Source organism: Saimiri boliviensis, chromosome 11 (assembly GCF_048565385.1).
Source record: "Saimiri boliviensis isolate mSaiBol1 chromosome 11, mSaiBol1.pri, whole genome shotgun sequence".
Lineage (NCBI taxonomy): Eukaryota > Metazoa > Chordata > Mammalia > Primates > Cebidae > Saimiri > Saimiri boliviensis.
In genome coordinates this window covers 39,351,525-39,412,472 of record NC_133459.1, presented here as the reverse complement: position 1 = coordinate 39,412,472, position 60,948 = coordinate 39,351,525, and the positions used below count along the sequence as shown (strand labels likewise).

At 49.3% G+C, this 60,948-nt stretch overlaps 1 protein-coding gene and 1 long non-coding RNA gene across 3 annotated transcripts; both read left to right on the top strand.

Moving 5' to 3' along the window:
* The first annotated feature begins 11,117 nt into the window (after positions 1-11,117).
* Positions 11,118-50,159, top strand: RIMS3 (regulating synaptic membrane exocytosis 3). Of its 2 annotated transcripts, XM_010347531.3 has the most exons (8): positions 11,119-11,436; positions 29,350-29,529; positions 34,910-35,157; positions 40,804-40,945; positions 43,336-43,448; positions 47,115-47,216; positions 47,538-47,677; positions 49,850-50,159. In XM_010347531.3, exons 3-8 carry the CDS (start codon positions 34,941-34,943, stop codon positions 50,060-50,062), a joined length of 927 nt encoding a protein of 308 aa, XP_010345833.1. In that variant the 5' UTR covers positions 11,119-11,436; positions 29,350-29,529; positions 34,910-34,940; the 3' UTR covers positions 50,063-50,159. The 2 variants fall into 2 exon arrangements, with proteins under 2 accessions (XP_039329476.1, XP_010345833.1); XM_039473542.2 differs by lacking the exon at positions 29,350-29,529 and having other exon boundaries at positions 11,118-11,436.
* A 146-nt stretch (positions 50,160-50,305) lies between these two features.
* Positions 50,306-55,877, top strand: LOC141580239 (uncharacterized). The gene is made up of 2 exons (XR_012512393.1): positions 50,306-52,496; positions 52,566-55,877. It is a non-coding gene; the product is annotated as an uncharacterized LOC141580239 (long non-coding RNA).
* The last annotated feature ends 5,071 nt before the right edge of the window (positions 55,878-60,948 follow it).

The window sequence follows — 60,948 nt, the reverse complement described above, 5'->3', positions numbered from 1 at the left end:
ATGTCCTTGCTGCAGAGTAGAGTTTAGGGAGGGAGGAGAGGCAGAGACTATTACCTCTGCTTTCTTTTCTTTTTTTTTATTTTGAGATGAAGTCTTGCTCTGTCACTCAAGATGGAGTGCAGTGGCACAATCTCAGCTCACTGCAACCTCCACCTACTAGGTTCAAGCGATTTTCCTGCTTCAGCCTCCCAAGTAGCTAGGATTACTAGTAGCATGCGCCCCCACACTCAGCTAATTTTTGTATTTTTAGTAGAGACAGGGTTTCACCATGTTGGCCAGGACAGTCTTAAACTCCTGACCTCAAGTGATCTACCTGCCTTGGCCTCCCAAAGTGCTGGGATTACAGGCATGAGCCACTGCATCTGGCCCTGCTTCCTTGTTTTAGAGATACTGAGAGAGAGATAGACTGATGATTCTCAATCTTTTCTGTCTTCCACCAAGAGTTCTGTAAGAAAAACAAGAAAACAGTGTTTTTCAACAATTTATTCTTACCACTACCCAAGGAACTGTAATGAAACCCTTACATCCAACCTAGCTTGCTTCTGTGACCTCCTGGTGCTTTCTGAGCCACTTGGGACAGCTGAGTCTCTGTAGGGGGTACACGGTTAAGATTATGAATGATCCCTCCAGGCCCCAAAGGGGCATGCATGTCAAGCACATGACTTTTCTTCAAGGTCCCTTGCCATGGCTAGCAATGTTTTGCAAAATAGGGTTAGGCAGGTCCTGAGAAAATGACTGTAAACATTTAAGTGTGATCCTTGATTGTAAAACCTTATAGATCCTACTCAGCCATCAGCCTGCTCTGTGACCCTGGGCAAGTCACTTAATCAAGTTCAATCTCAATATTTCCACCTGTTTTAGACTGGTATAGTGGCTCACACCTATAATCTCAGCACTCTGGGAGGCTGAGGCAGTCAGATCACGTGAAGTTAGGAGTCTGAGACCAGCTTGGCCAACACGGTAAAACCTTATCTCTACTAAAAAGAATTTAAAAAAAATTAACTGGGCATGGTGGCGCACACCTGTGATCCCAGCTACTCAGGTGGCTGAGGCAGGAGAATAATTTGAACCCGGGAGGTGGAGGTTGCAGTTAGCTGAGGTTGCAGTGAGCTGAGATTGCGCCGCTGCACTCCAGCCTGGGCGACAGAGTGAGAAGACTCCATCTCAAAAAATAATTTTTTTACATTATTTTAAAATAATTTGTTTTAAGAGGGTAGAGGGAGTGGGAGAAGTGATAGGTATTGTCCTCTGCCTCTCCTTCTTTCCATCCTGCCTGAGGTTTTGTATCAAATAAGATGATAAGCGTGAAAATGCTCTGAAAAGTGCAAAACACCATACAAAAGCAAGAGAGTATTATTATCCACATAGTTGTTAGCTTCGGAAGATAAGGAGGCAGGGCCCAGGCTCAGAGCCAAACAGCTGGAAGGCAGGAAATCTTAATACCAAAGAAGGAAACTTATTTTGTTCAAATTCTTCCTGGAGTGGCACTTTTGTTTTTGAGCAGACTTGGCACTGAAATCCTCTGAAATGCTGAAGTGGGTCCAGAAAAGTATTAAGGGGGCAGGTAGGGCATTCAGCAGCCAAAAGACACTGGAGAAACATCAGCCCTGGTTCCTCAGTTCCTTTGTGATCCAACAAAAGATGCAATCGAAGGAGGAGTCGAATTGCATCAGCGGTTCTCAAGTTCATAGCCAGGTGTGTGCTGAATCCTCTAACAGACTCTTTAACCAGCCACCATGCTATTTTGGGAGCCAGGATGTCAGTGGCACTCTGTAACTAACACTAAACTCAGGTGCCAACAACCTAAAAACCATTCCCTCTACACAGTGTTCAGAAAGAACACTGATCTGGAGAGGACCTTAGAGATAATCTAGTCAGACCAAGGCTCAGATAGGGCAGGGACTTGACAGAATAGCACAGTAGAGTCAGGCTCATTGTGCTGCAGAAGCCTACCTAATTTAGCTCAAGTCCAAAGGAGTCTCTTGTATTGAAAGGCAGGAGGAAGGACACAGGACTAGGACTCACTATCTCCTCGATCCTCCTCATCACTGGACAGGATTGCTCCTTTCCCCTCTACCTGCAGTCAGGCTTCTGTCTTCTCTTAGTCTCTGCTCCTTTTTTAGAGATAGAGTTTCACTCTTGTTGCCCAGGCTGGAGTGCAATGGCGTGATCTCGGCTCACTGTAACCTCTGCCTCCTGGGTTCAAGCAATTCTCCTGCTTCAGACTCCTGAGTAGCTGGGATTACAGGCACCTGCTACCACACCCAGTTAATTTTGTATTTTTAGTAGAGACAGGGTTTCTTCAAGTTGATCAGGCTGGTCTCAAACTCTCGAACTCAGTTGCTCTGCCTGCCTTGGCCTTCTAAAGTGCTGGGATTACAGGTGTGAGACACCGTATCTGGCCAGGTCTCTGCTCCTTCTTATTAGGGCCTGCACATGGCTTTCTTGGCTAAGACCTACTTGTCTCTGACTTGTGTGTGTATGTGTGTGTGTGTGTGTGTGTGTGTGTGTGTGTGTGTGTGTGTGTGACAGGGTCTTGCTCTGTCACCCAGGCTGCAGTACAGTGCCAAAATCATAGCTCACTGCAGCCTCCACATCCCGGGCTCAAACAATCTTCCTGCCTTGGGCTCCCAAGTAGCCGGGACTACAGGCTTGCGTCACTATGCCTGGATAATGTTTTGTACATACAGGGCTTTGCCATGTTGCCCAGGCTGGTCTTGAATTCCTGGACTCAAGCAATCCACTTGCCTTAGCCTCCCGAAGGGTTGGGATTACAGGCATAAGCCACAACACCCAGCTATCTCTGACTTCTTTACTTCAACTTCCTTTGTCACCTGATAATTTCTTTCCCTTTTCTTTTTTCCCTTTTTTCCCCTGAGACAGGGTCTTACTCTATCACCCAGGCTGGAGTGCAGTGATGTGATCTCAGATCACTGCAATTTCTGCTTCCCAAGCTCAAGTGATCCTCTCACCTTGGCCTCCAAAGCAGCTGAGAATACAGGCATGTACCACCATGCTTGGCTACTTAAATTTTTTTTTTTTTAACTGAAGTTGGGATGAAGAGATAAAAAAAGAAAAAAAAAATTTTATAGATATGAAGTCTCACTATGTTGCCCAGGCTGGTCTTGAGCTCCTGGGCTTAACTGATCCTCCCACCTTGACCTCCGAAAGTTCTGGGATTTCTGGTGTAAGCCACTGTGCCTAGACAACAATGTCTTTCTGTTTCTTGGCTCAAGAAAGCCTCAGATTGGCCCATCTTAGATTGTTGTGCTAGGCTGTCTTAGCTCATTTTGTACTGCTATAACAGAATATCTGAGACTAAGTAATTTGTAAAGTATAGATATATATTTCTTACAATTCTAAAGCCTGGTAAGTCTAAGGTTGATGGGTCAACAGCTGGCAAGGGCCTTCTTGCTGTGTGTTTCATGGCAGCAGGTGAAGGGCAAGAGAGCTAAATAGCATGAGGAGGGACAGAGAGGGGGTAGAGAGAAAAAGAGAGAGAAGAAAAAATGGGGTTGAATGCATCCTTTTATCAGGAACCCACTCCCTCAATAACGTCATTAATTTATTCATGACTGCAGAGCCGCCATAAGCTAATCACGTCCTGGGACCCTCCTCTCAACACTGTTGCATTGGGGATTAAGTTTCCAGCACATGAGCCTTGGGGAACACATTCACACCGTAGTATACAATGTTGGTCAGAAGTCAGCAACGAATATATGAACTGGTAATCGTTGACTATGGTGCTGGCCCTAGCTGCTCAACTCTAGAAGCTGCAGGGGTCAAGTGGTTTAAAGAATGGCCCCAGCAGGGTTTGTGGTCTGGGCAGCTTTCCCTTAAAGTGAATGTGAGTGAGGCAGAAACTGTACCATCACTAGGACCATGTGACTGGAGCTCAGGATTCCAGATTTCCTGCCCAGAACATTTCCCATGAAATTATCATTTCTTTATTTATTTACCAGACATGTCGTAATGCTGGTTAAATGTCACTTATCGCCTTCCTCTTCTTCTTCCTTCTTGCTCCCAGAAACTTATGATATAATGAAGATAAAGGCAGGAAAATAATTAGAATACATGAGCACTTCAGAAGTATAAACAATAACCACTTACTGTAAGTGGTAGCTATTGTTATTGTTTATGCATCTTCTAAAGTGCTTATGTGTTCTAATTATTTTCCAGTCTTTATTATATCGTGTTTCTGATTGGTGTATGTATCAATCACTACTGTTCACTTCACATACATTTTCTCATTTAATTGTTACAACTCCCCTGTGATGCCAGCACCACCTTGCAGGCATGTGGAAGGAAACAGGCTCAGAGAGTGGTTCACAGATGATAAACAGCACAGCAGGGCTCTGATGCTAAAGCCTGCTCTGTTAACCACCGTGCAGTCTTCACCATTCTGTTACAGCACAGGGCACCATCCTGGCCTAGGGAGAAGGCCAGGGACGACTGGAGAAAGCAGTAGACTTCCAGGCAGAGGCGACATTTTTGCTCAGCAGGAGCAAACTTTCCTCAGTCAAGTGTTGGCAAGGCTCACCGTAAACAGAGGAAGCCACATGTGGGAATAGCAAGATGGCAGCAGAGTACGGGGAAAAGCTAGAGTTGGGGTGTGAGTGGGAAGAGGGCCAGGAGCACATTGCGTGACCCATAAGTGACTGTCTCCCTACTTCTGTTTCCTCTGTGCCTTTTCTCTGACCCTATTCCCAGCCCTGGCAGAGAAGCAGAAGATGAGGCCAGAGGGAACATTGAGAAGAAGGATCTCAGAGAAGAAGGAAAATTCAACAGAACCTAGGAAATGCAACTGCGATTGCCTGGGCCTTTGTTCCTGGAATGGACCCTGAGGGTGCAATGGTAAAGTCTAAAGTGAAAAATCCAAGAGGAGGGAGCTTTCTTTTACCCGACTTTCAGGTTTGTTTGTGGTTTTTGAGATGGAGTTTTGCTCTGTCACTAGGTGCAGTGGCATGATCTTGGCTTACTGCAACCTCCACCTCCCAGGTTCAAGCAATTCTCTTGCCTCAGCCTCCCGAGTAGCTGGGATTACAGGTATGCGCCACCATGCCCAGCCAATTTTTGTATTTTTAGTAGAGATGGGGTTTCACCATGTTGGCCAGGATGGTCTCGATCTCTTGACCTGTGATCCGCCTGCCTCGGACTCCCAAAGTGCTAGGATTGCAGGCGTGAGCCACTGTACCCAGCCTGAGGTTTTATCTTAGTTCTTAGTTGTTACATCCTTTAAGAAACATTCCTTGGTCTACCAAACCTGAGACCCTGAGATGGTTTTTTTGTTTTGTTCTGTTTTGTTTTGTTGAGATGAAGTCTTGCTCTGTCACCAGGCTGGAGTGCAGTGGTGTGATCTTGGCTCACTGCAACCTCTGCCTCCCAGTTTCAAGTGGTTCTCCTGCCTCATCCCCCTGAGTAGCTGGGATTACAGGCAACTGCCACCACACCTGGCTATTTTTTGTATCTTTAATAGAGACAGAATTTCACAATGTTGGTCAGGTTGGTCATGAACTCCTGACCTCAAGCAATCCATCTGCCTTGTCCTTCCAAAGTGCTGGGATTACAGACATAATCACTGCCTGTAAATCCACCGTGCCTGGGCTTTTCTTTTGTTTCAGAGATGGGGCCTTACCCCATCACCTAGGCTGGAGTGCAGTGACACAATCAGATCACTGCAGCCTTGAACTCCTGGAATCAAGCAATCCTCTGCCTCAGCCTCCTGAGTAGCTGAAATTACCTATGTGCACCACCACACTGGTTTTGGGGATAGGTCTTGTTTACCCTACCACCCCCAATATAGCATGTGGCTCAGAGTAGCTGCTCAGTAAAAGACAGATGAATGAATAGCGAATAGCCTCCAAGGAGCTTCTGCCAAATCTTTCAGAACACATAGATTTTTCTCTCTGTGTCTGGAGTCCTACTGACCTCAACACTTGGAATCCTGTGCATGTTTGAACCAGAAGAAACCTTAAAAATCATCTAGCTATCTCCTATCCCTACCATTTCACAGATGGGATGATTGAGGTGATCACTTATTTGCCAACTGTATTAGTCCGTTCTTGCATCCTAGAAGGAAATACCTGAGACTGGGTAATTTATAAAGAAAAGGGAGGCCAGGATTGGTGGCTCACACCTGTAATCCCATTACTTTGGGAGGATGAGGTGGGCAGACCACTGGAGATCAAGAGTTCAAGACCAGCCTGGGCAAAAAAAAAAAAAAAAAAAAAAAAAAGGAGGGGGGCTGTTAATTGGCTCACAGTTCCACAGGCTGTACAGGAAGTATGATACTGGCATCTGCTTGCCTTCTGGGGAGGCCTCAGGAAACAGAAACTCAGAGAAGCAACTTCAGGGCCTTTGCATAAGCTCTGACACATCCTTGGCTTGTTGACCTGGCTGACTGCTATTCAAACTTCAGATGGGATGCCTTGGGGAGCATTCGAAGATCTCCCTTGCTAGGTCAGGCCCTCCCATAGCATCTAGCCCAGTTTTCATTACACAATTATTTAGGGGGCCATTTGGTTCATGTCTGTCACCTCTATAGGCTTTAAAATTCCATGTTTGGCTCATAATTATATCTTGAATACTCAACATATAATAAGATTTGGGTGGCAATGCTCTTTACCAAGGCAGGGAAGCCTGCAGGGGAGATGCTTATTCTGAATGTGTTTAGATGCAGATACTGTGGGATGTCCCAGATGAGGGCTGCATATCAATATAATTAATACTTGACATTTATTGAATGAATCAATGAATTTTCAGTAGGAGAGGGGATTTGGTCACATTTGTTTTAGAAGGATTTCTCTTGTGTAAAAGTTTGAAGGTGGTGAGACCAAGTCACTGACAGCAGCTGAATTCAGGAGTGACAGAAAGGCAGACTGGACTAGAGGAGAGGCAAGAGGGATAGTGAGAAGTGGGTGAACCCAGGAAGAACTGGGAAGCAGACTGGATAACCCTGACAATTAAGTGGATCGAAGTGAGGAAGAGGAAGGAGTCAAGAGGGACTCCAAGTTTCTGAGAGCACCTTGAACTGGGGCACGGAGGCATCTGCAAAAGAGGCAGGTTGGGTTGGCAGAGCATGCTGGCTGTCCCTAGACCCAACCAAGTGAAACATGGAAAACCTCTCAAAAAATCTTCACGCCCAAACTCCTTAGCTTGGTCCTGGTGTACTTTATTCAGCTCCATCTGTGCCCTACCCCCAAACTCAGAGCGCATAGATCACTGCTCCTCCCCCAAGCCCCACAGGATCCCTCCCCACTGCCTCCAGCCCTTCCCGGGGTGAATGAGTCCTCTGTAGCTATCAGAATTCGCTGTATCAGGAGTGTTTCTCTCCTGTCACCTCTGATGACTATTTTCCTCAATTCGGAATCCCCAGCACCTGCAAAAGACCTGGATCAAGGTAAACCTCAAAAAAGTTTGTTTTATTGAATTTCCCCAAAGACTGGCTTTATACATTAAGAGTTGAGACCAGGAATGGGGAATTACATCCTGGTGTCACCACTTAGACAAGTCACTTTTTTTCAAGCTTCAGTTTGCTCCCATCAAATGGAGATGAGAATACAGTGGACCTACCTCAAAGAGTTGTTTTGAGGGGAAAATGAAACACGCTAGGTTAAGTGTTTAGCACAACGCCTGGGACATGGTTAGTTACCTCGAAAAATTAGTTGTTATTTATTTATTTATTTATTTTTAAATTCTCGCCTTGATATTCAGAAGGGGCATGAGCAGAACAGAGCGTTGAAGTACCCAGGATGGCCACGCGAGGGAAGTGGTGAGCAGCCTCCAGGCGGACTTCAGCACCGCTGTGCCAAGGCACCTGCTGAGGACCCAGATGGCCCGCCTGGGGTTTCCGGGGCTTCCCGGCCCCTGAACACGTGGGCGCTGGCCAGAGCGCCACGGGAGAAGCCTCTGCCAGGTGCTCGGTCTCGACTCTCACAGCCCCAGCCGTCCCTCCTGCTCATCCCCATCTCAGCTTGGAGGGGCTGGCGGGCAAGAGGCGACAGAGTGGAGGGCAACCAAGATTGATGCCCTCCGTTTTGTCATTTGTCTTTCAAATTGGCTTATGGCCGTTTTTCTGTATAGAAGTCTTGTAGTCAAACATTTCCATGTTTTCTCTTATGGCTTCTAGGTTTCATTATGCTTAGAAAGTCTTTTCTATCTCTAAGATTATTAAAATATTCACTCATGTCTTTTTTTCTGATACATTATGGTATTAAATATGTGCTCCACCTGAAATTTATTGCTGTGTAGAATAAGGGCACACCGTTTTATAATTTCCCCAAAAGGCTTGCTGGTTATTCCACCCATTTGTTGAAAGTCTTGTCTCCTCTCCCAACTCCCTGTCAGAACCCCTCCCATTTGTCTGAAGTGCTGTCTTTTATTAATTCATTGATTCATTTAGAGACAAGAGTCTTGCTCTGTTGCTCAGGCTGGAGTGCAGTGGCTTGATCACAGTTCACTGAAGCCTTGACCTTCCAGGCTTAGGTAACCCTCCCACTTCAGTCTCCCTGGTAGCCGGAACTATAGGTATGTGCAACCATGGCCAGCTAAATTTTTGTGTTATTTTTTGAGACAAGGTTTTGCCATGTTGCCCAGGCTAGTCTCAAGTGACCCACCCACCTTGACCTCCCAAAGTGTTTGGATTACTGGCATGAGCCGCTGTGCTGGGCTATAAAGTGCTTATCATAGATTGAATTCCTTTATGGGGCTGGATCCATTTCCATACTCCACTTTGTTCCGCAGATCAGTTTAGTGCTGCTTCAATACCATGCCATTTAAAATACGTTGATTTTATAGTATGTTTTAGTATCGGCTAAAACAAATCCCTTTTCATTACTTTTCTTCCTGAATTTTTTTTTTTTTTTTTTTTTTTTTTTTTGAGACGGAGTCCTGCTCTGTTGCCCAGGCTGGAGTGCAGTGGCATGATCTCGGCTCACTGCAACCTTTGCTTCCTGGGTTCAAGTGATTCTCCTGCCTCAGCCTCCAGAGTAGTTGGGATTACAGGTGTGAGTCGCCACGCCTGACTAATTTTTTGTATTTTTAGTAGAGACTGGGTTTCAGCATGTTGGCCAGGCTGGTCTTGAACTCCTGATCTGCCCACCTTGGCCTCCCAAAGTGCTGGTGTTACAGGCATGAGCCCCCGCACCCGGCCTCTTCCTGGACTTTTTATTTCTGTGTGTTTATTCTATATACACTTAAGAATCAACCCCCTCCCCACCCACCTCCCACCTAATTCTTCTGGTAGCCAGTACAGAACTTTGGAGTTACTGAAATTATAAGCAAACTGTACGTTGCACATTTCTCCAGAGAGAGTGCAAAGTTTTCATCAGATGTACAAACGGAGCCCCTGGTTAATGTGTCTCTGTGAAAGGTGCCAGGGAGGAGCACAGGGGCAGCCTGATTCCTCTCTCTGCATTCCCACCCTTCACCTCCACCCTTGTTCCAGGTCCTGCCCTGGCCTCTATCCTGCCTCCCCTAATCTAGTCCCCCTTGCTGCTCCAGAGCAATCATTCCACCACCCAGTCCCTAGTTCCAGGCCTAGGCCTGAAGTAGAATAGATGATGACAAAGCTTTAATTAATACATAAATAAAATCAGAAGTCCCAACTCCACCTCTGACAAGCTATGGGACCCACCTTGAGGCTTTTCACATTGTAGGGCCTCAGTTTATGCTTCTCACAGACCAGTCAAGTAGGGAAGGCATAGGATGACTATGTCTCCTAGCTATCCCCAGAAGGAGGCCTTAATCCCAATAATTTTCCGTTTTCTCCCCACCTTCTAACTCCCCATTTACTCTTTTTTTTTTTTTTTTTCTGAGACAGAGTCCCTCTGTCACTCAGACTGGAGTGCAGCAGTGAGACCTCAGCTCACTGCAACCTCTGCCTCCTGGGTTCAAGTTATTCTCGTACCTCAGCCTCTTGAGTAGCCGGGACTACAGGTGCTGGACACCATGCCTGGCTAATTTTTGTGTTTTTAGTAGAGACATGGTTTCACCATGTTGGCCAGGCTGGTCTCGAACTCCTGGCCTCAAGCGATCCACCCACCTTGGCCTCCCAAAGCGTTGGTATTACAAGCCTCAGTCACTGCGCCAGGCCTCCATTTACATTTTCATTCATGCCCTCAGCAGGGAGGCTACTGGATTTACATGCCTCCAGCAAATATTAATTATTCTGTCCTCTCTGTCAATGAGTGGAATGAATTCAAAACCACGGAGCCCAAGAGTGGAACTGATCAGTCCTAAGCAAGGTGAAATAGACAAGTTGGGGCAGGCATCACCCTAGGAAAGACTTTATACAGTATCCTCCCGGGCTGCAGAAGAACCCAGGCCTCCAGGAGTCCATTTGGAGGTTTATTTAGGCAGATGCCAAGCCCTAGAACAGAGTTTCTCAGCCTCAGAAAGCTGCTGACATTTTAGGCCTGACAATGCTCTGGCGCGGGGGCTATCCTGTGCATGGCAGGCGTGTAGCAGCATTCCTGGTCTCTTCTTATGAAATGCCAGTAGCAACCTCCTCATTGGGAAAGCCAAAAACGTCTCCAGACAGGGTCGAATGTTCCTGGGGGACAAAATCGCCCTAAGTTGAAAACCATTGCTCTAGAGGAAGTAGAGAGTGCAGGGCAAGGAGGTCAACCTTGACTTCGGGGCCGGCCACTCTGCATCCTTCTGTCTGAAAGGGACGGTATAGTCTTTCTCTTCATACCAGGCACTTGGGCAAGTCTTTTCTCCTCTCTGAGCTTCAGTTTTTCCATCTGTAAGAGGGACTTGACTTGTAAGTCGTTTCTTCTTCTCACCATCTGACGTTCCTGGAACTGGTCCAGGATAGGGCAGGGGGCACCGCGGTGCCTGTGAGGTCCTGGGAGGTGCCCCAAAGAGAAGGATGAGAAAGAACAGATGGGGGTGGTGGTGGAGAGAGGAGGCCGGGCAGGTGGCAGGAGCGTCTTGGGGACTTGTAGAGGCCTGAGGCGTTCCCAAACACTGCTTCTTCGATGCCTCATTAATGAAGGGTCTCCCCCAACCCGGCAAGCCAAACTCCCCGGATTCCCCTAGGCCCCGCCCACCACCGAGGCCTGGCCCGTTGACCCCGCCTATCCCCGCGGCCCCGCCCCCAGCAGGCCCCGCCTCCCCTTCGCCTCCCGCCAGCCGGAGCTTGGGCTTTGCACCCGGCGGCGACTGAGAACGGTGGCTGCCGCGGAGCCGGCAGCGCAGGCGGGCGGAGCGGAGCTGCCCCCCTGGTGGCGGGCGATGCCCCCGTGAGCCTCCCTCGCCGCCCCTCCCCGCCCCGCGTGCCTACCCACTCGGAGTCCGCGCCCGCCTGGGGCCGGGCCGCGCCTACTGCCGGGTCCGCGGGGCGGGGTCCCGGGGCAGCACCTGCCCCGCCTTGCGGAGCCGCCTCGGCCTGCGGAGCCCCCCTCCCTGTCTGGACCCCGGCCCCACCTTCGGGTAAGTCAGCAGGCCTTGCTCGCCTGGGAGTGGACGTGAGGAGGGGGCTGCAGAGATCTGGAGAACCACGGGGGGAGGGGTCTCTGGCCCTGAAGCGCAACGTAGGGATGTGTGTGTGCAGGGGCGGAGGTGGGGGGATGAGCACAGGGTGTGAGAGAGCTCTGGGGCGGGGGCTAAGGGATGAGAGAGGGACGTGGGGTGTTTGGGGAAGCCTGGAAAATGGGGAGGGGGTCCCAGAGTCTTGAGTTCTTTGCCGCTGCTCAGAGCTCCTGGGACCCTCAACAGCATTGCCTGGCATGGCATTTTTGGAAAGTGCTTAAAATCCCTCCTGGAAAGGGAGCTGGAAGGCAGCCTGCCTTTCTCCCTCCTGCCTGTGCCCTGGTTGAGAAGCAGCCACTTTTTCCTCCCAACGTGACATCGTTGTCGTTGTCGTAGCCAGAGGACCCCCCTCCCCCCGAGCCCCATAAAAGAAAAGGAGTGCTGCTCACTCCAGCCCTAGGGTGGGAAGAGGGGCTTTGGGAAACAGGGAAAGCAGTTGGTCAGCAGAATGGTGCAGAGCCCAGGGTCCGGGGAGGCTTGGCAAGACCCTTGATGGGCAACTTGGGCACTCTGTCATTCATGGGGAGGATTTCTTCCCTGACTGGCCACCTGGGTACCTGGACCCCATGTCACCATCACCTCTGGACAACTCAGCCCTGAGGAGTGGGTTTCTTCAGTGTCCTGGTCCTGAAAGCACAGGAAGGATCCTGGAATGGGGTGGGCAACTGGCATACCAAGGCTAGAGAACGGGGGGCACTGGCTGGCACTGCCACCTGGGGCCTGTTTGAATGTGGCCCTTCAGGGCTTGGACACCTGGTGAATATTAGTGTCCAGCCCTAGCCCCAGGGATGTTATCAGGATGTAGGGAAGCAGGCTACTGCCCCTTTGGTCCTGTCCTCTATCCATAATGACTTCTTCAGTCTGGGTTCCTTGGGTTTGGGGCCTGAAGTCATGGGAGGAGGATTGAACCTGGTCACCAAGGGGTTAATGAGCCATCTCCCAGCTCCCCCTCCCCATAGTTGCTGCCAGCCATCAATTAGTCTGTAATCAGGCAGCTGCCAACTGTCCCTAGGGGCATGTGGGTAGCTTAATGGGGCATTCTTGGTTGAGGAGGAGGGGTGGGTGGGTTGGGCAAGAACGTGCTGGGGAGGTGGCCCATGCAACTTGTGCTTAAACCAAGCACCATGCCCTTTAGTGTTTGTTTAGTGCTCACAGACCCCTTTTCTACCCTCTGTGCCTGACTGCCTTGCTTAGGGACTTCAGCCCTGGGGTTCTACACTTACCCGACCCCTTGCAGGGTATGAAGCCCAGAGTTGGTTAAACTTGGCTTCAAACCCAAGCTCTGCCACTTTCTGGCTGTGTGATATTGAGGAAATCACTTCCCTTCTCTGAGACTCTTTCAGTAAAACAAACCCAGCTGCTATGTTGGTAACAGGAAGGAGTGAGTGAAATGGTGGATTTCAGCTGCGCAGCACAGTGCCTGGCACTCAGGAGGGCTCAGCAGATCATTGCCGAACTCATGAGCAAACCCTGTGCCAAGTACTTGCTGGGGGCCGGCATGCAGGAGACATGTGCTGAGGACCCAGCAGGGACCATGGTCCTTCTCTCAGGGCGTGTGGCCTGTGTCACTGTCTTAACTAGTCTCTCTCCCTCCCTCCTTGCTCAACGATGCTTCTGGTCTCTGGACTTTAATTGGATTTTACTGTGAGGAGCCCAGGCCTAAAGCTGCTACTCTCTGGGCTTCCCAACTTGCTGCCCAGATGCTGAGCTCTGTGGGGTCTGTCAAGGGTCTGGGTGATGTCTGCAGCTGCAATAGCAGCTGGCCCTTTAAGGAGGGAAGAAAACAATTATCTGGCCTGGGCATTGCATCAGCTGGAGCCTGGAGGGTCCCTGGGGAGGGGGGAGCAGGCTGGTGGTTGATTTCATTAGTGCCCTGTGAGAACTCTCACCTGACTCTGCCCCACTCCCCAGCCACAACCTTTCCCAGGCAACAGCTGCCTCTGGGCCTCCTCTCACTCCAGGGGCACCACCTTGGAGAGCTCTCTGTGTGTACCCCCTAGTCCATGTCCTGGGGTCCAGCAGAGGAGGGAAGTGTCTCTCACACTGGCCCTTTGCTGACTGTGGCACTGTCTCTCCTGCTAGCAATCTGCTGACTTGGGGTGCAGGATGCGTCTCCTGTACTGGCATTTTGCTGATGATGGGGGTGTTTCTCCCACACTGGCATTTTGTTGACCCAAGGGAGGAGTGACTTCTACACTGGCCTCTCACTGACAGTGGGGCTGTCTCCTACACTGGTATATCGCTGACCTGATGGAAGAGCTTTACCAGCTGGAGTGTGTATGAACTGAAGGCGGGGGTTAGAAACAAGAGAGCTCTGGTTGGAGGTGAGCTTGCTGGGAATGGTGAGTCACAGGGGTTGTGTGGTTTGGGGCAGAGAAGAGACCACGCACTTGGGCATCAGACAAACAGGATTAAAATCTGTTGCCTTCCGCTTCCAAACTGTTATCACTTCAGGCAGGTGGCCTCAACTCCTAAGTCTCAGTCTCCTCTGGAAAAGAATAATTTCTACTCGTACTGCCCCACCCCATCTGGAATGTGGGTAGGGAGTTAAATGTAGTAACCAGATGTACTGTACCTAGTCCAGGGTTGGCAGGGGGAGGGTGCATCCTGTATGATGGTTCTCTTCCCTTTGCAAGTTTGGGCTCTTCATAGCTTGAGCTCAAGAAGCCTAGACAAGAAAAGGAGGGTCTGGGAGGAAAGAAGAAAAAGGGGGAAAGAATGCCCAGCCCTCTTGCCTCTGTGGCGGGAGGATGCATTCACTCCATCAGGTACCTCTGATATATCAGGCTCTATGCGCCAGGTGGCCCCTGCCCTCATGGAGCAGACATTCTAGAGGGGACAGGACCCAGATCAAGTAATTACACATGTGACATGTGTAGAAAGGAGGGACTCAGGGGAGCTCTGGAACCTGTCACTGAAGTTGCTCTCCTGCCCTCTGTAGTCTGGGAAAGATTCCTGGAGGTGGACGTCTCAGCTGAGTCATGAAGGGTGCTAAGGAGTTGTAGAGGCAAAGAAGAAGGGATGAGGGAGGGGAACAGTGTGTCTGAGGCCCTGGTGATGGTGAGAACAGGCTTGGAGTGGTGGAGGGAGGGCAGTGTGGGCAGGCCCAGGACAGCCCAGCCAGATTTCCTAGTCTAGCAGGATACTAAAGACTTGGGAATTTGTCCTGGGGCCAGTGGCAATCCCTAAAGGGTTTGAAGCAGAAAAGGCAGGATTAGGTTTCCCCAGAATGTTAGGGTCTGTGGCCCTCAGGCAGAGCCTTCTTGAGAATGACTTTTTGCCCTCTCCTACCCCTTTCCCAGTGCCACAGCCTCAGTCCCAGGGAACCAGTTGTTTATGTGGCTGGCTCCAGGAGGGAGGGGGGGCCAGTCCCAGTCCCTCCAGCTCCCTCTCTCCAGTCTAAGCTGCATCGCAGCCTTGTTGACGAAGCTCAGCCCTTGGGGCCAGGTTCTCCCAACCTCCCTGGGGAGCCAGAGGGCAAGACGCAGGGCTTTGGCACCAGGCTGGTCTGTGCTCACATCCCAGCTCTGCAGTTCCTGAGCTGGGTGATCTCTGGGAAGGCATACCCATCTCTGAACTTTGGTGTCCTCAACTATAAAATAGAGTTAATGTTATATCTAGGAGAAGGATAAAGTGCAGTTTCACGTGGAAATCATAAAAGCCCTGTTTCAATGTCAGTTGGCATTTTTACTCTGTTGTGTGGGGGCTGACATCAACTCTGGGCCAGGCCCAGGGCTGGCTGGGGGTGGGAGCAGGGCTGATTTCAAGAGTCTATGGTCACGCAGGGCCCTGTGCCTAGAAGGACCCCACACTTAGTTTAATGTTCTGCTGACATCGTCTTAAAATCCTTAGTAACTTTGCACAAGGGGTCCTGCGTTTTCATTTAGCACTGGGCTCTGCATATTTTATAGCCCTACAAATCGTGTAGGGCAGGAAGAGGCAGGGTAAGACACAGACTTGCAAACAGTTCCCAAGAATGAGGTAGAGGGCATGGCTAGCCATCCTGAGGTAGGTGGGATGTTAGTAAGAATAACACTTACTTAGTGAATACTGTGTGCTAGTTCTCTGCCCGTCACTTTACACACTCATCTTCAAATAGCCCTATGAGGTAGGTACTGTTATCATCTCCGGGTATAGATGAGGAAACTGAGGTTATCTGTCCAAAGTCACACAGTTATCAAGTGGTAGATCTGGGATTCAAAACCAGGTTGTCCAACTGCAGAGCAATGAATACACCAGGGAATTCTCCACCTAGGAGGAGCGGCCACCTGCACTGGGTTTAAGGATAGCTTAGAGTTTGCCCAAGGGGAAGAAGTGCAGTGGGGAAGGGAGGGCTGTGGCAGCCGGGAAGAATCCAGGCTAAGGGCATGATGCTTTGCCAGGAGAGGGAAAGCCAGAGCCTGGTGCCTTCTGGGGTTGAGAGAAGGTAACCCCTGCATTTCATGGTCCTGATTTGCCAAGCTCAGAGCCCCTTGTCACTCTGCCCCTAGGTCCTGCTGCTACCATGGCTCCTCAAGTTGCCCCAATCCCTCTTCCCACTGTTTTGCCCCCTCCCTTCCTACCTTCCAGGTAATCTCATTTAATCTCTTGACTTTAATGATCTCTTCTGGGTTCAAGATCTGCAGGTCTGGCTGGGTGCGGTGGCTCATACCTCCTCAAAGTTCTGGGAGGCTGAGGCAGGCAGATCACTTGAGCCCAGGAGTTCAAGACCAGCTTGGGCAACATGGCAAAACCCTATCTCTACGAAAAAAATACAAAAATTAGCTGAGCATGGTAGCATGTGCCTGTAGTCCCAGCTACTTGGGGGGCTGAAGTGGGAGGATCGCTTGAGCCTGGGAGGTTGAAGCTGTAGTGAGCTGTGTTTGTGCCACTGCACTCCAGCAGATTGTGTGACAAAGTGAGACCCTGTCTCAAAAAAAAAAAAAAAAAGCTCCAACAATCTGCAGGTGTGACTGCTTCCTGGACCACACTTAGATGTCTCACAGTCAGCTTCAGGTCAGGTCCAGACCCGGCTCTGGACTCTCCCACATGCACCTGCTCTGTCTTTAGGCTCCCCAGTTCATCTCTGGCACCCCATCCACCCACCTGGTCAAGCTGGAAAGCTGGAAGTTCCCCTGGAAACTTCCCTCTCCCCGTTCCGCACCCCCATAGCCAGTCTTCAGCAAGTCCAGTTAGTCCTCCTGAATCTCTGCCTTGAGTCCATGGACCCTCTCGCTGCCCACCGCCCCCTCCGGGCCACCGTTGGCTCTCACCTGGGCCACTGTGGCAGCCTCCTACCTGGTCTCCTGACATTTGTTCTTGCCCCGCTTTCTTTCATGATCTTCTTAGGATCAACGTTGGATTGTGTCATTTCCCTGCTTAGGACCCTTCCCAGCCTTCTTGGAATGAAAGCCAGATGCACTGACGCAGTTTCCGAGGCCCTGTGGGATCTGGTTCTTGCCTACCTTTTTGTGTCTTCTTCCGCCACTCTCCCGCTCCCTCAGCTGCAGGACTTCCACACGTGTTGTCCCCAATCCTGGAATGCACGCCCCCTCTCGGGGCCCTGCTAACTCCTACTTATCCTTCAGATAGATACCAGCTCGAACGTCATTTCCGCAGGGAAGCCTAAAAACTAGACAGTAAACAGCACCCCGCTCCAGAGGACCTTGTACTTCTTCGTTATAATGTTCAGCGCACTCGAATCGCTTTTCCGTTGTGTCTCTTTCACGTCAGACTATGGACTTTGTGGGTGCAGGAATCCTGTTTTGCCTCACCCCAGCACATAGTAGGTACACAGGGAGCTGTTGGGTGAATGAAGGGACTGGATGAGGGGTGCTGCAGCCTCCTAACTGGTCCCTGCCTTTTCCAGCCCTTTCTCCAGGCAGCCCCAGAACAATCTTTCTAAAACGCAGAACTGACCCTGTCACCCCCTGCTACTTAAAATACTTCAATAGCTCCCCATCACTGACAGGAAAAGGCCTCAGCTTCTTATCATGGTATTCAAAGCCCTTTATGATGTGCACCCAACTGCCTGTCTCCCCTGTTTCCCCGCCACACTTTGAACTCCTGGCAGTCCCTCTAACACACCAGGCTGTTTTGAGTCTCTGTGCATCTGCACTTGCTGTTCCCTTTGCTTGTAATGCCTCCCCACCCCTACTTTGTCTCCATGGAGAACGTCCTTAATTCTTCAAAATCAGCTCAGTTGCTACCTTTGCTGTGAAACCTGCGGAGCCCTTCCACCCCTCTGCGGGCAGAGTTAGCCCACCCTCCCTCGGCCACATCTGTGCAAAGTCTACATCTCTTACTCGGTGTCTCCCACTGTACTGGGCTCCTCCGACGCAGGCACAGTGATTATTTTTTCAGGATTGTTCATCTGCGAACCTCCGGCTCCCAGCTTCTCTCTTGTCTTAATTAGGTCTTTGCTTATATACAGAAACCCACTCAAACCAGCTTCAGTAATAAAGAAGGGTTTATTATGAGGATACAAGGGATTCCCGGGAACTAAGGGGAAGGAAAAGCATTAGCTTCAGGAAGGCGGGATCTGGAGGCCAAGAGAACTTGAAGCAGCCATTCTCTGCACCCTGCTGGCCGTCTTTGCCTTTCTGTCTCCACAAACTGAACATCTCTGCCTTTTCAGGCACCAAGCCACCTGTAGTTCCAGTATTGTATCTCTTGGTTTCAGCCACACGGAGAGAGACAACGTGGGGCTTGGCAGATCCAATCCCAAACTCCCAGGAGAGGATCTGATTGGCTCAGAATGGGACAGGTCCCCATCCTGGTCCAATCATCTGTAGCTACTGGGAAGGATGGAGACATGCAAACATGGCTCTCAGTGCCCCCCTCAGCAAAGGGGCATCTTTGTTAGCTGGGCAAGGACTTCCAAAGACATCTGGAATTCTTAGAGTGCCAAGATGGGTGCAGGCAGTTGGACCTGAGCCCCAGCCTTCCATCTGGACAGCAGCTGGAGAAAAAAAGGCCTGGAATTGTGACTTAAAGGGGAGACTTTTCTGGGCAGCAATGCCCAGAACAGGATCTGAAAAACCTGTCAAATGTCATTCAGAGGCCTGAGGAGAAGGAGGGAGAGGAAAGCCTGAATTTTCTCACCTTTCTTTGGAGTGAGGAGAGAGGGAAGAGGAAGACAGGGACAGTCAGAAGAGTCTTTCCCCACCAAAATCTTCATCCTCCAAGACATAGTCATTCTTTTCCTCAGTGAAAAATCAAACTATGTCTACCCCACCTTCCCCCTAGTCACTCATTCTTGACTTGTACTGATTCTGTTCTTTGTACTTCCTGGGTAATAAACATTTTTTTAGCACTTACTCTGTGCCAGACATTGTGTTCACACATTTCATTTAATCTTCATTCCCTGTAAGATGGGTACTATTATTGTTCCCATTTTGTTTTGTTTTGTTTTGTTTTTTTAGAGACAGGGTCTCACTTTGTTGCCCAGGCTGGAGCGTAGTGGCTCGAACATGGCTCACTGCAGTCTCAACCTCTTAGGCTCAAATGATCTTCCCAATAGCTGGGACTACAGGTGCACACCACCATGCCTGGCTAATTTTTTTTTGAGACAGGGTCACATTTTGTCACTCACACTTTGAACTCCTAGGCTCAAGTAATCCTCCTACCTCAACCTCCTTGGTAGCTAGGTATGCAGTCATGCCACCATACCCAGCTCATTTTTATATATTTTTGTAGAGACAGGGTTTCACCATGTTGCCCAGATTGGTCTCCAACTCCTGGGTTCAAGCAATCCTCCCATCTTGGCCTCTGAAAGTTCTGGGATTACAGGTGTGAACCACCACATCCAGCCTGTCAACTCCTTTTACAGAAAATGAAACTGCAGTTCAGGCATTTACAGGCTAGATTTTAAAGCTCTTCACCTCTCTTAATCTAAGTGATTTGCTGACTTGCCTGCTTCCTGTTTGGGATTGCAAGGGTCTCACGGGCAGATAACACATTACCATCCTTTCTCTTTCCCCACTGCCCAGCAAGGGCTGCCAACTGTGGGATGGATGCAGGTAGAGTAGAAAAGGCGTCTGGGTGGGTGTCAAGTCTCTGACTTGTGGATCTGCCCTGTGGAGCTGGCTCTGTGACTATGGACACGTCTCTTATCGTTTCTGAGCCTCACTTTTCTCATTCAGAAATGGAGATAATTCCTGCTCTGAGACTCATGTTAGATGGTGCCCATTATGACAATTTGTGAATAGGAAAGGACCAAGCAATCTCTAAAGGGTTGTTATTACCAGAATGGGCTGCAGCAACAGGGCACTAGCTGGCCACTGTGCTCTAACTCCTGCAAGAGGTGGACAAGCCTAGAGCTTCCCAGTGTGTGGAGTGGGACCCAGGATGACTTTCAGTGCCATTGCATAACCCTGGCTCACATGGTGAGAAAGTTGGTTCCCTTTCAATACTACCAAATCCAAGATTGTCTAAGGGAGAAAGTGTCAGTGAAATTTCTAGTATGTCTTTAACAACTTTCCAACACTGGCTGCCCTCCCTTTTTAGCAGAGAGCTCTGAGGCTAGGCTCAGAACATTGGCTGGCAACACCATGTAGCTAAAACATAATAACATAATTTTGTTTTTACTGTATTTGTTTTATCATCATTTTCTATTTATTAAAAGTGATACTGGCTTTCCATTTATAGTAATAACATGGTTTCTGTTGAAAATAGTTGCATTTAAGTTAAAAGTGTAAATTTATTTATTTTTATCTGTTTATTTTTTTTTTATCAAGACTGGATCTCACTCTGTCGCCCAGGCTGGAGTGTAGAGGCCTGAGCTTGGCTCACCGCAGCCTTGACCTCCTGGACTCAAGTGATCCTCCTACCTCAGCCTCTCGAATAGCTGGGACTATAGGTGTGAGCCACCATTGTCCCTGGCCAAAGTGTCAATTTAAAGAAAATAAGTGCCAGGCGTGGTGGTTCATACCTGTAACCCTACCACTTTGGAAGGCCGAGACAGGAGGATCACAAGGTCAGGAGTTGAAGAGCAGCCTGACCAATATGGTGAAACCCCATCTCTACAAAAAATACGAAAATTAGCCGGGCATGGTGGCATGTGCCTGTAGTGTCAGTTACTCAGGAGGCTGAGGCAAAAAAATCGCTTGATCCCAGGAGGTGGAGGTTGCAGTGAGCCAAGATCTTGCCACTGCACTCCAGGCTGGGTGACAGAGTGAGACTCCATCTCAAAAAAGAAAAAGAAAATAAGTAACAAACAATACAGGAATCTGTAGGTTTTTGTTTTTTTTTTTTTTAAGACAAAGTCTAGCTCTGTCACTGGGCTGGAGTGCAGTGGCATGATCTCAGCTCTCTGCAACCTCTGACTTCTGGGTTCAAGTGATTCTCCTGCCTCAGCCTCTCCAGTAGCTGGGATTACAGGTGCACACCATCATGCCTGGCTAATTTTTGTATTTTTAGTAGAGATGGGGTTTCACCACGTTGGCCAGGATGGTCTCGATCTCCTGGCCTTATGATCCACCCACCTCCGACTCCCAAAGTGCTGGGATTACAGGCGTGAGCTACTGCACCCAGAGTAGGAGCCTGTAGATTTGGCAAAAATCAGTGAGGTGGCACACAGTATTATGCACTTAATGCAAAATTGGGAAATAGTATGGGGATGTCAGAAATATGCACAGTTGGCCTAGATAATTTTGAAGATCCCTTCCACCTGCCAGACAAATCTAGAGGTCTCCCCCTGCTGTACTGGCCTGCTCTCCTCTGCTCACTTTGAACCCTGGCTTGGGTTTCTTTTGGAGGATCCTGCCATGATTTCCCTGTTGACAGGGTCCCCAGGGTGGGCAGAAGAATTTGTGCCATCGTTTTCACAACCTGCTTGGGATGGGGGCTCTTGGAGATGGGGTGTCTGGATGTGGTAGGATGCTACCTCATCTCTGAGGCCAGGACCTGAGACCTCCTCTGGGGAGTAGAGACTGCATACCCCATAGTTCTCCTGCTTACCATGTGTAACACAGGCCTCAGGGAGGCCTAGAGAGCAGTGAGGCTTTGGGAGCCACAGGTAAGGGCAAAGCTGCCCGTGGGGCTTCATGTCCCAGAACTTGGGGCTCAGGGACAGTGAAGCAGGAGGCTTTGGAGTCTCATAGGTCCCTCTTCTCCTATTTCCCGCTTTGCCCACCACTTTGTGCCAACTGCCTGTCCCTGGGAACTCACAGCAGATCCCAGGGGGCCTCAGAGGACACAGTGGATTCATCCTCAGGGCCCACGAACAGGGCCAAAGTAGAGAAGGCAGATGGGAAGGAGGGAATGAAGTCCTGTCTGTCCCCTCCCTAGTCCCATGTTCACAGTGGGAAGGGTGGCCGGGGCACCAGGAGGATGGAGGGCCTGGGTAAAGTGTGGGATGTGTGCTTGTGTATCCATGATGAATGTTTGAGGGGTCTCTGTGAGGGCATAATGTGTTTGTGTACATATGTGAGAGAGAGAGAGAGAGAGAGAGCGCGCGCGCGCGCGAGAGAGAGAGAGACAGAGAGAGAGAGAGAGAGAGAGAGAGAGAGAGAGTGTGTGTGTGTGTGTGTGTGTGTGTATCCCTGGCTAATGTAGCTCTGTAGCTCACAGATATGTCTGAGGGTCTCTGAGGGCATTTTGTATGTGCACTGTGTGTGTGTGTCTGTGGTGAATGTTTCTTCATGCGATATGTCTGCGGTTCTCTGTGAGGGAGTTTTTGTGCAGCGTGTGAGTTTGTGTGTGTGGCAAGGTGTGTCATGGGTCTGTGTGATGAGTATGAGTCTGTAGTAGCTGCATCTCCATGCCATGTGAGTCTGATGCACAAGGTGTGTTTTGATGTGCATATGTGTGCTCGGTGTCTGAGTGCCTGTCTAGGTGGATTGCCTGCTGGGTGTGGTGTGTGCCTGTTGTTTTGTGTACGTCATCGTCTTTGTACAATGTGCGTCTTGCTCTGTGGTGCGTCTGATCCGCCGACCGAAGGTGTATGGCGTGTGCGCGGGTCTTTGTGCCATGAAATGGTCCGGGGGATGGAGGGATTGCAGGGAATGCGTGCACATCTTTGGGCAGTGTCTGTCTGGGCTGGGGCCGAGGCTGTGCTAGGTTTCTGAGGAGGGTCCCCAGGGTGGGCAGCAGGCGCGGGCGGCGCCTTCCGGCTTGGCGCGGGGCTGGTAACTGGAGCCCCTTCCCCCCATGAAATATTGATTGGGTCTCATGGGCGGTGCGGGGGGGGGGCGGGAGTGGAGGGGAGGAGGACAGGGAGGCGGGGGAAGGCGGGCTGCCGGCCGCTGTCCGTGGTGCTGCCGCGTCTCCCCCGGCGAGGGCGTTGGTGCTCAGGCGAGAGTGGGCCTGGGTGGGGGAGAGTTTGTTCCATCCACCAACACCCTAAGGGGGGCCCCTGCCTCTCAGGATGAGCCTGCCTGTCTCTTCTGCTGTCCTCCACTCCATCTAGGAAGGGAGAACAGGGGAACCAAATGTGTATCTTATTGGGATCCAGTATCCACCAGCTAGGGTGACCATATGGCTGGGTTTGCCTGGCACAGTCCTCATTTTCACCTGTGGTCCAGGTATGATTGTGAATATTGTCCCTGCTCATCCTCACAAGGGTCCCAGGTGGGTGATATATTATGTGCTCACCTGTAATAAAGCTTTGATCCAAAGACCTTTTCCCAGTCGCCTCTGCTCTGCCCTGGGAGTTCTCCAGCCATGTGGGCATGTAAGTGTGTGTGTTTGTGTGTGTGGTGGCATGTGTGGAAATTGTCCTTCCTGTGCTAGGACTGAGCTGGAGTAAGTGCTTCAGAGCCCTGGGCTCCTACTGCACCCCAAACCCTCCCCAGTGCATCCAGCCCCCTTTTCTTTCAGTCCAAATTCTGCTTTCCATTCCAGCTGTGCTCCTTTCAGGCCTGGGCTTCCCCTGTGCCTTAGGGAAGGAGTCACGGTGCCTCCCTCCTGCATCCTGAGCTGGAAAGGCTCCTTTTTGGTTTCAGTATCAGGGTGTTTTAGGGCTTCCAGCTTGGCTATCTGTATACTCACAGCATCTTCTGTGAGTTCCTCCCCTACTTTTCACCATGGACTCTCCCTCCTTCAGTTGATTCCCTCTTCGTCCTACCTCTAACTGTGAGTATTACCTCTCAATCCTTCCTCACTCTGTGCTCTTTTCTGGGCATTCTCCTTCCTTCCACACCCCATTTTTTTCTTTGGAGAATACACTCAAATCCTGCCCACTCACCTTGCTCTCTCGAGTGCTAGTGAATAGGCTTACCTGGCCAACACCTGAATGTGGGAATTGCAGCATTATCTCAGCCCCATCATGACTAAAATGGGGCTTCATCTTCTCCTTAAGCCAGGCTTTTTTCTCTAGGACCTCAAGCTTTGCTCATGGCACCTCTCACCATCCTTCCTGTAAATCACCTTGGATTTCATTTTTCCCTCTTCCCTACTTTGCCCCCTCACTCACTCTAGACAATCCCCTAACCCCACCCATGACTCCTGGTCACGTTTCCTCTTTGCACCTCACTTTCTGAAGCAGTGCAGCCCTTCTTCCACCATGGAGGTAACAGACTCCTGGCTGCTCTTCCTGCTGTCAGGTTCTTTCTGATTCTGCACTCAGTGTCAGATTGATCTCTGTAAAGCATTACATCTAAATCATGTCAGATTTCACTCCTACAGGATGAAAGCCAAGCTTCTTAGCCCCACATTTGGAGCCCTGCACTGGCTGCTCCCAGCCTCTTTCCAGCCCTCTGTTCCACAGTTGTACCTACCTCCTCTCCAACTGCACTGTTCTATTCACCAGCCTCTGAACACAACGTTTTCTCCCTGGGCCTTCCCAGTAGTTGCCACCTCTTTCCTTTAGAACCACCTTTGCCTTTCCAAACCTCACCTATCTTTTGAGGTGCAACTACTGGAATGGTGCCTTCTCTGGTTTCCCCCTCCCTGAAGTGTTCACTCTTTCTGCAGAACAACCAGAGCAATGTCTCTTCATCTCTCAGTGCCTTAGGTGGTCCATGGACCAGCAGCATGGGCATCCCTTGGAAGTTTCTTAGAAATGCAGAATATCAGGCTCCACCTGTGACCCATGGATCAAAGCAAGCTCCCCAGGTGTTTCACCTGCACATTTTGATCTGAGAAGCACTGAATGGTGTGGTCACTGAGGACATGATCTTGCTTCTGTTTGGGGGAGTCACCTTTGGCCAGGAGTAGTGGTATTCTCCAGTGCCAAGTTTCACAGCCACTGTAAGGAGACAGGTACCACATCTAGCCAGATCTTACAAGCCAAGGGAGGGGGTGAATGGTGGAGATGGCTGAGAAGAATGTGTACTCTGGCTGGCTCCTTCCCACCCATAATCTATACCCTGCAAGGCCCCAGAGCTCATGCTCTATGAATCTGACTCTGGAAAGCACTCTAGTGACATGAGGAGGAATCAATTAATCAATAAAAAGCAGTTATCAAGCGGATAGAAGAACTTTTCCCTCCACAAAACACACATTGGTGGAAATGCCTGTTACTTTAATGTATGTTTTGAAAGGAAAAATATGTGGTTTTGGTTTTTTATTTATTATAACATTAATACAGTTTCTAAAGTAGTAACAGGAAAACACAATATGTCACATGGAGAAAATAAAAATGACTCACAATGCTATAAATACTGTTAATTTAATGTTTTAGGTTGCTGTTCATTCATTCTACAAATATTTACTGAGCCCTGCTATATGCCAGACCTGTGCCAGGTACTAGGGATTCAGGGTGAAGAAGACGACAGGGTTCCTATTTTTAAACAGCTCACAGCCAGGGGGCGGGGTGTGGGAGACAAGCTCGGAACAAGTTAGGAACAGCAGTGTGTTCATTTCCTAGGCAAGCTGCAACAAAGTGCCACAAACAGGATGACTTAAAACAACAGAAATGTAGGCTCTCTCGGTTCTGAAGGCTACAAGTCTAAAATCAGGTGTTGGCACAGTTGCTTCCTTCTGTGTTCTGTGAGGGAAAATCTGTTCCGTGCCTCTCCCCTGGCTTCTGGTGACAGGTGGCAATCCTTGGCGTTCCTTGGCGCGTTGACGCGTCACTCCCATTTCTGCCTCCATCGGCACATGGCACTCTCTCCATGTCTGTCTTCACGTGGCCACCTGCCTATAAGGACAGTGGTTATATTGGATGAGGGACCCGCCCTTCTCCAGCATGACCTCATCTTAACTTGTCACATCTGCAACGACTGTGTTTCCAAACCAAGTCACATTCCGAGGGACTGGGGTTTGAGCCTCAACATTTTGCTGGGGGACACAATTCAACTCATAACAGACAGTAACAGGACAGAGGGAGTTATGGGGACTAACCTCATCTGGGAAGACTTTCCTAGGAAATTACCTTTAAACTTGGATTGAGCCAAGAGTAGGGTTTGGCCAGGCAAAGGTGGCAGGACAGACAGGTATGGGGTCACCAGATCATGGGGGTGTGGGCAGAGAAGAGCGTATCAGGCAGACAGGAGACAAAGTGGCTCCTTTTTTTTTTTTTTTTTTTTTTTTTTTTTTGAGACAGAGTCTCTGTCACCCAGGCTAGAATGCAGTGACACAATCTCAGCTCACTGCTGCAACCTCCGCCTCCTGGGTTCAAGCAATTCTCCTGACTCAGCCTCCCAATTAGCTGGGACTACAGGCATGTGCCACCATGCCCAGCTAATTTTTTGTATTTTTTAAAGTAGAGATGGGGTTTCACCATGTTAGCCAAGATGGTCTCGATCTCTTGACCTTGTGATCTGCCCGTCTTGGCCTCCCAAAGTGCTGGGATTACAGACATGAGCCAACACGCCTGGCGTTTTTGTTTTGTTTTGTTTTTTGTTTTTTGTTTTTTGTTTTTTGACAGGATCTGGCTCTGTTACCCAGGCTGGAGGGCAGTGTTCCCATCTCGGCTCACTGCAACTTCTGCCTCCTGGGTTCAAGCCATCCTCCCACCTCAGTCTCTTGAGTAAGTGGGACTACAGGCATGTGCCACCACATCAGGCTAATTTTTGTATTTTTTGTAGAGACCAGGTTTTGCTATGTTGCTCAGGCTGGTCTCAAATTACTGGGCTTAAGCTATTCACCTGCCTTGGCCTCCCAAAGGGCTGGGATTACAGGCATGAGCCACCACACCTGGCCCAAGGTGGTACTTTGAAGGACTGAAAAGAAGTAAATGTGGCTGGAATACAGAGTAGGGGCAAGAGGCATGGGAAGGGCTGGGAGACTGGAGAGGAAGACAGTCCCCAGGTCACATGGGCTATGGGCCTTGGCGAGGGTCTTCTCCTTTGTCCTGCAGGAAATGGGAGGCTATGAGAGGTTGTCAAGCAGGAGAGATTCATTCTGTTCTGTAGGCTAGCTCCTCCCAAAACTGACTCAGGCTGTGTTCTTCTAAGTCCCTGGTTCTGAGGAAGGGCACACATCCCTGTCCTCAGGAGCCCCCAGCTGAGTGAAGGCCCATAGCGACCCTGTCCTGGGAAGGAGGCATGTCTGTGACCGCAGCAGCCCATAGCAGGTACTTCAGGAATCTGGTTCTGAATGGGAGACAGGGCTTACTCAGCCCTGGGTCTGCCTTACCCTTGTGTGTTCTGAGTCCTTAGAATTTGGGTTTGAATCTGACCACCCATCCCCTGCACTGCCATGAGGACTGTGACTGAGAATGTATCTAGGGCCCATATGGCATCCTGAGGCCCCAGGGGGGACATCAGGGGCTCAGTCTTCTAGGTCTTGCAGGGACCGTGCCTTCAGCACCCTACTCCCCTCAAGGAATTTCTGGAGCCTGTATTGCTTTCCTACACAGTATCCAGCCTCTCTGGGGTGCTCAACCCATCCCTTACCACGCCCTTAGAGGGCCACTCCTTTCCTGTGTGTGATGGGAGAGGGCCTACCCTGCCCAAAGCTGCCTGTCTCTGCCTTGCCTGGGCTGGGTGGGCCAGGCTGGGTGGAGGAGAAGTGGGTCAGCCTGGTAGCCATGGTGACAGCAGCTGCTCCCTGCCAGCCTTCTCCTTTCCTCACTGCAAACCTCATCAATGAGCTCCTTTGTCCAGTCTGGTGGGGATGGGGGCCAGGCGAGTGAGATTGGGGGCTGTGGTGTCTATGAGCGTGCATGTGGGTTCAAGCTCACACACACCTGCTCAGAGGTCGGGTATGTGCCTTAGCCAAGGGAGCCCATGGCTCAGGCTAAGACACTTCCTACTTCCCTGCCCACAGAGCCATGGGGCTCTTCCTGCCTTTCTGGACTGGGCAGGGACCAAATGGGGGGAGTGTGTGTGGGTGTGTGCAGGTGTGTACACATGTGAGTCTGTGAATACCTATGGCTGTCATTGTGGTTGCTTCTGTGTGTCTCTGTGTATAAGTGTCTTAGTGGAGGTGTGTGTGTGTATCTGTGTGTACATGTGATTGTGTCTTTAAGTATTATTGATGCAGGTCTTTGTGATCATACATTTGGAATTGTGTGCCCATGTCTCTTCTCTTGCTGCGTGTGTGTGTGTGTGTGCATGTGTGTGTGTGTGCACAGTGTATGCCATTGTGTGTGTGCATGTGTGTGTGTGCACAGTGTATGCCAGCCCTGCTTGGGAGAGATGAAGGTCTGCACAACTAGGAGAGGAGCGGTCTCTGTGTGCTGCCCATGTTGGCTGGGTGTGCTTCCTTGGCACAGACTGCCTTCCCCACCACAGCTACCTACCAACCCATCCCCATGCCCACCACTCCCTGAGTGGGGACAGGAAAGGCTAGAGCTGCAGGAGCCCCTCCACCCTTTCTGTGACTGCAGGCACTAGCCTCTGACAAGGGCACAGATTGGCACAGGAGATGTGGTGGGCCATCCTGGTGCTGGATGAGGTTTGGGCCAGGGATCTCAGATGCCAGACCCAGCATCCAGCAGGGGTCAGGAGCTGAGATACTGGCACAGCTTCATGGGTCACCTCTCATCTCAACTGAAAAGTGCAGGACCCTGACCCCAGACTTCTGGAGCACTCAGGGCTGCAGTGGGAGGCAATTCTCTTAGTCTCTGGGCCTTCCTCTGATATGGTTGCACTTGACGTGGACTCCAGACCAATAAGAACTAACACCTGGACAATTCTTTACAATTTATAAAGGAATCTTATTAGTAATAATAATGTAACTGCCCAACCGATGATCATTTAGCATGTCCCAATTCTTGTTTTGTAATATTTTATGTAAGAATCCTAAAGCAGACGTTATCGTCCCCACTTTTGAGATGAGGAGCGTTAGGCTCAGGGGATTTGTTAAGGAAGCCCTGTGTCATACAGCTTGTAAGTAAGTGGCAGATCTAGGTTTTGCACCTGTCTGTCTGCCTCCAGAGCATGTGTTTCATTCACCCTGCCTTTCTGCTCCTCTTTATCTCATCTGACCCCCAGTCTAGCCGGGAGAGTTGGGGAGGGCCCAGGTGGCGATTAGACTCATTTTGTAGAGGAGGGAATGGAGGGAATGGTTCAGAGAAGCTGAGGGACCTGCTCAGGATCACATAGCTGGGGGTGGAGCCAGGAGTGTGTTCCCCAGCTGCTGGGCATGTCATAGAGTGTCTGGGGAGGAACAAAGACCCCATTTAATCAGAGGGAGGTTGAGGAAGGAAGGATAGGGTCTAGAGCTCCTTAGCAGTTGGTCCCGGATGAGTCTCTCCTGTGTTAAAAATCTTTAAGTTGTGGGTCTTCAGCATCTTGGCATCCAAGTGCCTAAAGGAACATTAGGGAACCCAGGAGTTCTGACAATGTTACAGAAGAGGAAGTGGAGAACTGAAGAGTTTAAATGATTTGCTCAAGGTCACACAGCTTCTTCAAAGTCTGTCTTTTTATGACACAACCTACCAGAAGCCCTTAAGGGCAAATGTCTCACCTAGCCCTTCCTCTAAGCTCCCCTCTTCCCTTTCAGACCTTTTTATCACATCACTTCCTCCTGGGAGCCTGCCCTGATTGCCTTCACCTCATTTCTTGAAAATTGGTGTTCTGGCAGAAGTCAATTGAAGTCTTGTGCAAATGCCATAGGGGTGTGCTGTTGGGAGGGGCACAGCCCCCTGTGATGCGGAACGCCAGGCTCACATTCATCAGTTTGGTGAGTTGGGTTTTCTTCCAGGTGAAGGATGGGGAGGGAGCACGTGATAGGTGATGTGAGACCTGATAGTTAAGGTACTTAGGGTTGGAGCTCTGATTCTGCTATCAATTTTTTGTGTTACCCTGGTGTGTCTTTTCCCCATTCTGGGCCTTGACTACCTGTTATGCAAAATGAAAGGCTCAGTCTACAATACAGACAACAAGTCAGTTTTAGCTCATCAGCTGTTTCTCCTCAGCTGGTGCTGGAGCCGTGTGTTGAGAGGGACTCTGAGGCTAAGTCTGACCTTGATGGGAAAGAGAGAGGTTAATGATGTCCACTGTGAGTAGAGGATGGGGAGGGTGGTGGGAGCCTCAGTTATTTTTTGCAGTCCCTTCCAGCCTAACACTCCGTCACCCTGTGATGCATTCCTTGGTCTTTACTGTTGGAAAGGTGGGTGGCTAGGTTCATCTTGAGCTTTTGGGTGGCCTTGAACTCTCAAAAAATTCTCATCTGGTTAGGCATGCGGTTAAGGGGACTGAGGGGCCCAGGCTAGCCTGGCAGGGCCCTGAGACCTGCTGTTGTCAGGATTTGGAAGAGGGTTTGGAGGACCCTTTTAGAATACTGAGACCCCAGGGTAGAGGCCAAGCATCCAAGGGCTAAAAAGAAAACACAAAGCTTATTCCTGGGGAGTGGGGAAGGTTTCTTCTGGCATAGAGTTTTGGCAGGAGTAGGGGCAGCAGCTGTGTCCCTGGAGGATAACTGAAGTTTCTCTGCTGCTGTAGTAATAGCTGGGAGTCAGCAGGAAGAACCTCAGAGTGAGGTCTCTGTCACTCACTGAGATCATAGGACAGTTTTCTTCCTTGAGGTGCCATGACCTGGGCTGAGAAAGGGACAGTCTGCTCTGCTCAGAAGCAGGGGAATTGGTGAAGTGACTTGCATGGGAGGAGTATAGTTCATTTAGCGATCATTTGGAATCACCAACATGTGACATGGTATGTTCTGTGTCCTGCCCTCCTCACCACTCTGCCTCAGTCTCCCCACCTTCCCTTTTCCATCATTGTGGTCTGATGGCTCAGGGGTTGCTCTGCAGTGGATGTCCCTCCTTTTAGGTGCCTTGACTAGAACCCTGGCATGTCCCTCCTGAGCTAGACTGGCTGCCAGAGAAGAAACTAGATCTCTAATTCGGAGCCCTTCACTGCAATGTGCGTTCATAGACTCAACTCTCCCAGTCAAAAGGACTTTTAGAGATTACTTAATCTGACCCCTTCATTTTACATCCAGATGAGACAACCGAGGCTCAGAGGACTTTACATAAGGAATCTGTTCACATTCGAATCCCACATCCTAATTCCTAATCCTCCTAACCTGCCCTACCAGGACTTCTGGCCCACAGGGTCAGTCCTAGGGCCTTGGGCCCAGTGCTTTGGGTCTGGCTCCTCCTGCCTCCTTTGGGGAGTGACCTGCAGGCTGGGCCCTCCCAAACATCTTTCAGTTCTCCAGCCCCCCTGGTTGATCCCTAGATGGTTAAAGATGAGAAAACAGCTCTGAATAGTGCGGTGACCTTGACGCCAAACCAAATGCTTGTCAATTCCATTTATTATTCATGAGGAAACATGAGCCCCTGGGTTGGCAGGGTCAGGAATTTTGTCCCTTACCCCTTCCTGTTTCACCCGCAGGGCTGGTGCTCTCTTGGTCCTGGAGGCTGTGCTAGGGAAGCTCTGCTTCTCCAGCTATGGTCCGGTTGGGTTTTCTACTGCCTTACAGTCACTTTCCTTGCAGTTTTCTCAAAGGGCCCAGAGACCCAGGACAGAGTCTGAGCTTAAGGGCCGGACCTACATTTTTGGTTGAAGGGTCAGGGGCTGCTAAGCATTCTCTCTTTTTGGAAACAGGAGACCTGGGGTCAAGTCCAGGTCTTGCCTCTTCTTAGCTGGGTTGGACAGACAAGTCCTTTATTGCTCTGAGACTCAGTTTTCTCATCTACAGTACAGAGATAACCACACACCTCCCAGAAATACTGTAAGGAGTAAATTAGACCTGCACCATGGCAGAGTCACAGTATCAGATAAGCCTTCTCCGACCTTCCACCAAAAGACCATGTAGATACCCCAAAAAACACACAAACTGGCACTAGAATTGGAAACTCAAAAGAAGAGATCATCATAGGCCCCAGTCCAGGAGGACTTTCCATTAGCTGCAGGGTTGATGGGGATGGGGAAATACAATCCAGGACTCTGCACACGTCACGATGTGAATGAGACCAGTCCAGGCAGCCACAAAGAAGGCAAAATGAGGCTTTAACTCATCCCTGCTGTCAGCCGCACTTTGCCAGGCTGGCAGGAGATATGCTGACCAGGTGACCAGGTGACTGTTCTCAGCTGTCTGGGGACTGTCTTCCTTATCCGCGAGAATGGTGCCTTTCCCCTTTCACCCGTTCTGTCTCCCCTTTCTGTGTCCTTTTGAGAAGGTGGACTCCTTCAGCATACTAGGCCTGAGGGCAGAGGATCAAGCAAAGTGCCCTGAACCCTGGGATGGTCAGCTGCCCCAGGAAAACCACCGTGGGGTAGTACAGAGCCAGGAGGGTGCTAGGTGCAGGCCATGCTGGAGTCGCCGGCCTTCTTGGGTTCTGCCTATGCAGAGGAGACCGACTGCAGATAAACTGTGGAAGCCAACAGCTGGAGATCCCACCTCTGTTCCAAACACAGCAACAGACGCCTGCAGCCCCTCCCTCAGAGTGATTCTCAGGACCCTCTGTCCTCTTCCCTAGCACTTAGTGTAACCATCATTAAATATTTAATTATAGAATTAGTTATTTACTGTCTGTCTCCCTCCTGGACTAGAGGCTTTGGGAGGGCAGGACCAAGTTGGCCTGGCTCACTGCTGTATCTTTGGGACTCATCACGGGCCTGGGAATTTTAGGGGCTTAAATATTTGTTGAATGCAGCTAATAGGGAGAGTAAATGTCTATATTTTAAAAAGGAATTTGACAATAGATTCCAAGAATCCAAACGACATTTATGACCCTGGTGTAAGGTCGGATGCTTTTGGAGGTGACAGAGAACTCTGATTCAAAGTGGTGTAAGCAATGGAAAATGTATTGCCTCACATAATTGGAAGACCAGTGCAGGGCAGACCCTAGGTATGGCCTGAGGTACTTTCTGTCTGAGTGCTGTCTGTTGACAGCAGCACTGGCTTTGGCTTAGGGCTGAGCCCACTTAAGGGGTAGGAAAGAGAAGAACAGAGGGAGAAAGAGAGAGAGCCCCCCACCTCTCTTATAAGCGTGAAATCCAAATCTTTCCCACTTGGACAAATAAGAGTTGCCAAGGCGAATGCCATTCACAGATCTGCCTCTAAAACAAGGGGTATGTGGTACCTGGACGAATCAGCCCTCTGTCAAAAAGCAGAAAGAGGGAATGGATTCTGGGGATGCTCCTAGCAGTTTCTGTATCCCCTGACCCAGTCATTCCATTCCGAGGAAACAATCCTAAAGAAATAAGCAGACAAAATCCATGTAGAAAGATGTTTAGGCCGGACATGGTGGCTCACGCCTGTAATCCCAGCACTTTGGGTGGCCAAGGTGGGTGGATCACTTGAGATTAGGAGTTTGAGACCAGCCTGGCCAACATGGTAAGACCCCATCTCTACTAAAAATTAAAAAAAAAAAAAATAGCTGGGCATGGTGCACACCTATAATTCCAGCTACTTGGGAGGCTGAGGTACAAGATTCGCTTGAACCTGGGTGGCAGACATTGCAGCGAGTGGAGATTGTGTCCCTCCACTATAGCCTGGGTGACAGAGCGAGACTCCATCTCAAAAAAAAAAAAAAAAAAAAAAAAAAAGAGAGAGAGAGAGAAAGATGTTTATTGCTATGGTTATTTAAAGGAGAGGAAAGAAGCCGGGTACAGTAGCTCACATCTGTAATCCCAGCACTTTGGCAGGCTGAGGCAGGCAGATCACCTGAGGTCAGGAGTTCGAGACCAGCCTGGCCAACATGTTGAAACCCCATCTCTTACTAAAAATACAAAAATTAGCTGGGCATGGTAGCATGCGCCTGTAATCCCAGCTATTCTGGAGGCTGAGGCAGGAGAATTGCTTGAACCCAAGAGGTGAAGGTTGCAGTGAGCCGAGATTGCGCCACTACACTTCAGCCTGGGTGACAGAGTGAGACTCCATCTCAAAAAATAAATAAATAAAAATAAAAGAGAGGAAAGAGAGAAAGAGGAGAGAAACTCGAGCCTGATCTAAGAGGTAGCTGTATTGAAATACTTAAGTCAGTTATGCTGCTTCTATACAATGGAATATCATGGTAGCATACCTAGTGTTAATGACATTGGGAAATGCTTATGATATAATTTTTTGTTTGTTTGTTTGTTTTATCTTTTGGTTTTGTTTTGTTTTGTTTTTGAGATGGAGTCTTACTCTGTCACCCAGGCTGGAGTGCAATGGCGCAATCTCTGCTCACTGCAACCACTGCTTCCTGGGTTCAAGCAACTTTCCTGCCTCAGCCTCCTGAGTAGTTGGGATTAGAGGCATGCACCATCATGCCCAGCTAATTTTTGTATTTTCAGTAGATAAGGGGTTTCACCATGTTGATCAGGCTGGTCTCAAACTCCCAACCTCAGGTGATCTACTTGCCTTGGCCTCCCAAAGTGCTGGGATTACAGGCATGAGCCACCTCACCTGGCCATGATATAATGTTAAATGAAAAAATACCAGGATATAAAATGACATTTGCAGTATGAGTTCAGTTATTTTAAAAAATGCATGGAAGGGTGGCTGGAAGGGAATAGGCTAAAATGCCTCTTAGGAGTGCAGTAAGGGGTGATTTTCTTGCTGCTTTGAGCTTTTCTGCACTATCCCCTTCACACGGAAGGACCCCACCAGAGTCTGCACAGGCTGCAGCCAGTTCTGTTCTCCCTGTTCTTATTATTTTCTATGAAAATAATAACCACTAATACTTACTGAATATTTACTCTAAGCCTGACAGGCACTTCATATGCATTATTTAATTTGGTCCTTAAAACAATCCTATGAGCTAAGTGCTTTTATTTCACATCTTGCCGAGGTGTTCACTGAAAACCCCAGAGGTTTGGTCACAAGGTCACACAGCTAGTGTGTAGAGGCCTTTGGAATTCAAGCCCAGGCCATGTGACTCCACAGCCTCAGTCCTCTTTGTCAAACCAGGTCACCTGTGAGGTTCTACATAGCCATGTGCTAATAGGGGTAGTCCCTTTTATTGATCCAGACCCTGTGCATGCCCTTGACATTTGTTTGTGCATTTAAACCTCACAGCCTCAGAGAGGTCAAGTGACTAGCCCAGGGTCATGCAGCTAGGAAGTGGTGGGGCTGCTATAGAATCATCCAGGTCTGACGTGGGATCCTTTTGTTTCCTGCCCACCTTCAGAGCTGCCCGAGGCCCTGCCGCCCCAGGGACCATGTTTAACGGGGAGCCAGGTCCTGCCTCATCTGGGGCCTCCAGGAATGTGGTGCGGAGCTCCAGCATAAGTGGTGAAATCTGCGGATCCCAGCAAGCTGGGGGCGGGACTGGGACCACCACCGCCAAGAAGCGGCGGAGCAGCCTGGGTGCCAAGATGGTGGCCATCGTGGGCCTGACTCAGTGGAGCAAGAGCACACTCCAGCTTCCGCAGCCTGGTGAGGGGGCATGGGACACGGTGGGGTAGGGGAGAGGGATACTTTGCAAAGACAGAGTAGCAGGGACTGCCCTGATGGGTCTGCACTTTCATGCCCACGAACACTTACACTGTGGCCCTTCCCATACACCAGGTGCTGGTCTAGGTCCAGTATGTGTATGGACTGATTAAATCTCCATGGAGCTCTATGAGGCAGGCACCAAAGCACAGAGAAGGGAGGTCAGATGTTCCAAACTACACAGCTAGTAGGTGGTGGAGCCTGGATTCAGACTCTAGCAGTTGGGCTTCCTAGTTGATGCTTTTAACCTTTACACTCTACTGCCTCTGCACACAGACTTAGACATTAACCGGTCATTATTTATTAAACAGCCTTATGTTCCTGGCACTGAGTAAGCAACACCACAATTTTACAGACACATACAGCCTCAAGATTTAGTCTCAGGTGCCGGGTGCAGGACTCACACGTATAATCCCAGCACTTTGGAAGGCAGAAGAGGGAGGGTCACTTGAGCCCAGGAGTTTGAGACCAGCCTGGGCAACATAGCGAGACCCCTGGCTTAAAAAACAAAAAAAGATTCAGTCTCACCTGTAATCTCCCAGTCTCCTAAATGCAAATAGCCAGGCACAGGCAGTTCTCTAGTCCCATGTATATGTTAACAAAGCACAAGGGAGATGCACACAAAGATATGCAACTTGTACAGTTACATAAATAGAGCGCTCAGTTGCTCTGGTAAGCTGCCCACATTTCCAGGGAAGCACAATAGAGTAATTCACACTGTGCATGGTCACAAATAAAACCAGTCATGCAAACCACACAGTCACGGCCCTCTGATTACAGATGCATGACCCAGATCACGGAAACATGTCACACATGTGTGCAAGTGTACATCACAAAGCCACATTCACACACACCTTAACAGCTCCATCCTCATCAATTCAGTATCCTTTTTCTGACACCTAGCTGCAGAATCTCAGTTATGTTCAGCCTGGTGGGTGACCACCTGGTGACATACCTAGACCCCACATCACAGAGGAGCCAGCTCTACCCACCAAGACCTCTTCACTTTGTGGCATCAGCCCAGACACCAGCTGGTTTTGTTTTAAAATCTCTTCCTGCTTATTTTGTTCAGAGTAACAACTTCCCCAGAAACGTTCAAATAGGCAGCTGGATGGGATGGTGAGGGGGCGGGGGCTCCGGAGGATCCAGGGAGAATGCTCATCAAGGCTCCCAGTTGGGGCTGGGGGTGGGGGACTTTTCCAGGCCTTAAAATAGATTTTTACAAAGCCCTTGACAGGACCACATTGGCTGGTCTTTTCCAGCAATCAAGCTGTGATGTGGTTTCTGGCGGGGGAAAGCTATTATAGATGGGGAAGGGGTTTGAGGTTATCAGAGCCCTAGAGTGGGCGTGGCCTCTGTGAATATGCAGTTTAGGCCTGGTACTAGAGAGATGGGGATTTGGGGATGTAGCAGTTGGGCTGGGACAAGGAGGGGGCTGGGACAGAACCAAGGAGTGAGATTACGATTGGGAGGTTGTAGAGGTGTTGGACCCCAGGAGTCTGGCTTCAAGGGACCAAGCCCAGGAATCCAGCTGATTCAGCTTCAGACCCAAAGCCTTCTTCATGCCCAAAGTGATTTGGAGAGTTAGTGTTTCAAGGCCAGGATAGGGGCCTGAGTCACTGGGAGAAACTTCCAGTGATCTGCCTTGACTTTACAGGCTGCAGGCAGGAATTGGAGCAGATACCAGGAAGACCTTTCATCTTGAGAAGAGATGAATGATGATGGGGCTTCTGAATCTCTGTCTCCTTGGTATGCAAGGGCATGGCTGAAGGACTGGAGCTAGAGGAACTGCCCAGATGCCCTTCTAACTGAAGGTCCCTGTGCATCAGCTAATTGCTGAATGTCAGAGTGGGGAGAGTCCCTTGAGATCATCTAGTGCGCCATACTTATTTTATTGATGAGGCATCCAGAGCCTGGGGAGAAAGCATGTTCCTGGAGAATGACCTCACATTCAGAGCCACCCCCTGTCATTTACTAGCCGGGTGACTAAGGCAAGTTACTTCACCTCTCTGAGCCTACTGCCTTGTTTGTAGAATAAGGACAATGATACATGCCTTGCATACTTGTCCAGGAGATTAAATGAGATAGAGTATGCAAAAGCACCCAGCTTCATCCCTGGCATATAGTGTAGGCACTCAGCAAAGTGTTGATGCTATTATTATTTTCTGCTGTCGTACCATAAAGCCAAAAGAGAAGTGAGTTCTCAGCCTCCACACCTCTGCTCCTTCCCTGTAGCACACTCCTCTCGATCTAGAATTCCTTCTCCATTTTTTGCCCCCATGCAAAAAATGAGGATACCAGTGTCCCAGCTCAGACCCTCCCCATGGGTTGGAGTGTCTGGTGCCAGAGGAAAGACTCTGGCATTGGCTCTGGAAACTGTTCTGGGAAAGACCCTAGAAGGTTGCCCCCATTCCCGACAGATGGGATGGCTTCATTCCCTGCAGGGTAGGCTGTGTGAAAGGGGGAAGAATTCCTCTCCTGGATTCGGTCTTCTGGGCTCAGATCTGCCTTTCACAGGGCCTCCGTCCTCCTAGTGTGTCTGTACTGTGAATTGGCTAGAGCCCTGACCATCCTTCTTTGTTTCAAAGCCTCTGCCCTAGTGCAGGATCCATAATGTCTAGCCTGGACGATTGCACCAGCCTCCTCTCTCGTTCTGCCTCCTGCCTGCCTCTTCCAGTTTATTCCTCATGTTGCCCTAGAGCAGACTTACAAAAACTCATTTTAGAGGGCTAGTCCCAGCTCTGTAACTCACCATGGGACCTCTGGAAATTTACTTTCCCACTGGGCCTCAGTTTCCTCTTTTGTAAAATGGAGCTAAAATGCTCTCTCTCAGTTTCCTTCTGGATCTAATATTCACTAAGTTGTGGGAGCAGTGAGGAGGGTGGAGTCACAGCTTTGGGCCCAGGAAACAGGTGGGTTCTGGTCTGGCAACTGGTTGGGTCTACAGACGACCATCCTGGGCTGTCCCAGCCCCTGTGCAAACGGAGCTAGTATTTTTCAGTACCAGGGACAGCAGCTTACACCTTCTGGACTCTGAGATCTGGGTCAGCGTAGAGAAAGAGTTCAAGACCATTCCAGAAGATGCCATAGGGAGTGGTGGTACAGGCTGTGACTGCCCCTCCATTGTTTGTGGTGGGACAGATGGGATGGTTCCTGGAGTTTTTGGTCTCTGGAGCCCATAGAATTATTGCAAGCAACTTGGCTTGTTTCTCTAGGGAGAGAGAGATTATATAGTTATTCCTCAGATCAACAGGGGTTGAGACTGGACATGTATGAAGCCAGTGGGGATCATCTCTGAGATTGCAGGAGCTTTCTTCTCCCTCTGAAGTCATGGAACTTAATCTCTACTGAATCACCTCTCAACTAGATGGGAGATTGCGGAGAGAGTGAGAAGAGCATGACAGCAGACTGGGAGTATGTGGGGCTGATCTAGTCCCAGCTCTCTCAGCACCTGGACCTCAAGCTCCCCAGCTGTGAAATGTGGGGGAAGGGGTAGCCAAAGTATCTAACATTTCAGGATTCTGTGACTCCTCGACTCAGGGTCTCACACTGGGTTTGGACAAGTCTTAATCTAAGAAGGCAAATTTGCTCCCAAATGGTCCAAAGCTTCCCCAAACTCCAAAAGAGGAGGGTTGAGGTCTTGAGGAAGTGAGCCTCAGGCTGTGTGTTGTGGGGCAGAGATATGGAGGCAAGGGACCCCCCGCCCAGCCACAGACCCATCCATCTCCTAACTGGGTTAGAGAAGACATAGAGTTAGGAGCCAGGGACAGGGAGAGGACCCTCACACCAGCACTATTACCTAGGCCTTTGTGTGTGAGGTAGGTCAGACACCATTTGTGGGTTTTCATCAACATATGTGATTGAACGGGAGGGTTCAGTTTTAAGTGTTACATGTGAATGTCATGTGTCCATGACTTGACTGAAGGTGGCAGAGTACATCATGTGTACATGTGACCAAGACCTGGTAGGACCATTTGTGACTGTGTGACTGTGATATATAAATGCATGTAGGCTTGTGTATGAGATTACTACATTCATATATGTGATTGTTCCAACTCACACATGTGTGCTTATGCCTCTCTGTGTGAAAAAAATATGTATGAGCTAATGCGACTCTGTGTGTGTATGTGTGTGTGTGTGTGTGTGTATGTATGTGTGTATGAGAGAGACAGACATGTTAATGATGTCATGGATTCCTGAATGTGCTATTCTAGTATTCCAGAAGCTGGGATGGTTTCAGAGAAGACATTCCTCCTCACCCTGTACCCTGTTCTCAGCCTGTCCTGCTGCCCACCCTCACACCCACTAGTGATCCTAGCCCTCTCAGCCTGTCCTTCTCCAGTGGGAACTTTATGAAAGATAAACAGATGGAGCAGGAGGAATAAAGTCTCCCTTTTCCCAGGCTGGGGTCTTGAACATCCCCTCCCCAGCCCACACTGGGTGCAGAGGAAGAGAACTGCCAAAGTAACCAGCTCCCTGCTCCCCAAAGCTTTCAGGGGCTGTGCTGCCTGTCCTGCCCTGGGCTCTCCCCCTCCCTGTGGGAAACTCCACCTTAATTCGCTTGGCCGCTAACCAGTGACAGCAAGTGATTCTTTTGGTGCAGTTTCTGTCTGAGGGCCACTTTCCTCCCCATCAAGCTCATCCAGCAGCCAAGCTTCAGCGGGGGAAGTCCCTGCAAGCCCTCAGCCCATCTCCCCCATCCGCCCACCCAGGAGGAGAGGGTGTCTAGAGGGACCACACTGCAATGCTGAGGAGGTTGCCATGGAAACCCAGGCAGGATGGTGTGCTGCTGGGTGAGGGAAAGCACCCCATGTTCCCTGCTCGGCTGAGCGGGAGGCTGGGATATGGGGGTCGAGTGCCTCTGAATAGGAGGCACAGAGACACAGGGGTGAGATCTCACAGGCCAGCTTTGGGAGTTCTTCTGCAGACCTTTTCTCAAAGCCAAAGGCAATTCGGGTCAACCCAACAGTCCCTCTCTGTCTTGTTTCCCTAATGGCCAGCTCCCCATACACATCCTCTCCATGTTCAGCCCTGCCTAGAGAAGGCGGGTTTGTTTGAGAATGGCCAGGCTTCCCATGGGGGCTTTCCTGTAGAGCCTGTAGAGGTATCAGAGGTGAGTTGTGGGGTCTGGGTGTGATGGGGTCTGCAAGGGTGCCTGGAAGAAGGAAAGTCAGTCTGAGAATCCCAGAGAAGATAAACTTTCCAGAAGACAGTGGGAGGAGGCACACTTAACCTTTGGGGCAAGGGCTGAAATCAAGGGGGAAGGTACGAGTCAGGGGAGCCTGATGAGGGTAAGGCGAGAGACCCAGCTGCGGATCTGTGGCTCTGCCCAGTGGCGCCATCATGACTCTGCCTGCAGCCATCTCTCTAGTCTGCTCTGTCAGCATCAATGCCCTGAGCAGGGCCAGGTGTCAGGCTGCAGACCAGCTCTGAGGTCAGCTCAGCCATGCCCCTGCCTCCAGTCAGAGCCCTGCTCATCCTCCGGGTCAACCCCCGACATCAAGAGAGTGACTTCGGCAGGACTCTCAGAAAAGCCTCATTCATAATCTGACCTTGTTCCCTCTCTGTGCTTGGGGTTGGGGGTCACAGAAGGGGCCACCAAGAAGCTGCGCAGCAACATTCGCCGGAGCACAGAGACGGGCATCGCAGTGGAGATGCGGAGCCGGGTCACGCGCCAGGGCAGCCGGGAGTCCACCGACGGGAGCACCAACAGCAACAGCTCTGACGGCACGTGCGTGCAGCCCCGCGCTGTGGTCCCCTCCCTCCTCCTCGGTCCTCCAGTCACAGAGCCACTGGGCAGGGTGGGAAAGTCTCCCTGTTTTGTTTCCAGCTAAAACATCTGGGTCCTCTGTGTCTCTGACTTCCTTCATACCCCTCCCCTCAACACTCTGTGGTTGGACCCCAGGCCTTCCTATTGTTCTCATTGGAATATCCAGACACCTAGGAGCTATCAAGTCCTTTTGTATCTTTCAGGAAGGGACCCTTACGTCCCACCTCTTACTCACACACTGCCCTGCTCTAGAGGAGAGGGTGGAAAGGAAAATGTCCTAAAATTCGTTTAAATCTAAAACCACTGTTGTGGCCCAGATGAGTGGCATTCTCTCAAGCAGCCTTGCTTAGAGCTTAGGGAAGGAGATTGGACTAGATCAATGTTTTTCAGACTATGGATGATGACTCATAGACAGGAAGTAAAATAGGTTTAGTGGGTCAAAACCAGCATTAGAGAAAGAAATAGGCATATGTCATGAAGTAAGAATAAATTGCCTTGTGAACTTTTGTTTCCATTTTTTATATATAGATGCACACAGGTCTGTCATAATGTTAAATCTCCTTTCTTACATGTAGGTTGCATTAAAAAATCTGAAAGTCACTGGGTTAGTATTCCCCCAGATCTAAGTCTATGAAATTATAGTTGTATGACTAAGATTTTCTGCTTCTGCTTCAAGCCCAGTGACTTCCAGGCTCAGGATCCTGTGGCTCCATTGATTGAGATTCAGTGATCGTATGTCTCACTGCTGCACCTACTTCCATGAATGCAAGTCCTTGCAAGCATTTATTACATCTTCCCATGTGCAGGACATGCCTAGGCATCTCAGATCGGTGATTCTTAACACTGGGATCTACCGGCTGTGATCAGACCAGGAACAATGACCATTTAACACTTACAACAACCCTGAGGGTTGTGGGTACTACCATTATCTCCCTTTGACAAGTGGAGAAACAGGGAGAGGAAAAGGGTGAGACACCTTACCCAAGGTTACAGCTATTAAGTGGTGATGGAGTCAGAACTGGAATTAAGGCCATTTGATTCTGTGACCTTTGTTCACAATCTCCACACTCTCTATATCCAGCTCCTAAAATTCTGTGACCTTGAGAGTCTCAGATTTCATTGTCCTAAGAATGTGATATTAGGCTATTGTTGACCATGACCAATAAAAGTGAAGCCTTGAAGCCCCTCCCGGAGGGATGGAGGCTGGGCCTAGCTGGGGAGAGACACAGGCTGTCTCTGATAAGCATACACAGCCTGCTTTTTTCCTCCCTGCCTGCCACTAGCCAAGCGGGACTCAAGGCCAAACTGCCTAGTAGGAGATTCTCCCTTGGACAGGCTTTTTTCTCTGTAGCCAGGAGCCTGGGCCTTTCTAGGAGATCTTAGAATTTTGTTCTATCATAGCCCCTGAGCAGACCAGGGCCAACCCTCCCTCATCTGTCCTTTCTCAGCTGGCCACACCCAGAACATCTAGGCTGGAGCACAAGAGAAGAGTAGCACTTTTCCCTTGATGATAACAACAACAGCAACAGGAACTATCATTTAATATTTCCTGTTTGTCTGGAACTTTTCACCTGCCCTAATCCTCAACATATAAAGGCCCGTGAGTTGGGCATCATCTCTGTTTTGCAGGCAAGGCAATCTTACCTTTGGGAGCCTCTGTTTTCTCATCTGTAAGATTGGGTAATAGCTCCTACCACACAGAGTGGTTGTAAGGATTAAATGATAAAACACATGTGGAACTTTTAATGCACCATTGGCACCTGGCAAGCTGTCAATCACTGTCAGTTGTTCTCGTTTCTGTTTCTAGACACCCGCACAGTCATGGAACGACCACAAACCGCCATCACTTGCAATTCACCTCAACCCTGTTATTGTGTTATTTTGGTCTTAGTTGCTGTTCTGGCCACCACCTCGTGTTTGACTTGAATTTCAAACTTACGGTCAACGCAAACCTCAGTCCTTATAACTTGTTCCAGGCATTGAAATTTCCAACCTATGTCTCTGGTTCTTGGCATTGACATGTACTGGTGAGGACACAGGTGTCCATCAAGCCCTGCCTTGTAAGGGTCACTTTAGAAATCCCTGGAGCTTAAGGATTAAACAGCATCATTATGTTATTATTATTAGTTTGTTTTCTCAAATAACATCAAAGTATTTTTCTTCAGTGTGCAGAGATGAACAGTTCTGTTTGTCTTTACCCAGAGTAGTATAGTCATACTGTGTAGAGGAGAAACTGAGGCACAGAGGGAAGTGCCCAGGACCCTAGGGGCAGAGCATGGCAGTCTGCCAGCCACTCTTTCATCCTTAGGTTACCCTGACACCCTCACGCACCCCTCTGCCTCTTCCTGCAGGTTTATCTTCCCCACCACCCGGCTGGGGGCTGAAAGCCAGTTCAGTGATTTCCTGGATGGGCTGGGACCAGCTCAGATTGTGGGGCGACAGACGCTGGCAACACCACCCATGGGTGAGTCTTATTGAGGGCAGATTGAGTGGGGTGACGGGACCATGCAGCAGAAGGGTGAACTCAGTGGGGGCTCTGCATCAGCCATGATAGAGTTTATTCTATCACCAGTTCTGCATGATCTCAAACAAGTCACTTCCCTTCTTTGAGCCTCAGTCTCTTCATCTTTAAAATGGGAATAATAATACCCACTTGAGTTCCATGGTCTAACAATTTACTTTATTGAGCTCCTGTTAGATGCTTTGCATGAGGCATTTCAACTGAGTGCTTAGGAACTGTGGCTTATTTGACTTGTTACACCCAACAGTGCCTGGCACCTAGAGGCCCTTTAGTAATTTTCTTTTCTTTTATCTTTTTCTTTTTTTTTAAGACAGAGTTTTGCTCTTGTTACCCAGGCTAGAGTGCAATGGCACGATCTCGGCTCATCGCCACCTCCACCTCCTGGGTTCAAGCTATTCTGCCTCAGCCTGCTGAGTAGCTGGGATTACAGGCATATGCCACCACACCTGGCTAATTTTGTATTTTTAGTAGAGACGCGGTTTCTCCAAGTTGGTCAGGCTGGTCTCTAACTCCCGACTTTAGGTGATCTGCCCGCCTCGGCCTCCCAAAGGGCTAGGATTATAGGTGTGAGCCACCGTGCCCATCCCGCTTTGGTAATTTTCTTATCGCTCTTCCTTGCAGCTAGGAAGTATATTTGGCCCTCTGTATTCATGGGTTCTGTGTTTGCGGATTCATCCAACCTTGAATAGAAAATATTCAGGGAAAAAAATATTCCACAAAGTTGCAAAAAGCAAAACTTGATTTGCTATGTGCCGAGTACTACCCTGAATCCATGCAAATGAAGTAATGTGTAGGCATTGCCCTAGGTATTATAAGTACAGTCATTTTCAGTGTGTGAATATCATAGAGTATACTTACACAAACCTAGATGGTATATATCCTTTTAAAATGTATATGCATTTTTTCATATGGAAAACCATATATCCTAGCACCATTACTGAATATCAATCATTTCCCCATTTGATCTGCAATGGCAGTATCAAGCACCATATATCAGGTTTCTCTATATGCTCCATTATAATCTTATGAGCCCACTGTCATATATATGATGCATTTTTGACTGAAATGTCATTATGCGGCACACCAGTGTAATCTAGAGATGATTGAAAGTATATGGAAGAAGCTTTGCAGTGGCCTGTGCCTGTAGTCCCAGCTACTCAGGAGGCTGAGGCTGGAGGATTGCTTGAGCCAAGGAGTTTGAGACTAGCCTAGGCAACATAGTGAGACCCTGTCTCAAAAACTAAATAAAATAAAGCGTATGAGAGGATGTGCACAGATTATATTCAAACACTATTTTATTTTATTTTTAAGATGGAGTTTCACTCTTGTTGCCCAGGCTGGAGTGCAATGGTGTGATCTCAGCTCACTGCAACCTCCACCTCCCGGGTTCAAGCGATTCTCCTACCTCAGTCTCTCCAATAGCTGGGATTACAGGCATGCGCCACCACACCCAACTAATTTTTTGTATTTTTAGTGGAGACGGGGTTTCACCATGTTGCCCAGGTTGGTCTCGAACTCCTGACCTCAGGTGATCCACCTGCCTCAGCCTCCCAAAATGCTGGGATTACAGGAGTGAGCCACCACACCCAGCCTATTTTATTTTTGAGACAGAGTCTTGCTCTGTTGTCCAGGCTGGAGTGCAGTGGCGCCATCTCGGCTCACTGCAACCTATCTCCACCACCCGGGTTCAAGTGATTCTCCTGCCTCAACCTCCTGAGTAGCTGAGATTATAGGCATGTGCCACCACACCCAGCTAATTTTTGTATTTTTAGTAGAGACAGGGTTTCACTGTGTTGGCCAGGCTGGTCTCAAACTCCTGATCTCAAGTGATCTACCGCCTTGGCCTCCCAAAGTACTGGGATTACAGGCATGAGCCACCGTGCCTGGCTGCCACTTTATATTAGAGACGGGAGCATCCAAGGATTTTGGTATCCCTGGGTTGGGGCGGGGTAGGGTTCTGGAACCAATGGATACTAAGGGATGATGGTACGTCCTGAAGCCTACACTTCATCCTGTTAGCTTCAGTCTGTTTCATGAGCTCTCAGACAGAGCCTCCCTACCCTCTCCCTCCCTTAGGTGTTGGCTGTGTTGGCTTCCAACAGCTTCTCCCCAGGATAGCTCCTCCAGAGGTGCTTCCTCACCTCCACCCCTTTCCCATCCGTCTGACCCGAGCAGCGCCTGACCCAGCCCCCATCAGGACAGTGCTGGACCTTTGGCCCCCCCAGCAAATGAGGAAGCCGAGCGCAGTGTCCTGCAGCGAGTCATGCAGTGGAGCTGGGGTTCCATTCTAGGCCAGGACTCCTTCCACTCCACTGCCCTCAAAAACTCCCTCCCAGGAGCTCCTGCTGGCTGGAACAGGAGTCTATGGAGACCCGCAGAGGGTCCGGGTCAGCTGAAAGCAAGGACTGGGAATTAGCCAAATCAAGGGTTTGGCCCTTGAATTGGATTTGGCTAATTCCCAGCCCTTGCTTTCAGGCCCTTAAGGGTCTGGGGAGCCTGTTTTCCCAGCCCTAGACCCAGCCACAGGCTGGGCAGCAGTGAGAGGAGCCAGCCACTTCCATGAGGCTAATGCCCCGTGGCAGCCAGGACCATTTGCATGTGGTACCCCCTGGTGCCAGACCAGGGAAAAACAGGTTTGCCTTGTCCACCTTGTTAGTGATGTTACAGTGAGACCTGGAGATTAATTCCTAAGACCTTCCCTTCCCACTTCCCCACAAGGAGGACAGGAATAGCTGGATGGAGGTGGATGGATTCCAGGATGTCTCTTGAAATTGGTAAATCTTCCCGAGTATACAAATACAAACAATTGCACGATGGCTCAACGAATCTAAAAATGGTGACCGAACCCAAAGTCTGGCCCATTTGATTCTTCTGGGTCAGGCTTTGATTCTGCACCCCTGTAAGGGACTTCACTTTGTTCCAAGTGACTGACTACTACGTAATTCCAAATTTTGCCAACCAGTGTTAAACAAAGCTAATAGTTCCTAGAAATCAGGTAACTGACATAACTCCCTCACACAGAAATTGCCCTCGGCTGGATAATCTATTCTGTGGGAGTACAGTGAAGATTTCTTCAGCTGTCCACACCCAGGAAGTCTGCTGGCCTTTTCCTTCCTCCGTTGGTAATACACTAGCAGGCCCTCATCAGGTAGGGCCTCGTGTCCTGGGCAGGCTTTTAGCTCCGTGCCTCTTAAAATGGATGCTGTTTCAACGCAGATGTTGAAGGAGGTGAAGAACGGCCACTGAGCCCACAGCCTCCCCTGTCTTCCTGACCCAGGAAGCTCTGTTGCCTAAATTTCCTATTCTGCTCAGTAAAACAGAAGCCTCTCAGCTAGCCAGACACAAATGGGGACTTGGCAGCCATCTTTTGTTACCCAATCATGCCCTTGAAGGTCATGTCCCCACTCCACCCCAAGGGACCTATCAAGGGATCCCTCAGCTGCTTTAAAGTGGTTTCCTGAAAGCAGTTCTGACCCATGTGGTTGGTGCTATCTTGTTCCCTTTCTAGTGTTGATGTAGCCTCCTCTGCAGACTGGCAGTCAGTACAGCAGCTGGCTGGCCTGCCCCTTGGTCTGGCCCTGCCTGGACTCACCCTCTTCTTCCTTTCAGGAGACGTGCACATTGCCATCATGGATCGGAGCGGCCAGCTGGAGGTGGAAGTGATTGAAGCTCGGGGCCTGACCCCCAAACCAGGCTCCAAATCCCTCCCAGGTGAGGGATTTTGGAAATGGGGTCCTGACAGGGAGGGGCATAGAACCATGCTCTGGGTCTAGCAGGTCCTCAGCTCCCTTTGGTCTAAATCAGGATTTTTGACAGTGGAGTCACAGCTTGCCTGGAAGGCCAGTGACTAGGGCGGGGAGTAAGGGTGGATGGAGGAACCAGTACTTGAGTCACCTCTTCTGCCTGCTGTCCACTGGCCGGCTCATTCCATGCACGCTGCTCACCTCCAGGATCACCTGACAGTTAGGTGACGGGCAGTCCACAGCTATCTCTCCTGGATCCCTCTCTGTCATATGTTCTCTCCTCCCTTAGCCACCTATATCAAGGTTTACCTGCTGGAGAATGGGGCCTGCTTGGCTAAGAAGAAGACAAAGATGACCAAGAAGACCTGTGATCCCCTGTACCAGCAGGCTCTACTCTTTGACGAGGGACCCCAGGGCAAGGTGCTGCAGGTGGGTGGCACAGGGCCAGTAGGACAGGGTAGACTCTTAAAGACTGGAAGTTATCATTCAAAGTTTTTCATTTATGATTTATCCTGTGCCAAGTGCTGTGAAGTGCAATAATTTGCATTACTCGTTTATTTTCACAACCTTGTGAGGTATTATTGTCCCCAGTTGATTCATAAGGGAACCAAGGTTTTGGGGATAACCAAATTGCTCCCCAGGTTGCACAGCTGGTAGGTAGAACCAGGACATGTGTGACCACTGCCTCCCCCTTCCCCTGGTGCTAATGTCCATTGCACATCAGTTTAGTGCCAAGCCTTGTGTTAGGTGCTTCCCAAACATGACCTTATTTCATCTTGCAGATGATTTTGTGAAGTAGGTGTGATTCTCTCCACTTTACAGAAGCAGAGTCTCTTACAGATGAGGTCACTTGCTTGGGGTGAGCCCAGGCTGGGTGATTCTCATCCCAATTACTTGAGAGCAACAAAGGCCTTCTGCACACTTGGCATTGTTAGCCCTTCTTAATTCTGGGAGGGAGGGATCTTCATGCTCATTTTATAGATGAAGAGCCTTAGGTCATGTGGCGATAAAGCACGGTGGTGGATCAGTCTCTGGGCTCAGTCCTAGGTTCAGATTCAGTTCAGCCCTTATTAGCCATGGGTAGAATGTCGTGAAGATTAAACAGAGGATTGCATATAGAGTGCCTAACAAATAAATAGCTACTCAGTGAGTATTAACAGTCATGGTGGTGGCTGCTGATCTTGCCTGAGGCCATGAAGGTAACAGAGAAGAGGCTAGAGCTAGGGGCTGTCTGGGCCATCCAGCTTCTCATCTAGGGCTGCTCCTCTGAGCTGAGATGGTTCTGTGGCAAGGGGCCTTGGAATTGCAAATTTAAAGAACTGCAGAGCCAGACACAGTGGCCCACACCCAAGAGTTTAAGAGCAGCCTGGCAACATAGCAAGATCCCATCTCTAAAAACGTGAAAAAAAACTAGCTGATCATGGTGGCATGTGCCGTAATCCCAGCTACTCAAGGTAACAAGGCAGGAGGATTGCCTGAGCCCAGGAGGTCAAGGCTGCAGTGAGCTATGATTATGCTACTGTACCTCAGCCTGGGTGACAGAGTGAGACCCTGTCTCTTAAAAATTAAAAATAGGCCGGGCGCGGTGGCTCACGCCTGTAATCCTAGCACTTTGGGAGGCTGAGGCGGGTGGACAACAAGATCAAGGAGCTCGAGACCATCCTGGCCAACATAGTGAAACCCCATCTCTACTAAAAATATGAAAAATTAGCCAGGCACAGTGGCATGAGTCTGTAGTCCCAGCTACTCAGGAGGCTGAGGCAGAGGTTGCAATGAGCCAAGATTACACCACTGCACTACAGCCCGGCAACAGAGTGAGACTCCCATCTCAAAAAAAAAAAATAGCCAGATGTGGTGGCAGATGCCTGTAATCCCAAAATTCAATGTGCTGAGGCTGGAGGATCACTTGAGCCCAGGATGTCAAGGCTGCCGTGACCTATTGCACTCCAGCCTGGGTGACAGAGGGAAACCCTGTCTCTTAAAAAGAAAAAAGAACTGCAGAACCCTAGGCTCTGGGGAGTGGAAGCATAATCTTTGGTGTCTGCTTAGGAAAGGATTCACCAGTGAAAACATAAGTTTGAAAATCAGTGAGTGAATCTATTCCTCTCTCCCAGCGTGTGGCTGGAAGCAGTGAGGGCATCGGGCTTACACAAGTCCCACGGCAAGCTGGCAGCGCAGCCAGAGCTATAGCCAGGTCCTCAACTCTGTCTGCCCCTTCCTGGGGAAGGCTGTTGTCTGTAATGCTGGGAGGCTCTGGAGTCACATGCCCAGGTCCTAATCCCAGCTCTGCCACAAGTTACTGTGCAACTTTAGGTTCGCCAATTCACCTTTCTGAGCTATAGTTTCCTCTGTGGAAATAATGATACAGAGCACCCTACCTACATGGCTTGTTATAACAATTAAAAGAATCTAGGTAAAATCCATAGGATCACATCTGACACACTTCAAGTGCTCAGTAAATTTGATTGTGTGAAATCAGTCTTGAGTTCTGGCTCCTTCTGTCCCATCTGTGCCCGGCTGAAACGTGTAGGTTCCCGGGCCTACTGCACAGTCCTGGAGTCAGGGAGGTGGCTCAGTCCCTCCCTCTCTTCTTCCTGGCAGGTGATCGTCTGGGGAGACTATGGCCGCATGGACCACAAGTGCTTCATGGGCATGGCCCAGATCATGCTGGACGAGCTGGACCTGAGCGCCGCGGTCACCGGCTGGTACAAACTCTTCCCCACCTCCTCAGTGGCAGACTCCACACTCGGATCCCTCACCAGGCGCCTGTCCCAGTCATCCCTGGAGAGTGCCACCAGCCCCTCATGCTCTTAAGGATGTCAGGAAGAGAGGCCAGGATGGTGGTGTGGGGAGGGGTGCCTGCTGGCCCCACGTCTCCCCTGTACATAGTCTTCGTGTCTTTCTGGACCCCTTGTCCTGCTGCATGCCTGTTGGCTACTGGGCTCATCCCAGCTGGCAGTGGAGACTGTAGTGTGTGCGTGCGCGTGTGCGTGTGTGTGTATGTGACCACGTTCTATCTGTTCATTTGTCGGTATAGTCACTCCTGGTGACGCCATGGGCTGAAATGTCTCCACGTCTCTTTGTATCTTGTTGAAAGAAACCCAAAGGAGTGTTGTGTGGATGCGACTCACCCTGAGGAGTCTCCAGGGGTGGAAGGGGGGCATGTGGCCACTGGTCGGTGCTGCCTGGTCCTGGGCCCGGGGCAGAGCCTGTGTGTTCTCCACCTGTGCCTGCTCCTGGTGGTCTCCGCTTCGTTTTCGGTCTTGTCTTTTGTTCCACTCTTGACTCTCACGGCTCTGCCGCTGTTTTCTGAGGAATGTAGCTCCCGCTGCAGCTGGCCACACTGAGGGCCCTCTGGGCACCCCACCCCACCAGAGCCACTCTGGCAGCTCTTCCTGCCACTGAATGCGTTCTGCAGCATGTAGCATGCCCACCTAGCTCCCTGGCCAGGGCCCTGTGGAAGCAGAGGGTACCTGGGGGGCTGAGGGCTTAGAAATGACTTTCTCTGTGGGGCTGGGACTGTCTCCTTCCTGCAGTGAAGCACAAGGTCTCGGTTCCAGGGTTCCTGGCCAGGTGCCCCCTTAGCATTTGTTCTTCATCTTCTGTCTCTTCAAGCCTCCCTACTCCGCCACACCGAAGGAGCTCTGCCAGCGGGCCTGGGCAGGCAGCTGCAGAGGGCATGTTATCTGCTAAAGCAGACAGTCCTCCTGAGGCCCTGAGGGTGGCCCTGACCTCTTGAGGGCTCATTCCTGGCAGGCATGAGGAGGTGCTGTGGGTAGGGCTGTTTGCTGGACTAAGGAGGGCTGAGGCTGATTGTTCCCAGCCACTGCCGAGGATCCCGTCTGACATGTGGGGATTCCCTGCATGAAGTTGTTCATTTGGGACTCTAGCTGCTGTGCATTTCCAGACCAGGGTCCCTGTCTGGGAGCTCAGACTCAGCTGGGCTCCAGCAGCCTGGCTCCGGACTCTCGTCTGCCACCATCACCAGCTCTGTCTAAGCAATACTTCCCCCTAGGCCTCCCTGCCCTCCTGTGTTCCACCGCTGCCCTCTGCAGAGCTGTCTGCCCCAGGCACCCCCCTGCCTCTGCTTGCTTTCTCACCCTTGTCTGGTTGGAGCTTCTCACAGTCACTCAAACCCTGACTTGATTTGGCAACTGGGCCCTGTTGGCGGGGACCAGTGCCTGGACAGGACCCTGTGAAATCTGTCCCCTGGGAATCCTGAAGTCTGGCTCAGGAAGGCCCAGATCTGTCCCTGTCCCTCCTCAGCTCTAGGGTGAAAGGTGAGAGGTTGCTCAGGAGATGGACAGAGCAGCCCTTGGGTTTGTGTCTAGTAGGGAAGAAAACAGCAGGGCAGTGGAGGTGTGGGGAAGGCGCTCTTTCCACCTCTCCCCAGGCATTATTCTCAGGTGCTGAAATGGCTGTGGCCCCAGCGCCTGAGGCAGGGGTGCGCTACCTAGGGTAGCAGTGGCAAGGTCTTGGGGCCTGAAAGACTTGGGGCCTCCATTCATAACCAAAGTTGGAAGTGGCTCTTTGCGATAGGTCGTCTCTGCCCAAAGGGTCTCCTTGGCTAGCATGGCTCTGTGTTGGGGTGAAGTCAGAGTCCTGTAACTTCTCCCAAGAAAGATAACGGAAGAAGCCAGGACCCCACCTGGCCTGCCCACAGGGTAAGAAGTGGGTAAGGGCAGGAAGAAAATGAACAGAGTTAGCTTCCAGGCTCCTGTTTCTGCCGAAGCCTCTATTCTTGTCTTATTAGAGAAGGGGACCTTTGGGTGCATAGAGGGAGGAGGCCACTGGGCTGAGTCTTCTCTTTAGGCAAAAATGCTCTTCCCAGGCCCATTATGTTTATCAAGTTCTTAGAAATGGGCAAAGGGCTCTGTCCTCCTCGACCCTAATGGGGGATCAAGAAGGAAACTCCTTTGCCAAAGGGTATTTTAATCTCCTGTTTATGATCTATTCACCTCTAGAGCAGTCACAGTCAGGGTAGTGTGAAAATACTCTACGCCTTGGGATGACAGGGTTGTTAGTGACCCACAGGACAGTATAGATGTTTGTTGATGTCGCACTGAGTGGTGATACCCAGATAGCAGTCACTCCAGGAAATGGGGGCTACCCATACCCTCATTCTTCTGGTGGGAAGCTGCCTGCATAGAGGCCTGCCACTGGGGGGCTCCAGGCCACGGTGCCCCTGACCTCTGGGGAAGGGTTAGCACAAGGAAAGTTCTAGCTGGAGGAGGGGTCTGATGTGCTGGTCACGTGGGCTGACCTACCCACAATCCCCGGCAGCCAAAACTGCCCAGCAGTTGGGGATTGTAGGTAGGTCAGCCCACCTACAATCCCACTCCACTATTCTGCCTCTCCAAAAGAAGGTCATTTCCTCCCCAAACTGACCTTGGGGAATTATTCTTTTAACCCTTTGCACCAAATAAGTCACTCATCCCTACCTGGATTTTACCCCAAGAGGGTAAAGTGGTGTGAGGCTGACATGTCTGTGTGATGCAGTGTGGCATCAGGGTCTGTTTCTCAGCATCCTGGATGCAGGAGCTTTTCTGAAAAGCCACTCTGGAGCTGGCCTGTCCCAGAAAAGGAGGATGCACAAGTGTGACTCCTGGTGTTTGCTGGGGTGGGGGGCATCTGCTGTGTGAGGAGGGGTGGTGGGGAAGGAAGGGACATGGTCTCTCCAGAAGTCTCCCACCCTGAGGTCAACTCACTGCCAGGTTCAGTGTCCTGGCTTCAAATGCCCCCTCGCCCAGGTGAAACCCTGCTGTGGTTACAGGATGGGGTTGTTTGTCATTCCACCTCCTCTTGTCAGGCGAGGTTCATTGTGCATATAGCAGAGACAGGAGTGGCCCTGCAGTGATGTTGGGTTGTGGGCAGGGACAGTGATGGATGACTCAGAGCGTCTGTCTTTGTATTTCTGCTCTGTTCGTTCTGTCCCACTTTCTTCATAGACTCCTTTTCTCTGCAGTGGGCCTTTGGTATGAAAAAGGCTCCAGTAAATGGAGCCAAGTCTTGGTTTGACAAAGGGAACTTGATCCTTCAGGGAAGAACCATCTCCAGAATGACTCCCCATTTGGCTTCTTCTACCATCCAATTCTCCTAGGAAAGGAGCACTTAGGAGGTTCTTGGGATACAGCGAGTCCCCAGCAATGCCAGCATTTCATGGGGCTGAGGCAGAACCCAGGAGCTCCAGGAAAGGACACCCATAGAGCAAAGGCCTCGTGGAATCACTGCCGGTTAGAGCACTGAGGTCAAGCCAGTCCTCCCATGGTCATGCCACCCATCAGGGAAGCATCTCTTCTTTACTGCCAGCCTTGAGGAGAGCAGAAGCCTCCATTTTTAAAGACAATAAAGACCTCCAAGGGTACTTCTTTGGAAATGAAATGTAGCACAATCTTAGCCTATGTTACCAGGAGCCCTGACATGCAACCAGGGTCCCTCTTCCATGCCCTGCTGCCCAGGAGATGCTGAGCTCCTCTTCCCCTGGAGTTCCAGCCCTCCTAATACCTCATATTCCCCATCTTCCTCAGCCCAGAAAGCAATAGGGCTTTAGTGATGCTCCTCTTTTGTGTCTCTCTGATTGCCTCTAGCACTGTGCAAACTCTGTGCAAGAAATTGCTGCCTTTGCTTGATGTTGTAGACGAGTCGCTCTCCACCTGGCTGGAGAGATGGCACATCGTTCAGGGCCGGAAGGTTGTCCAGCAGTGTTTCTGCCGTGGCTGAGGGAGATGCAAAAGAAGAGGCCTGCTTCCCCGCCTCCTCCTACCTGTCTCTTCTACTCCCCAGAGTTTTCTTCTCCAGTATCCTGACACGTAAAGAGATTCTTTAAAATGCTGCTGCTTCTACCGGACTGTCTTTCACTGAGTGGTCAGGGAGGAGATGAAAATGTGGACCCATCCCCCCTGCCTTCTCTCTCAACCTTTTCACTCAGGTCAGAAGAGGTTGGGGCGAAACAAAACAAGCATGATTGAAGAGCAGGGGAAGCCCGCACAATCAGGTGAGGCCTGACGGGGGCTGGACTGGCCTGGTCTGGCTGGAAAAGGGTTCTTTTGAAAGTGTGCCTGAGCATCTCAGAGCAATGTCAGTGATGCCAAAGAGAGCAACTTGGCCTCCTTGGGCACCAACTCTGCTGGCTGAATTGCACAAACGTGGCTCAGATGTTGGCATGCCCAATGGTGGGGCCTTGTTCTCTGATAAAGGGCTTAATCTTTCCATGTAGCAAAGCAACTCTCCCTCCCTCCCCTCCCCCAAATCCTGAGCTTGGGCTTGTGTGGGCCCAGCATGGCTGTGCCTGTGAAGGAAGCCACGTCGGTGAGAGAAAGTTGCATTCTCTCAGGGGCCTAGACTGGCTTGGGGCAGGTGCTTGCCGAAAAGCGTGAGTGTTTCTGCTTTGAGAAACTCTTCCAGGGCTCTGGCTGGAAACTTGGCCAATAAGGACAGGGCCTTGGGCCTCCCAAGGAGTTCACACTGATGCTAGGAAGGGTCCCTGAGCCTGGGTTCCAGTCAGCTTGGCTAACAGAATGGGGCCTGGGAATTCCAGGGGCAACCAAGCATCCACCCCATTAGCCAGTGACATGGCCAGAGACAGCTGGCTAGAGGGCATCAAAGGCCGTTCTGTACAGTTTTGCCAGAAACTGTGACCTTGGGCAAGGCTCCTCACTTTTCTGGGCTTCAGCTTCCTCATCTGCAAAATCAGAGCATTAGCTGCTCTCTCCATGGTTCCCTCCCGGTTTTAATTGGAAGCCTCTGATCCAGAGCACATGAGGGTTGGGAGCCTGGTGCACCTGGTTCCTGTCACCACGGGCTGGTTTCCTCCAGCCACCGATGCCCAGGCTGGGTGCAGGCCCTCAGCTGGTCTACATCCAGATGCTGCCTCAGACAAGAACTCTGGGAATCCTAACAGACTCTGCTTTCCTCTCTTCGTGGTTTGTCCTCCCTCTTTTATTCTTGTGTGATGATGAGACATAATTAAGGGTCATCTACAATGGACAGTTTTCAAGGTGCTGATGTGATGTCACAATCTCAGCTACAGCCTGAGTAGATCAGTGTCCCCACCAGCAGATGAGGCTGGGTCTGTCCTCATTTCTGCTTCTGGGATGACATCACCGGGAGAGTTGAAGATCTGAGAATTCTAAAGGAAATGCTCTCCAATGGGAGGAGAGAGGGAACTGATTTCCCTTCAAAGTATTTTGCTTCTTAAGACCACTCCTCCTTCCAGAGTGTCTTTAACCAGACATCATCTCAGAAGGCAGGGCGGCTGCTTCCTTAGGGAGAGTGGGCCTGATAGCTCAACCAACTCTTTTAGCATGTAAACTCACAGAAGGCGAGAACCCCTTTTTTTAGACTTTCCAAATGCATCCTGCAAAGAGAGAGATAGCTGATAGGGACTGACAAGCACACTGTTTAGATAAGAAGCAATTAGCCTTTTATATCTGTGCTCTATACATTTTCTATGTGCGGCATCTTTCCTAACTTGTTGTGGTTCCTGGGTGGCAGGTGTACAGCTGGGAGGGACTGCCAGCTGTTTCATACAACGTTCTTGCCAATTCCCTTGAGGAGCAAATTCTTCACATGGCTTCTGCATGTACAGTATTTGGGCAGCAAAACATGATTAAAGTCAGTTTGAAAATGGTTTCATGTGTTGCTTTCTATAGACAGTTCTTCATCCTAGGAGGAAGAAAACAAGGTTCCAGGTGGCTAAAAATAAGGGGAGGGGGATGCCTTGGTCGAGAGGCAGGAAAGAGCAGTGCATTTCAGAAAAAAGCATGAAAGATATGGCCTGGGCCTCTGACTCCTGTTTGGGAACTTTATGGTCACAGCAATGTTCCTGGGCCATGAAATCTGACTGGTCCAGGCAGCTTCCTGTCTCTGTCTCCCAGGCCCCCAGCTTCCAGGCCTTCAAAGGCTTCTATTTCCAGAGACTCCACAAGGGATGTCCAAAGACAGGGGAAGGTAAGATGGAGCTAAGGCCACAGCTTTCAGCCCACTATTCCTTTCTTTCTGAGTTCTTGGGTCCAGCAGCTCTGCTCAGGCATGTGGCTTGCTTATTGCAACCACACCTGATAGCAGCAGTAAACACAGCAGTTGACTGCTATGTGCTCCACCCTGCATCAGTCACTGATGCCTGGAACACCCATTCCCTTCCTTGTCTCATGGGGGAGCAGAACAGTATGCTAATATTTAGTCATTTTGGGGCATATCCACTCTCCTAGGGCTGGGTTTGGGGGGTACAGAAGATAGATAAAGGAAGTATAGCATTGTCATGGCATGTGCTTGCTGGCACAAGGCTGGCACCCTCCTCCCAAGAGCCCTCAGGGAACCTTCCCTGCGCTGGCTCTGGCCCTAGGCCTTGCAGTTCCCATGAGCACCATCTCTTGAAGGAAGGCTCATAAGATCATATGTGAGCTCCGCGGTACCCCAGGAGTCTGTCTTTTACCTCTTTCCCACTGCTGCTCTCTCCCTGAGACAGGGCATATACTCTCATATGGGTTTAAGAACTTCTATCCAGCAATTCCTTCCAATAACAACTGCACCCTCCCCTCTGCACCCACTAAAAAACAAAAAGCAGACAACAAAAACTGAGATCCAAAGAAATTCTAAAGGATGTTCTTTAGATAGAAGAACTGTATCTCAGAACAGTGCCTGGAACACAATCCTACATGTTCGCTATTCAGAGAAATGATCCCGGATGGAAGGGCTGAAATGCAAGAAGGAAAAGCGAGCAAAGTAATAGGTTTTAAAATATTAGTAAAATATAGGCCAACTACTGTGGCTTTTGTCTGTAATCCCAGCACTTTGGGAGGCTGAGGCAAAAGGATGACTTGAGGCCAGTAGTTCAAAACTGGCTGGGGCAACATAGTGAGACCCATCACTACCATAAATTTAAAAATTAGCCACATGGTGGCACATGCCAGTAGTCCTAGCTACTTGAGAGGCTGAGCCAGGAGGATTGCTTGAGCCTAGGAGTTCAAGGGTGCAGTGAGCTATGATTGTGCCACTGCACTCCAGCCTGGGTGACAGAGTGAGATGTTGTCTCTTTTAAAAATTTGGTAAAGTGTCCTGCCTCACAATGACTTTCCTGTTGTCTTTTACGTGTCATTCCTCCTTTTCTAGTCCACACCACAGTGCCTTGCAAAAACACATGAATAAAGCAATAACATCTGATAGTTAAGCTACCAGAAAAACCCAGTATTAATTATTAGAACTAATAAGAGCATTCAGCAAGTTTGCTGGATACAAGATAAACCTACAAAAATCAATTGCATTTTTCTATAACAGCCAAAAGCAATGAAAAGTATGAGTTATTATCCGCAATAGCAATACAAGTCATGAAACATCTAGGGATTATTTAAGAATATGTAATGCCTCTATTAAGATAACTTTCAAATTCTAATGAAAGAGTTAGATAATCTGAATAAATGGAATTCCCTGTTTTTCAATAAGATAGTTTAAAGATAGTAGCTCTCCACAAATTAATCCATAAATTCTCTCTATATTATTTATTTATTTATTATTATCATTATTTTTGAGACAGAGTCTCGCTCTTTCACCAGGCGCCAGGCTGGAGTGCAGTGGCGTGATCTTGGCTCACTGCAACCTCTGCCTCCCAGCTTCAAGCAACTCTCCTGCCTCAGCCTCCCAAGTAGCTGGGACTAGAGGTGCATGCCACCAGGGCCAGCTCACTTTTGTATTTTAGTAGAGACGGGGTTTGGCCCATCTCTATGTTAGCCAGGATGGTTTCCATCTCTAGACCTTGTGATCCACCCACCTTGGCCTCCCGAAGTGCTGGGATTACAGGCATAAGCCACCGCGCCTGACCATTTATTATTTTTTTTAGGAGACAGGGTCTCACTGTATCACTGGGATACAGTGCAGAGGAACAGTTATTGTTCACTGCAGCTTTGAACTCCTACACTCAAGTGATCCTCCCACCTCAGCCTTTCCAGTAGCTGGAATTACAGGCAAGAGCTACTGCACGCAGCTCATTCAATGTAATCTGAATCAAAATTTCAGTTGTTATTTTAAGAGACAAACTTACTCTATATGTGCGTAATACAATTCCATGAATGGCTAGATTAACTTCTTTGTAAAAAAGAGAGTGCCTAAAGATTGAAATATGAATATCTGGAAAATTAATATATGATGAAGCACCTTAAAACAACAGGGGGAAATGGATTGTTTAAATATGTTAGGAAAATTTGGCTGGGCACACTGGCTGACACTTGTAATCCCAGCACTTTGGGAGGCTGAGGCAAAAGGATCCTTTGAGACTAGTAGTTCCAGATCAGTTTGGGCAACATAGCAAGATCCCCTATCTACAATTGAAAAAAAGCTGGTTCACCATCTGGACAAAGAAAGTATCCCTACCTAAACCAAGCTATAAACATAAGCCCTAGATGGCTTGATAGATTCAAAATTGAAAGGTAAAAGGTAAAGTTGATTTTAAAAAAAGGATAAGTAATTTTGTGAATTAAGGACAAGGAAGAACTTCTAATATTATGTATTAATATGCAAATTAAAGCAATAATGAGATCAGTTTATACCTACAAGAGGCTGGCAAAAATGAGAAAGCTGTATAATACCAAATGACGGCAAGGACATGAAGATACAGGAACTTCAGATTCTAATGTTGAGAATGTAGACTGGGTGCAGACATTTTGGGGAACAATCTGACACTACCTGGTCCAATTATTATGCAGACCTTGTAAGTAGTACATTGGTATATATATCTATTAAAGGGATACATATAAGAATTTGCACTGAAGCATTATCTATGGTGGCGGTGGTATGGTAGGCAGAATAATGGCTCTTTGAAGATACGTTATAATCCTTAAATCTGTGCTGATGTTAATTGACATGGCAAAAGGGATTTTGCAGATATGAGTATTTTAAGGACTCAGAGATAGGGAGATTATCCTGGATCATCTGGGATAATTATCTGGGCCTAGTCTAATCACATGGGTCCTTAGAAGTGGGAAGTCTGGGCCAGACATGGTCACTCCCAATACTTTGGGAGGCCAAGGTAGGAGGATCGCTTGAGGCCAAGAGCTTGAGACCAGTCTGGGCAACACAGCAAGACCCTATCTCTAAAAATATTAAAAAATTAGCTGGGTGTGCTGGAGAGTGCCTGTAATGCCAGCTGCTCAGGAGGCTGAGGTGGATCGCTGGAACCCAGGAGTTTGAGGCTGCTGTGAGCTATGATCATGTCACTGCACTACCACCTGGATGACAGAGTGAGACTCTGTCTCAAATTTTTTTAAAAAAGAAATCTTTCTCGTCTGTGGTCAGAGGGAATCAGACCATTCTAACTGCACATGGTCAGAGAGATGTGGTATTATGGGCTTTGAAGATGGATGAAGGGGAGAGAATGAGCCGAAGAATGTGAGCAGCCATCAGAAGGTGGAAGTCAAAGAAATAGATTCCCACTCATTGCCTCCATAAAGAACTCTTACATCTCAATCATAAATACACAAAAAATTAAAAATGGGCAAAGGATCTGCATTGACATTTTCCAGTGAAGATATATATACATATGGAAAATAAGCACATGAAAAAATATTCATCGTTGCACTTGAAATGCAAATCAAAACCATAGTGAGATACTACTTCACATTCAGTAGGGTGGCTAAGATTAAAAAAAAAAAAAGACAGATTATCATGAGGCTGAGGCAGGAGAATTGCCTGAACCCAGGAGGCGGAGGTTGCGGTGAGCCGAGATCGCGCCATTGCACTCCAGCCTGGGTAACAAGAGCGAAACTCCGTCAAAAAAAAAAAAAAAAAAAAAAAAAGATTAAAAACAAGTGGTGGTGAGGATGTGGAGAAACTGGAAACTTTTGGAAATGTAGAATGATGCAGCCACTATGGAAACCAGTTTGACGGGTCCTCCAAAGGTTAAACATACAGTTGCCATAAGACCTAGCAATTCTTCTCCTAACTATATACAAAAGATAATTGAAAACATATGTCCACACAAAAACTTGTACATGACTGTTAGTAGCATTATTCATTAGCATTATTCATTATAGCCAAAAAGTGGAAATAACCAAAATGTGTATCCCCTGTTGAATGGCTAAATACACAGTATGTCCATACAATGTAATATTATTTAGCAATAAGAAGGAAGTAAGTACTGATACATGCTACAGCATGGATTGCCTTGAAAGCATTTTGCTAAGCAAAAAAAGTCACAAAAAATCATATATTGTATGATTCCATCTATAGGAAATGTCCATAAAAGGCAAATTTGTGGACACAAAAAGTATATTAGTGATTTCTTGGAGCTAGGGATGAGTTGAGAGAATTTGTTGCTATAATTTTTCACTTCAAAGCATTTTAAAGCAAATTATTCAGGCTGAAGGAAAATGATACCAAGTAAATTCAGATCTATTCAAAATAATAAAGAGCACCAGAAATACACGTGTAAATATAAAATACTTATTGTTTACTTTCTTAGAAGATAATTGCTTTGAGCAAAAAACAAACAAAAGCCACAACCATTTATTTTGGCATGAATAACTTATGTGGATAAAAACTGTATGGTAACAATAACATAAAGAATGGGACGGGAAAAATGGAAGTATACTATGTTTTTACATTGTATTTGAAGTTATATAATATTGAAAGGTAGACCGTGGTTAAAGTTACATAAACTCTAGAAATAAAAAGAAAGAAAAATGAAATAATTAGTCAATAACCAGTGGAGA

Bases quoted from the DNA above. Each gene is read 5' to 3' on its own strand.
- RIMS3 (XM_039473542.2), top strand. From the start codon at position 34,941: ATGTTTAACGGGGAGCCAGGTCCTGCCTCATCTGGGGCCTCCAGGAAT. The intron at 47,217-47,537 runs GTGAGGGATTTT...CTCCTCCCTTAG, and splicing joins AGGCTCCAAATCCCTCCCAG to CCACCTATATCAAGGTTTAC. The intron at 47,678-49,849 runs GTGGGTGGCACA...TCTTCCTGGCAG, and splicing joins CCCAGGGCAAGGTGCTGCAG to GTGATCGTCTGGGGAGACTA.